Source organism: Mytilus edulis, chromosome 3, assembly GCF_963676685.1.
Source record: "Mytilus edulis chromosome 3, xbMytEdul2.2, whole genome shotgun sequence".
Lineage (NCBI taxonomy): Eukaryota > Metazoa > Mollusca > Bivalvia > Mytilida > Mytilidae > Mytilus > Mytilus edulis.
Genome location: NC_092346.1, coordinates 34935508 through 34996455, shown reverse-complemented (window position 1 = coordinate 34996455; position 60948 = coordinate 34935508). Strand labels below are relative to the sequence as shown.

At 30.9% G+C, this 60948-nt stretch overlaps 3 protein-coding genes across 3 annotated transcripts; 2 read left to right on the top strand and 1 right to left on the bottom strand.

The window, feature by feature from the left end:
• Positions 1-4349: 4349 nt before the first annotated feature.
• On the top strand, positions 4350-13428 carry LOC139516344 (CAAX prenyl protease 2-like). The gene is made up of 9 exons (XM_071306397.1): positions 4350-4488; positions 6382-6487; positions 7209-7283; positions 7518-7578; positions 8067-8125; positions 8437-8545; positions 9283-9354; positions 10079-10141; positions 12004-13428. The coding sequence occupies exons 1-9, from the start codon at positions 4373-4375 to the stop codon at positions 12204-12206; spliced, it is 864 nt and encodes a 287-aa protein (XP_071162498.1). The 5' UTR covers positions 4350-4372; the 3' UTR covers positions 12207-13428.
• Positions 13429-19627: 6199 nt separating this feature from the next.
• On the bottom strand, positions 19628-33706 carry LOC139516349 (sarcoplasmic reticulum histidine-rich calcium-binding protein-like). Its single transcript, XM_071306402.1, has 5 exons — positions 33279-33706; positions 31819-31890; positions 26680-26734; positions 25164-25200; positions 19628-23233 (listed from the first exon to the last, which is right to left on the bottom strand). The coding sequence occupies exons 1-5, from the start codon at positions 33426-33428 to the stop codon at positions 23149-23151; spliced, it is 399 nt and encodes a 132-aa protein (XP_071162503.1). The 5' UTR covers positions 33429-33706; the 3' UTR covers positions 19628-23148.
• On the top strand, positions 33456-57086 carry LOC139516319 (uncharacterized). The gene is made up of 17 exons (XM_071306363.1): positions 33456-33511; positions 34504-34554; positions 35174-35378; positions 41508-41831; positions 42134-42218; positions 42670-42749; positions 44494-44577; positions 44935-45018; positions 47339-47365; positions 48312-48584; positions 49015-49353; positions 50447-50494; positions 50967-50995; positions 52017-52421; positions 53893-54379; positions 54906-54951; positions 56438-57086. Exons 2-16 carry the CDS (start codon positions 34519-34521, stop codon positions 54908-54910), a joined length of 2511 nt encoding a protein of 836 aa, XP_071162464.1. The 5' UTR covers positions 33456-33511; positions 34504-34518; the 3' UTR covers positions 54911-54951; positions 56438-57086.
• The last annotated feature ends 3862 nt before the right edge of the window (positions 57087-60948 follow it).

Genomic DNA, 60948 nt, shown 5'->3' with positions numbered 1-60948 from the left:
ACAGACATTTTCAAATGTAGAAAATGGTGGATTGAACCTAGTTTTATAGCGCTAAACCTCTCACTTGTATCTATATAAAGAGAGACAACTCTTACATTATCTATAATACTAAAATTACGAGGTCCAATTTGTCAGCCGTCATCACGTAAAAACGACGAATCAAAGAATTCAACTTTATATACAACTAATATAGTACAAAGGTGTAGATTAAAAATTACACCACTCCAGGCCCTTTTGTTTTCCACGTAATTAATATCGCCAATAATTAGGAAGTTCCGGGTCGAGTCCGATACCGATACCAATAGTATAATCACCTGTTACCTATTACCTTATCTGTACGTTCCGCATCTGACAGGCGCACCACCAAACGGTGTATTCAGGATTAATATGCTATATAAACGGGTCATAATCACAGGGTTGACACTACTAAATTGTCAAATTGTTACCTATTGTAGTATTTTAATCCGTAAGACTTTCTAAGATAACAATACGAATACTAAAAATCTGGACTAAAAATGAGTTTCAATTTGTTAGTGGGCATGACGTAAAACAGCGAATCAAAGAATTCAACTTTATTTATAACTAATATAGGACAATGCTGTTGATTAAAAAAATACTCCATTCCAGGACCTTTTGTTTTCCAAATATTTAATATTACCAATAATTGATAAGTTCCAGTTCGACGGGTTCAAACAGAAAGATTTGAAAGCAGAGAAAATTGTGTATCTTATAATCGGCATGACTTTATCAGATGACAGTACTAATACTAAGATAAGGCTTGCGCATAGCCTTTATATACTTTAATTCAGTCACGGACCCGCGATATCACGGGTGTGTTCTAATATAGTTTATAATTATATGTTATGTTTTGGAAGGTTCTTCTGTAAGCTCTTGTCCTTAAGTCTTTGATGGGTAGTTCTCTCAGTTGGCAATCATGTCACATCTAAAGAAAAATAAATAAATAAGATAATATATATATATATATTATTTGCAATCGCCAATGGCAGTCAGCAGGGTTAAAGAAAATCAGTTGTTCGACCTGTTAGTCAAATGCGTTTTGTTAAAATAAACCTTTTCACTTTTTTGATCTTTTGGAAAATGTTGTTTGTGCTGTATTTAGACCCTTCTACAACGAAATTTGTTTTACATCCACACATATAAAAATTGCGGGTTTTATCCAACGCAATGATAGGGTTGAACGTAGTTTTCTATTTAGACTTGTTTATATTTTTTTGCTTGGGCTTGTATCATATTTTCCCTCCAGTTTATATGATCCGTTCATCCAACTTTGACTCTTTAAATTCAAGAGTCTATCCTACATTGAGATGAATTATATGGCTTTCCAAATACCGTTTCGATCCCTAACATCACTGAAGAGACATTTATTGTCGAAATTCGGATCTGGTGTACATGCAAAAAAAAATTGCATCTCATGTTTGAAGTATAACATCTTTGCTGCAAGTTTATTGTTTTTCTGTTTAGAATAAAATTCGTTTAAGATCCATTTTGTTACATCTTGTGATCATTTAATTTGGCAATTGCCAATGGCAGTCAGCAGGGTTAAAGAACATTAGTTGTTCGGCCTGTTAGTCAAATGCGTTTTTGTTAAAATAAACTTTTTCACTTTTTTTTTTGTCTTTTGGTCACAATAATAAAGCTTTCGGTGGCCGTGTGTTATCTTTCATCGTCAGTTTTAATCTAGCGTCGTACTACAGTACATGATATATAAGGCATGGAGATGTTATTGTTACAGATCAGCTCAATTATCTATAGTGAAGGATCCTACAAATCAATGCAAGATACAGTCACAGAAAATAATCATATTTATAAGTACGTCTGAGTCAACTCTACAACAGATTTATCCATCGGATCACCAGCAATGATGGTGATACATGGATGTGTACATTATGTAAATACAACTCGTCTAAACATCAACCCAACAATGTTAAATCTGTAAATTTTCTTTCGCAATTTTTTTGTTCTTTCCTCGCCGGGATTCGAACCCATGCTACTGAGATATCGTGACACCGAATCGCCTGCACTGTAGCCGTCCCGCTAGACCACACGACCACCTGGGCTTCATAAAAATGAAGCTTTCGGTGGCCGAGTGTTACTCCACGTCAGCCTGTTTTATCTAGCGTCGTACTACAGTACATGATATATAAGGCATGGAGATGTTATTGTTACAGATCAGCTCAATTATCTATAGTAAAGGATACTACAAATTAATGCAAGATACAGTCACAGAAAATAATCATATTTATAAGTATGTCTGAGATCGCATAGTCAGCTATGAAACTTAAAGGCTTCGAAATGACAAATGTTAAACAATCCAAACGAGAAAACTGCCTTATTTATGTACAAAAAATGAACGCCACATCAACAAACGACAAACGCTGAATTACAGGCTACTGACTTGGAACAGTGCATACATACAGAACATATAGTATAATAAGTATAATACTTATGACATAAATCCTTGTTGACTGAAAAAAAAATGAAATGCAGTTATAATAACTTAGGTTAATGTTTATTTAAAGAAATATTTCACATAACCTAACTTTGACAGGGAATTGCTCTTGGCTTTTGTTAGTGCTTAACAATTAACAAATGTTATCCCTGATCACAGACATTCGTTTTTTACATATATATGTTACAGGGAATTTGTAAAATCAGGGATTTTGTAAAATCACTGGACTAATCAGTGATTTTGTAAAATCACTAACAGTTTCAATGGTTTTGTAAAATCCCTGAAATTGTTAGGGATTTTACAAAATCACTGAAAATAGAGCTAGGGATTTTGTAAAATCCCTGATTACAATTAAGTTCAACTAGCTATTAGAAATGTGTTTTTCTTAATATTAAAATAGACTAATGATCACTAATGATTTTGAAATATATTTGTTTAATCAACACAATAAGCTAGAACGAGTGTTTTAATGATTAAAAGGCAATAAAAAGCCACATATATTTTTTTTTTAATTTTTGCTTGGTTATAACCTATTTATAAATATGCAAGTACAAAACAAAGTATTCTTACTTATATTTTATGTTGTCTTTCTTTATTATTAGATTGTAGGCAACAAATTAGTAATACGACACTAATTTGCTTTTAATATATCAATGTATATAGCAACAAGATGATCCTGCTCTGATATGCATGAACTATTTGCCACTGGATCACAGTCTCTAATCCATTCAATTTATTATACCTAACATATGTGTTTTTCTTCTCTTATGACAGCAATCAACCTACTGTTCCGTTTTTATATTTAATTTTTAAAAATTGATTAAATTGGTTTTATGTTTTACAGTATTTACTGTAATTACAGAAAAACTATAATAAACAGATTTTCTTTCAAACAAGGTAGTGATAAGCGCTTGTTTTGTCTTCTTTCTGTTCATTGACAACATGTTCCAAAATTTCATCAAATTTCTCCCGTTTTCATATGTTTTACTTTAATTTTACCTCAATTATAAGAAGTAACTTTTTGTGTGTATGTTTGCTCTTGGTTTAAAGACATCTATGCCCGAGCCATTGTTCTACAGTATGTCAGTTGTATATAGTGCATGAAAACTGCTCACTTAATATTAAAATAAAGGCTAGATTAACCTCAAACTTATTGAGTGTTACTGTTGTAGGCTTTTTTCACAGAAATTCTAAATAAAAATGATTGAATTCATTTTACAAATTCCCTAAATTTAATCAGTGAATCTGTAAAAAAGATCTTAATTATTCAGGGATTTTATATAATCACTAAGCAGATCAGTGATTTTACAAATTCCCTGAAATTTCAGTGACTTTTTACAAAATGCCTGATTTCACAAATTCCCTGTAACATATACATGGATGTATTGTTTTGATATAGTTCCTCTTTTCTGCATGAGTTTTATTAAAACGTTATTCAACACCAATCTTTTTCAGTTATTGCTATTTCGAAAATAAAATACGTCAACGGGTTTCAATTATTTCGCCGAACCGGTGGGATCTTATTTATTAGGACAGGGACAGTCTATACTATAATTAAAAAGGAAAAGTCACTGGTTGGAATTGGCATTAATTCGGCTAATAAAAAAAAATAAAACAAATTGATAACAAAAGAATTCATTTTTTTCTGAAATTTGAATTTCCATTTCTGAACGAATTTACATTTTATAAATTAAACTTGTGTCACTTAAAAATGTATAGGGTTGATCTGTTATACTATAATTGTGGAGAACAACTCTAAACATTTACGAGATGATCGTTTGGAAGGTAGATAATGTTTTCAATTATCCGATTATCGTGTAGTAGATGTCTAAAGATAGTAAATCGAACGCACCTAAGTTATTCCCCTTTATTTCACTCACGTCGTTGAAGGAAGAATGATTCATGGCGCTGGTTGTATTTTCGCTTGCCTCTTGGCAGGCAGTTCTTTTGTGTCTATTGTTTGCCCTGATATATGTAGGGAGCTTATATGTTTGGGCAAGTGTTGGAAATAAAACAAGGTAATACATTAATGAAACTTATAAAAGCTTGGGATCCTTAAGCTTCAACATGCAGTTTCAAACACAAAGTCAAATTCACTCCAAAAAAAAATAAAAAAAAATACAGAGACGTCATAACATTTTTGTTTATTTTTACTACCTAGATTTCTGTTCGAAATTTCATTGCTATTATTTTGGTTCGAAGTGTCAACCCATGCAAATTGATTGATGCATACACAAGGTTATCTATTTAATGCAAAAACACAATCTAAATCTAGGAAGTTTAATAGGGCTCTTCACGGTTAGTTCGGCCATATTGGATAGGGGGCAGATTTTTTGGAAGGAGGTGGAAATGGTATGAAAGTGTGGGAAATCCTATGTGTGTTTCCAAGCAACAGCTCTGTTTTAATGATGTTTTCCCGTATTTTTCACACCATTTTTACCTCTATTATGAAAATCTGCCCCCTATCCAATATGGCCGAACTAACCGTGAAGAGCCCTATTAAACATGTAACATGTGTAAAGAGATCATGTTTCATGTTTTACTTCCAACATAATTTATTTGTTGATTGAGTGACAGGATTGCTTCCCTTAGAAAATGAAGTAGATACTAAGTCCGCCATACATGGTTGAGCTAAGGAAAAAGTTCTATAGCTCAGTCTATATATGCACTCCTTTGTCATGTTTGTAACTCAGAGGTCCTGTGCTCAAGTCCCGGTGGAGAAAAAGATGATTACAAGATGATATGCATGTTTGCAACCCCTAGTAACCATTTAATTTGGCACTGTATGTTAAAACAGCCATCCGTCATCATCTTTATTGTGAATCATATGATTGTTATTCTTGTTTATTTCATCTGTTTCAAATGCAACAGAATATATCATATTTATGAGGAGTTGTCTCAGCCAGGGACTTTCTATACAAACTGGACTTGTCTCTATTGATTTAACTTAATATTACCAAGCCGCTCGTGTTAAGCTACACCCAAACAATAAACTTGGATATATATATATATATACATGATATACGAAGCTAGAAGTTATTTGCGTATTTCAAAGTATATGTTAATTTAATACAGTGTCATATATGAAACTATTGCATAGCAATATAATATTTCCCACAGAAAGTAACTAAAAGTTAGCATGCAATAAATTCCAATATTGCACTAGTGCAATAAATCTTCAAAATTCATGACGTCATCAACAATTTTTTTTAGTTTAAACAAATTTTTACTTTCAAATATTCTGTTGCTATACAATAAAAGGGTTATTGCATGAATATTGGGGAATATTGTCCCTCGTAGAACATATATTGCACTCCCAAGCTCGTGCAATATAAAATTCTACTCGGGACAATATTCCCCAATATTCATGCAATAACCCTATAATATAAAATCTTATTTATATCCATCTACCATGGCAAAAAATATAAGATTTTAAAAGAATGTTAAATTATTAAACTGAGACATATTGTTTTAAAGAACACTCCAGTCATGCAAAAGGGGTTACATATCAAACAAGATGGCAGCCACTCGAAATTCACTAACACATTGCCTCAAAGTTCAAAGATCTATATTTAAAAAAACTGAGGAATGTTTTCAAAAACAGCATTTTGCAATGACAAAATGTATTAAATTTCATAAAAATGTTACTTCATTAAACTTGAACATAGAGTTATGAAGAACACAAATGATTTGTTATAAAGTCATGTGACACCAGCGACCGCACAGTTTGGTCTGACAATTTGTATAGACATAGTTATAAGTGACCAGTCCTTTTAGAATAGAAAGTCCCTGTCTCAATTATATTGTCTGTTCCAGTATCCACATGGCCACCTAATGCACTCCTGAAAGATCATGTACAAAAGTTGTTCCTATTTTAGTTACTGATTTATTGTTTGTATCTTTTTTTTCAGAGACCATCCTGATGTTATTAAAAGAAGGTTTATGAGTGTTGCTGTCATATCTGTCATAGTTCCACTACTATTATGTTGTTTTGGTACAGAATCCAGTAAAGGGGAGGTAACTTATCAAACACCATACAATACTGCAAAACTTGTATGATGTATATCTAGTCAGTCAACCATTTCTGATGCTAGAAAGATATACATTTTAAGAAAAAGAAGATAACAAATATTTAAGCTACATCTTGACCTACAACACAATTAACAAGATATGGGAAGATTGCCAATGAGACAACTGTCCACCAGAGTCCAAATAATGTAGATCCCATACAGCCTTCAATAATAAGCAAAAACCTATGCTTAACAGTAAGGTATAAAAGCTATGAAAAACTTAGTCAACACACACAAGCTTAAGGCACTGATAAATTTGCCTTTTCTTCTAGCTCTTCATTATCAATGACAATTTATGTCCCTCCTAAGGGAGACAACTCGCAAATGAATCCCTAGTTACAGAGTTAATTACATAATAAACATATGGTGGAGGCCTCCTATTATGACTAAAACTTCCATCTCTTTCCAAACCACTACAATATGTGTCACAGTGTATTAATCATTATAATATATCATGTACAAAATGTATATTGAAATTCTTATCATGAAATAATTGCCCAGGCATGTTATAATCAATAAGTCTTAATGAATGCTAGTTGTACCATTTCATATTTAGGTATGTTATATATCATGTATATATACTTGCAATGATGTTTCAGGGAAATTATTTTGATTTTTGAAAATTTGTTCCTATGATATATGTTCCATATTTTACTGATTTTTTGCAGACCTTGTTAGAATGGATGGGTATAAGATTCAGAGGATTTTTTCCAGCATTGTTGATTCCACTTGGTCTTACTATGGTAATGAATACAGTGTTATTTCAATTGTGAATATTTTTCAAGAAAAATACTAGTATACTTGCTATTTCTAAATGACGTGTGATATGGATTTTTACGTGAATAGTATATTGAATAGACAATACATATACCACTTTGTATATTTTATCTTTTGAAAATGGAGTGTGTTTGAGGGTATGTGATAAAAATAATAACAGTAATAAAATTTTAGTTTTCTATATTTTTTTCTCTTTTTAGGTTTTATTCACAGGACCATTAACCTTACATTACATGGATGGTGTATTCGGTTTGTACTTAGGTAAGAATAAATATATATTTACCATAATTTGGATAGATAATACTGGATTACAAAATTTCCTGACAAGTACGTATACCCCCACCCCTTAAAAAAAACACCCCAAAAAATCCTCTAAGCTGAAAGGAATCAGCTTTTAAACTTTTAATTAATGAAAATGATTAAATGACTGTAACACAATGATGCTATTTATGACATTTGAAATTATTATTTTTATTTTAATCTTAATTAATGGAAATGTGTATCAGCTTTTAAACTTTCAATTAATGAAAATGATTAAATGACTGAACACAATTATGCTATTTATGGCATTTGAAATTATTATTTTTATTTTAATCTTAATTAATGGAAATGTGTATTTCTTTTAACACATTTATTTGTTAAAAATCTTTTACCTTGAAATTCACAAAAAATAATAAAATAGAACCAAACGATGAATAATAAATACTGAAAAATAATTGTGACAAATATATTTCTTTTTTTTTCAACAGAGCCAAAGTATTGGACACAGAGTGCCACAAATCTAGTCTGGTTACGAAACCATATAGTTGTAAGTACAATTTAAAAAAAAAGAGAACCAGGGTATGTTTCAACAAGATAGCACCCAAACAACACAACATAGAAAAACTTGACAAAGTTTGGTTTAATAAAATGAAATTATAAGAGAGTTGACCTTTGATATTAGGTACAAAATACATTTGATTTTTTTTGCATAAGAAAGACGACCTTTAAAGCTTGTTTCACTGTGTTTTTTTGATCAAGTATATAAATGTATAGATTGCAAAGACACAGTATTTATTTGGTGCCATAAACTGCTCAAAATGTTTTTGCTTTCAAAACATCAATATGTTTAAATTACAGGCTCCATTTTCAGAAGAATTTATATTTAGAGCCTGTATGCTGCCATTACTGGTTCCCTGTTTTGGTCAAGGATTATCTGTGTTTCTCTGTCCACTGTTCTTTGGAGTTGGTATGTATACTTAAGATTTATTCCAAACAAACAAAAATTAAGTTAATTTATTTTCCTTAGTAATGACAGACACTGACTTGTAATAAAAATAACAGAACCAATTTAGTAACAAAACTAAGGTCAGAGTATAGGGGGTCTCATTGGGGGGTTCTGATCCCGGATTCCGCTTACTGTTTTGTCAGATTCCCGTATCCCGCTTACACTATGTACGTAAGCAATTCTCATTTTTTTGTTATTTCCCGGGTCCCGCTAGACCTCTTTTCCCGTTTTCCCGACACAATAATTTGACTTTCACGTGTCACGCTTACAAAAAATCGGCAATCCCGCGTCACGCTTAGACCCCAATGAGACCCACAGTATAAGTATTCAGATTATAATTTGGTATCAACATGATAGAATAAAAGAAGGTTTAGAATTCAGTCACCAGATATAAGAAAGACACCAAATGTTGACCTAAAAATAAAGTCAACAGTTAAAAAAACACAACACAAAGTACAGATTTGAACTCGGTGTACTCTGAAGGGTAACAATTCCTGCTCTGCTAGTGGCACATATTATGCTTCTTATTTCTGGAAACATTTAATTGGTCCACTGCAATTGAATTCCAAGTTTATTATGAAACTTAATGCTAAAAATAAACAAATCTGTTACACAAGACTTGAAATAGAATTAAAATGCAGTTGAAATACTATGACCAAGTTCTTTGTACTCATTGTTAAGGATTATTATAATTTCAGCACATGTTCATCACATGATAGAGAAAGTGACAACAGGTGGACTAGATGTTAAAACAGCTTGTAAACAGTCATGTAAGTATACATATGTCTTATTTCAATTAACCTTTTATGTAATTGTAGCATTGAACCAATTTTTAAGATGTTTCTTATTATACATCTTAAAATATGGTTTAATACTACAATAATGTAAAGTATGTTCCCTATTGGAATTTTTAAAACAAGGATAACCTTTTATGGACAACGTATAAGAGTAAAATGTGAATAATATAGGGTTATTGCATGAATATTGGGGAATATTGTCCCGAGTAGAATGTTATATTGCACGACTTTTTTTTTTGCACGAGCTTGCGAGTGCAATTATGTTCTACGAGGGACAATATTTCCCAACATTCATGCAATAACCCTTTTATTGTATAGCAATATAATATTTGAAAGTAAAAATTGGTTTAAACTAAGATTTTGTCGTTGATGACGTCATGAATTTTGAAGATATATTGCACTAGTGCAATATTGGAATTTATTGCACGCTAACATTTAGTTACTTTTTGTGGGAAATATTATATTGCTATACAATAATATGTAATACATATATTTATGAGTAAATATTATTATATTAATACCTTCTTTTTAACCATTTTGTATTAAAATCATGTTTGTTTCAAATAATAAGTACTGTTAAAGTGTTAAATAAGCCATTTCTATCAAAATAACAGCATTCAAAGTTTAAACAAATTTGCACTAGGTGTTTTATTGAAAATGGTTATCCACTGCAATAATTTAAAATTATATTTTTCAGTATTCCAGTTAACATATACAACATTATTTGGTATTTATTCAGCATTCTTATTCCTACGAACAGGTAAGATAAAATAGTGTTGTATCACCGATATTAAATATCAATAAATACAAGAGTTCTGAATGTTCTTAAATTTATAATTGAAAAAGCCTCAATAACTTTTGTGTAATTATGAAAACAAATATGTAGAATAAAACTTCTGACAGAAAATAATAGATGGGAAAACATAATCTTTTTCTGGTCTCTGAGGTGGTGAGTTTGAACAAGACTTGTGTTACCATGATTTCTGTTAGGTGCACTTGAATCCCTTCAAATTCACTCAGATTGCTTGTTTCCCTCTCACAATGAACTCCTTTACCAATACAAATAGGCCTCTATGTAAGACCCAGGAGTGCTGAAAGTGACATTTAAGGGGGTTCGCGGGTCTAAATCATTTATATAGGATTTCTCTATATTTTTCTGTAAATGAACTTTATCTTATAGTTAATAGAAAAATAAAATAAAAAAATGGGGTCAGCGTTCATTTGCGCTCACAATCTGCCTTCGAAAGAAGCATACATCTTTGTAAAAGTGTTTTTTTTCTGTTGAACTAATAGGAGAAATAAAGGGAATATCGACATAAAAAAAGAAATTTATTACAGAAATCGCTCAAATTTTACAATAATTTAGTTTAAGTACAGCATGTATCGAAATTATATTAAAAAATATAGGTCACTGATGAGTTAAAAGAGATATTTCAATTTTAAAGCCAAAAAATGGCATTTTTCCACCAAAGGGAGATAATTTGGAACTTTTTCAATGATGTTTACATTTTAAAAGTCATCTGGGGCCAACACGAATTAATTCTTTTGAATGTTTTTGTACCATATGATAAAGTAACAACTACAAAAGGTAATAAATAAAATTTGTAATGAAAAACAAATGTTTAATTTTTTTCTGAAATTTTTATACCCTCGAGCCTCCTTAACACTAACAATTAAGCATGAAGAAACAATCTACAATATGCATATTTAAAGAGTAGAGAACCATATTAATTCATTTGATCTGTAAAAAAGAGAAGTGACACAGATCAAAACAGGTATCCTCATTTAGTATTAGAGAAGTTGTACAAACTTGGATGCAGCAGGGACTTCGAGAGTCATACATATTAAAACTTCCATGCTTTTTATTTTCTAAGTACAGACCACTTGATATTACTTTACTTCTATCTAATACATGTATTTATTTTAGGACAAACTTAATTGCTTTTATGTTTAATATCTATGGTAATTATTTCAGATCACTTGATAGCACCTGTGGTGATAGGCCATGCTAATTGCTTTTATGTTTAATATCCATGGTTTTTATTTCAGGTCACTTGATAGCACCTTTGATAGCCCACGTTAATTGCTTTTATGTTTAATATCAATGGTATTTTTTTCAGGTCACTTGATAGCACCTGTGATAGCCCACACAAATTGCTTTTATGTTTAATATCAATGGTATTTATTTCAGGTCACTTGATAGCACCTGTGATAGCCCATGCTAATTGGTTTCATGTTTAATATCAATGGTATTTATTTCAGGTCACTTGATAGCACCTGTGATAGCCCATGCTAATTGGTTTCATGTTTAATATCAATGGTATTTATTTCAGGTCACTTGATAGCACCTGTGATAGCCCATGCTAATTGGTTTCATGTTTAATATCAATGGTATTTATTTCAGGTCACTTGATAGCACCTGTGATAGCCCATGCTAATTGGTTTCATGTTTAATATCTAATTATTTTTTCAGGTCACTTGATAGCACCTGTAATAGCCCACACAAATTGCTTTAATGTTAAATATCTATAGTATTTTTTATTTCAGGTCACTTGATAGCACCTGTGATAGCCCACGCTTTCTGTAATCACATGTGTTTAATATCTATGGTATTTTTTTCAGGTCACTTGATAGCACCTGTGATAGCCCACGCTTTCTGTAATCACATGGGATTTCCATCGTTTGGTGAAGTGATGGGACATCCACAGCCTGTTAAACACAAACTTATTGCTAGTTTTATTCTTGGACTGTTCATGTGGATTGTATTGTTCTATCCAGTTACTACTCCTTTTCTCTATTCTAATTATATTTATGATTCATCGTAGTGAACTGTGTTCTGTGAAAATCCATTAGCAGGCATGATTGATGTCAGATATCAAGTGTTTTAGTTAGAATTTAAGGGTACCAGTTTAAAATGAAGGGCATGTCAGTGTGGTTGTTTGTCCAAGATGGGAAACAAGACTTTGTGTACAGTTGGAAAAAAAGGAAATGAACTGAATGATGAAATGTTTTTTACTGGGTTGATGTTATTTTGAGTAGTTAAAAAAAAATCTTTTTGGGGTACTGAACAGAAAAGTATTTATTTTCATCTAGAAAAATGAATGTAACAAATTTGAGAGACAAATGAGAAGAACATTCCCTGTTAGGAAAAGGATAATCAGAAATACAAAACTGTGAACCAAATATATTAATAAATCATTGTTAAATATGTTTTCTTAATATATTTTACCAAAAATTTCTAGAAAATTACTTATTTGAATGATGATACAAAATTCAACAATAATACCTGTCATTTCTTTTTAACAATACCTAGAAGCCAGAGTATTTCGTAATTGATAAAAAATGTTGCGCACTGAAAGGATAGTTCCATAGTTTCATTTTAATTCAATATATGGTAGGGTTTTAAGAGGATCATTGCAACTTATAATACGAACGATAAGAAAAGGGTTGCAAAATAAGAGAAACAAAAAGCATTTTGGAGATCTGCTTCGATGTGTGTGACCATGTTTGAAAATCACACTGCAATGGATTATGTACCTAATGAAATATTGATAGTTTCTTTTATTAAAAATTTCAAATGATACAAATCATAAAAAAAAACATTAAAAGGAAAATGGGAATTACCAATTATATTGGATCAAAATGTGTTTCTTAATGTCTTTTAGATACTTGAAAAATTTGGTACTTAATTTTAAAAGGGATAGTGCAAAATATTAAAGAAGCAAATTTATGCAATATGATATATTCCTTGGCACATTTATTTTGTTATATTTGCAGTAACCCTGTATTTTGTGTTAAAGTATTATGCTTAAAAGTTGAGTTAATATGCAATTTACTGTAAATTTATGTTGTAGTAACATTTTGTTTGAATGGGTTTTGTTTCTCGTAAAAAAATGTGTATGATTATGGGTAGATTTTGTTTCTATATTTATAGATTTTTAAGATATGTTGCATTGTGTGTCAGTATAATAATTATGAAACCAATTATTTAATGTATGGTATTGTTACTTATGTTAATGTGAAATTATAACTCTGTTTTCAAACATTACAATGCTGTTGTCAAAAGTTATACATACTTTTAAAAAACATGTGTACACTTGTAAAAAAAGGTGTGGTTCATCATCTGGATTTGGTGGTTTTAGAAAGTTGTTTTAAATGGAATTACAAGGATTGAGGGTAGAAAAGAGAGGATATGAATTAAAATGATTTCACCATCATAAAAAATTAATTCTCGGCTATTTAAAAGAAACACCAAATATCTGGTAAACATGCTACCTTAAATAAGGGTTGTTTCCAAATTTATCGGAAGGGGGAATGGGAGGACTCAAATTTATCTAAAATGGATGGTTGCATTTTCTTAAGAATTCTGTAAGAATTGTACGTAAAATGAACTTTATTGTATGTGTGGTCATGGTCTTAAAAAAGTGCCTGCTCTCCCCCAATGTAATTTTGAAACAGCTCTAAGCATGAACCAGCCTCCTTATTGGTGCAATTGTCATTTTTTTTTATTTAGACATAAGAATATGATTGAAATGCAACTTTCACATGTGGAAATGGTAAAACTTACTCTTGACCACTCTATATATATATTTCTGCATTGTACCATGATGTTTTCTGATGAATCAATATTTGGTTTATATATTAATAATTTAATTTTGGATGTAACGCGTCTTCTGATTGGCTGACTTTATTTTGTTATCAGGCCATAGACATGTGACCGTGACGTCATCAATGTTTTTTCATGGTTTTCTACGGTTTAAATGGAATTTAGAATTAAATTATAAGAAATGACTGTAATATTTTTTCTGTCTATTCGAAATAACATAAAAAATGTGGTGCACACTGTTAAATAACCCACTACGCGCATTATTCAGTGTGCACTAAATTTTTTATGTTATTTCTTCATAGACAGAAAAAATATTGCTGTCATTCCTTAAATGTTATGAAAGAAGTGTGAAATCATAATAAAAAAATTCTGGTTCTTTGTGTGTGAGAAATCAGTGTATGTCATTTAAGAATTGAATGCTGCTTTTTGTAAATTTATTGGGGTGTAAAAGCGTTGACCGAAGTACATTTTGTATGAAGCGCGGAAGCGCTTCATACTAAAAATGTGTGCACGGTCAACGCTTTTACAACCCTATAAAGTTACAAAAAGAAGCATTCAATACTTATAATTACATTTTTTTAGCTAGAATCATGAAAACACGATTTTTATCAAGTTTTCATTTAATTTACCTGTGCACTTTATTGTTGGACCTCGTGTCATCATGAATGATAAATGTTATTGTCTAATACAATTGTTTCAGTAATAGCATGTGATGTGCAGTTAGCCAATCAGAATAACGTATTATAATGAAACATACATCTAATGTAATTATTATTTAATGAATACAAATAAATTTTGAAAGTTCTTTACATTGTTAGGCAGCTTCTCAGGTTTAGCCAATTAGTCATCTTACATATTAGATACTACTAAGAGTAATATATGCAGATCTTAATATTGAAAAATCAAATGGTATTCCATGACTAACAGTTATAGGATATCAAACTAAAAAAGTTCAAAATGCATGTTCGGGTGTTCCATTTGAACATACAAGTGACAAAGGAAAGCACTTTAAAAAACAAAGATTGGGAGAGGTGGGGGGTAAGGTTAAGTGAAAATGTAAGTGAAAGTCTAAATGGCTGGTTATCACATATTGAAAGTGCTTTCCCTGGGTACTATGTATGTTTGAATGGAACAGTCCTAATCATATTTAAAAGAATTATAGATGTATATTGATTGTTTGTAACTTAGATATTGAGCATATTGATGAATGTATCTGATGTGAAATTCATATAATTTAAATTAAGAAATAATTCCTTCATGTCATGCTCTATGCTTATTTTAACATGGGTAGGCATTATATTTGTCAATATTTTACACTGAGCATTAGAGAGGTGTAAAATGTAGTCAAATATAATGCCTACCCATGTTAAAATGAGCATAGAGCATGACATGAAGGAATTATTTCGATTCTAATAGGACAAATACAGTATTTTTATAGGTCGAAGCGTGCGAAATTACCGTAAAAATGTTTGGCTGTTCCCGTTTCCTCCTCAATGAGTCTGTGCATTGCAGTTCATATTTGATAAGTTAAAAAACTACGAGCAGGGTAAATATATGTTGTTTCATAAAAATATATAATAAGAGTTTTTGATAGCTGCTTAAATGTATATATTTTAAAGGATAACAATGGAAATAAAGTAAATACAAACAGAAAGTTTGTGCGCATGTGTCAAACATATTTTGTGCTCATTAGAACACGGCTTTGTTTACAAAGCGTAATAAGGATGTCATATTAGAATGTGATATTAATTTTAATGTCTGAAATGTAGTTTATAGATTGTTAAATGACAGAATACTTTAAAAGAACATAAATTGCATAAACCACAGCTTGACTTGAATCTTCAAAATGTATTAAATTTAAAAAAAACAAAACACATTTTTAAAACCCCAAAATGTGCCATATTAGCCAATATCCATTGAATTAGTTCTCAAGAATGACAAGAATGACAAACTAGATCACAATGGGAAATATCACTGTTTTAATAGGGTACAATACTATTCAGTATTGTCATATATTTACTGTGGATTGCAAAAACTTGGTTAATTAACAGAAAATAAAAAAATATATGCATTTGTAGAAAAAAGGATTAAAACCAATATCAGCATTAATAAAATTTCACAGTTTTTGAAATTATCATTAAAAATTCATTGTTTATTTTAAGGTCAACATAACCGTGTTGTTTTGTTGTCTATTCATTTTAAAAGTAAATTTATTGTTAGTAAAAAAATAAATGGTGTACCAAATATATATATAGATATGTTGTAAGCAAAAAATAATTTTATACTTTATATGGTCTTTGTTTTCTTTTCTTTTATTGAATTTAAATTTAAAGCTAGTTTTAATTATGGGAATTGGTTGGGAATGGTGGTTATTAAAAAGTTTGAACTCTTATCCCTACATTTTCCTAATTATTTTCGTTAATTAAATTAAATCGTTAAGTATTTCTTCCAACCATACTGACATTCCTTTGTGCTATTATTGTTATGAAATTATTCCTCCCATTTCAGAGTGTAACCCCTTCTATTATCTTATTGACTTTATTCATTTTTCAATGGAATTTTCTCCATTAATGAAAAAAATGGACAAAATATTATTGGCGTTATTAAGCCAACTATATGATGTTAAATATGCAAGATTAATTTAATTTTACAATTACATTTGAAAAACCCTTCTTTTGTGATGAATTCTGGGTAATATTTTGAAAATTTACACTAAGTTTGTGATACAAATATTTACAAATGTTGTCTGATTTAATCTAATAGTAAGTATGGAAGTTGCCTCTCTGAACAAGCAACTCTATATAAAAAGTTTTACGATAAAATGTTTGGAAAAAAACAGAAGGTAAAAAAAGTCTTTAAAACCCTTCTTTGTCATATTTTCTGCCAGTAGTAAACAAGATGTCTTCGTAATGCTTTTCATTTTTCTTGTGTTTTTTCGTCCAAATGAAAATTGTTTTGAAGTCACTTGATTATATAGAACCACTTTTGTTTCTGTTTAATATAATAAATTATTTAATGAATGTGAGAGGTCAATTGTCAGCACTTTTTATACATCAATCTGCCTCTTCTCACAGATGGGTTAGAGTCAAGATAAAAGGGGATACCTGATATATCAATAGAATGTCATTAGATAATTGGAAATTTAATGATACTTCATTGTTTGCACTGTATCTATAATGTTCAAAGTCAATCACATCTTTTTGGGTGTAGGCTTCAAAATTTTACCCAGGATGCACTTGTTCATTGGTTTTGAAGATATTTTAGTGTTCTTCATTTACGAAAGTATTTAAAATTGTCAAGAAACTGTAATTGATCTTAGAAAATAGTGTACAATATTAACAACCAATAAATGTACCTTATTTAGTAACATCAATGTTGTGAAATTAGAAATACCTCCTAGCAACCATCTTTAGTGCTTGAAATTTGTTGTTCATCACATGCTATTTTGTACATCATTTGATTGGTTGTCTCCGTCCTTTTGCCATATTATGTCAGTGAGCTTTCACGTGAAAATGTTAGTTAAAATGTGTTCCTTAGAGTAATTGTTAGACATAACATATAATTCCAACTATGTATTCATTTTTTTGGATGGCTTTTTTATATGTATTTCATATCACATGATAATAAATTGGCATGATAAATAACAGTGTTTACTGTGGATTCATTATTATCCGTAAGATACCAATTTCCGTGGATTTCGTGGGAACAGGTGAACATGAATTCAAATGTTCAACGAACTGCAAATTTACTAAAGAGATGTATGCATACTTTGGCAAAACCACGAAATCAAATATCCACGAAAAATGCAGGTTTTCATCAATCCTCGAAAATTGGTATTAACGAAATTAAATTAATCCACAGTATTTAAAGATGTAAAATGAATAAAATTGTGAACATGATCTTGAAAGGGAATTAATTTATGGTGACGAATTTGGTTAAGAATCTTGACAATATATTTTGTGTTTATCCATGAATGTATGATGCCAATAGTAAATCTATATTCCATTTTTGAAGAAGGTGTGTCTTCTTAGGGCTTTAAGGTTTAGCTGGGTTGCTGTCTGATTGATTTATAATCAAAAAATTTTTTTCCTAACAATTATTTATCAATTGATATTGTAATGAACCAAGTGCTTTTCATGTTTCTTTAATCATATCATATATATATCTCTCTATGCATAATGTACTTTTTACTGTAACCATGCTGTGTTTGTTGTTGAATGATATAGACTTAATATATTTACAAATATATGTTCTTATACAGTCACCAACTGTTTAAAAGCTATTATTTTTTGCCAACAAAATCTTCAGTCAAATTTTTCTGTCATGAATGAGTCAAAATTTACTGGTACAAACTTATGTCTTCTTTGAATCACAATTTCCGCCATAAATATCATATTTTCTTGTATTTTGTTGACTTAATAATTTGATGGTTATCTATTTTTCACGAAGAAAGGAAGAAATTGTATTTTGATGAATACTTGATTTCATAGTTTTAAGGGACGACATCAAAAGTTGTAGGATAAAAAACTTAACTCATATAGTTTTTTCACTGACCCTCCTACCCCCTTCTTAACTTAATTTGGGAAAAATTGATTGACCAATAAGGATATATATAAAATCGATGTCAATTAAACAAAACTTGCTGCAATTTTGACACCCAACCCCCCCGAACTTTTTTAATTAAGTTTTTTATCCTTCATTGATTTTTTTATGTTGTCCCTAACAAATTCTGCATACCAGTACTATTGAAACTAATTTTTTTAAAACGTTAAATCTATGTCCATGAAATCCACAAAAATTAAGACCCCAATAATAATAAACTACAAAAATGTTGACCAATAATTTTGCATAATAAAGGAAATTACAAAACATGGTCTTGTATGTAAATTTTGTTTCTACTTTGTATGACACAAGACAGACATACTAAAGGAGCTTCCATTTCTTCCTGTTTCTAAGCGTTGAAGAAAAAAAAAATTGGCAATTCTACATATATATATTCATGACTCCTGATAATGTCTTCTAGATACTTTGTAAGTTGTTTTTAGTCTTTGTTTGTACGACTATTTTATTTTTAACCTATTATGAAATGTTAAATTAAAATTGATGTGAAAAACTGTTGTTTAAATTCTTTTTCGCAATGTTCTGAGGAGTTGCAATGACTAAAATAAGACTGACAGGCAGGCTGATGAAAAGACTGACAGATAATTTTTTGGGTAAATAACACTTTTTTCTTTAATTCATTAATGTACTCCATTAAGGACATATTTCACAGAGAAGACAAACGTAGCAAATCTATGACAATATTAGTTATAGGTATTACTTGATTTATTTCACTTGACTGGGCGGAGTTTAACCGGTTCGCTTATCAAAGACCAGTCCATCAGACTCCATCTATAGATAGTTTTGGGATAAACTCATCAATGAAGTGTCCAGTTATTTGTCCCATATTATACACTCAGTTATTTTGTATATCTGTTTGGTGACACTGATAGGTGATTAGAAATCAATAATAATTATAACGGCAATCAACCTTATCGCACACATCTTCAAATAGACTGTCCTTATGCAAATTAAAACATAAGCTCCGCCCGATCAGTTAAAATACATTGGTAATATTTTTGATGAACATAACACACAGACTAGTTAGAAAACTTTTTATTCCATGTTACAGCACATTTACACACGTTAGTTGTTCTTTAGAATTTCACATACAAACAGTGACAAACATACACTATAAAAATAGAAAATAATGAACAAATGAAAATAAAGTATATGAATATAAATCCAGCTATTGGTCACTTAGATAAATAATTTGTTATATATTCATTAAGACCTAAATAATTCTGTTACCATTTGTGACAAAAGTCTTTTTATTGGGACCCCCTAATATTTTAATATACACAATGACAGGCTTTTTTTTCTGGCAAGTAATTTTTGCAAAATGAAAATAATGAATTTTATTTAGAAAAAAATTAAGCCAAAAGTAATGGTTGTTTTGAGTAAGAAAAATGCTTACACATCTTGATATTTATTCGATTCATAACTGTAAATAAAAATAAGAATTGCCAAAACAATGAAGAATGCCGACTACTGTATTAAAAATGATACCTAACCAAAGAGATTCAGAAAAATATTTAACAATCACCAGTCTAAATTTATAAAAATAAAAAAAACATCAATGAAAAAAATCTAAAACTAAACAAAATGGCAAGCTGTAATAAAGCATAGTCATGTTGTAAATTCAACATACATGACATAAGCAACATATTGTCTTTGCTATATGAATCTGTGATTGAAGATAATAATAATTATAAGTAATTTATAAATAAATATTGTCTGTGGGTCTGGACTGGGTTTTCTAAATGTCAGTTAACATTAAAAATCATTTTAATTTTTAAGAATTAATTAAACTATCAACAAATACAACAGATTTAATAAACACCAACAATTTAAACCTCATTAAACAATAATGACATAGGACCAACCCAGTCCTAAGTTTATATGCATGAATTATAAAGTGTTGATTTGTAATTTGATCCTAACTGATCCATATTCTAGATTTGCAAGATTGATTGCAGTCATTTGTACAATATAGTAGATATAAGTAAAAATTAACCGAAACAAAAATCATGTGACTGTTTACTAATACAAAAATCATGTGACTTTTTATGAATACAAACCCTGAGAGTTAACATAATTTACAGATGACAAACATTCTATTCTTTATGGCTCGTTTAATTTTCATAAAATTTTGAGAAAGTATTTACTTTGACCCTTTGACAAAAATATAAAAATTTAAAAAAATTTGAACCAACCATTTTATCAGAAAAATTACACTGGTTATATAGCAGTTTGACAAACACTAATTTTGATCATTGAGAAGCTTAATATTCTCTTAACAACACAACGTAATTAAAACGTTCAGCTGATTTTACAGAGTTATCTCCCTGTAGTGTTAGGTACCTCCTTAAGCTGTCAAGTTTAGTATTAAATTTAAGATCATTATTCTATATAATTTTGAATATGATGAGCCTGAATGCCCCTATTAAAATTTAAAGGTTATTAAACTATTGTAGGAATGAAGTTGAAGGTGCAAATAAGATTTAAAAAAAAAAAATTGATTCCAATTTTATTCTCTTGTAAATACTTGTATGTTTGTACAATAGGTTACACTTGCCCTTAGACAGCAATACACATAGAAATATAACAGATCTATAACATAAAGTGAATAATGTTTGGATTATCACAGCAGATCTTAGGAATGTACTCAGATCACAACACAATACAAATCTACAAATACTGAATAAGGATGAAAACCTTACATTGATCACAGAAATTATTGTAAGGTTTTTACTGTACCAGTCAATTCAGAAATTACTGCAAGGTTCTTATTATTGCAAATAATGGTGACTGAGAGTATCAGAATAATAAGAGCTTGCATCCTGATTACTGATGCATATATCTGTATGTATATTATCAAGAAATATCAATAACTAATGTCCTATTTATGCCCACAAATTGCAATCATCAAATTAACATTTGTGTTTATTCTGCAGAAATGGCAATGATAGTTGTAGCAATAATTTCTGAATTTACAGTATTTAATCTTACACACATTGGATAAGGTTTTTTAAATAAAATCATTGAAATATGTTAACCAAGCAAAGCATACACTCAAACATCATGTTAGACAACTCTTGGGGGACTTAAGTTAACCATATACATGTGCACACATAAATGTAATGTCATATAACACTCATAGAATCACATCAAACAATATAAACATCCGAATAAATAAAGGAAATAAAATAGTCATATCTTTGAACACACTTAAAACAATTTCCTTTCGAACAATGCTGCTTGATTTTTAGAAGCACTTCATCTTGAAATATTTACAAATTGAAGTGTGGACTGTGAAGTAAATGTTTATTCAATAATTTGATTTAATTAAGTACTTCACAAACTTCTTATTATGGAGCTTCTTACCATGTGGCCATAGCTATCTCAAAATAGACTGAACAACATGAACATAATCATTTGTAATCTACAGGCATCAGAATTAACATAACAACATCCAAAATAATATTTTTCATCATTGAAACCAAAATAATTGTCTAGAATGCCCAGAAATTTTATTGAAAGTTTATGTTTAAGTTTCTGGAATAGGCAAAATAAATGTGTTTTTTCTTAGTAGCTTTTAATATAAGATTTATATTATTTGTTATATGAAAAGTAAGCATGGATTTAAAAATCATGACCTGCCAAATAATTTTTTTTTCGGTAAATAACCTATAGATTAAAAACTTTTATTTTTGAGGTTTTTTTAAAATTAATATGAAAATAATTTGTGAATTTCGTGTTATTTCAAGAAGAATTTAACATTTATTTCATTTGGCCTAACTGAACTGTCAAATAGGTAGAAGACAATTAATTTTGTATGTAGTATATCAAGGAAGCAAAAAAACAACAGAGAAATCATTATAATGTATTTGATAAAGATCTAGCAAACAGAAAGATAAAAAAACACCATCTCCTCAATTTTTTTATAATTTTTCATAAAAAAATCTACTTAAAAAATAGGCTTACTACAATAAGAACCAGTTCCTTTATAACTTTTAGTGTTTCATGCAAATAAATAATAAACAAAATAAATCCATGCACAATAAAGAATAAAGAAGAAGTTAACTGCTTAGGACCAATAAATCACAATATTTTCATGACTGCAGTTGAAATCACCAACCATTATGCATTAGATTTTAAAAATATGAATCACAAGAGTTATCTCCCATTGTGATAGATTTTTAAGGAAATTTCAGTCACATTTTGTAAATTATCTTTCTTAATCATTTTATCCTCTTGGTCCAGAACTCAATTGTGCTTTATGTTATTTTTTAATAATATTTTTTATCTGCATTTGCCTACAATATATTATTTTTCCAAAATCTAAAAAAACCATGTAATTGTATTTTTTTCAAAATCAACAACACTTCAACAATGGGAGACAACTCACAGTTAGAGAAAAGACAGTTTTAAACAAGAGTAAGGTAAAATGTAGAAAATGATGAGGAGACTGCTGCCAGGTCTTTGTTCTTGTATCTTGAATAATAACCAAAACATAGAAAATGATGAGGAGACTGCTGCAGGGGTCGTTGTTTCTTGATTTATAACTCATCTTTCCTATCAATATATTCCTTTACAGAATCAATATCTTTGTTGATTTCATCAGGATCATGACTAGGTAGAGCACTGAAAATAATATCAGAATTTTGTAATTTCTGAACATTGTTAAAATTGTTATCAATATAGATTTTAAATGGTACTTTTCTAACTTGACCCTGGTATCATCCGGAGTAGCCAGCTGCCAGCCAAGGGTTTTTTTATAATGTTAGTCACTTAGTGTTCTTTTTTGCGTAACAAGTTCTGCTGTGCCGTTTTAAAATTAAATTGTAAGAGCATCTTCCTTGTCTGCCATATTTGTTTGAAATGTGCTTGTGACCAAATCGAGAGCAGTTCAGATTAACCATTTACTTGGCCTGGGCATAGGACAGTGGAAATTCTACAGTAAGCAAATATGGTTAACCAAATTTTTTCGTTACAAATATATCTATATGAAAACTTACATCATTAGCACAAGTCATTGCTACTTTGAATATGACTTTCAATGTCTGAATATTAAACTAAATTATTCTATGACTGTTATTTTCAAAGATCATCTCAAATTTCCTTCTGGCTAAGGGATAAAAATAAGTTAATTTTTTTGGTATCATATTTTCCTTTGTGTCAACTTTTGAATGTTTTGTTATCAGAGGAATATGATATCATACTTACATTTTATTGTCAGTTTCAAAGAGGTTTTTTTTACAGCATTTTAATTATCACCAATCACCAGATAAACTACTGAGACCCAAATTACCAGTAAAATGAAAATTTTATTTAGAAAATTACTAACTTTGATTAGCAAATCCAGTCTTTTAAAAAAATTCTTAATTAATTTCATCGTTTTGGGAAAGATCTTACTGCCCTCCTTCGTGTAATTGTCTGTGCATTTATTCCTTTGAAATCCTTTTTTGTCGTTTGAATAGTTCTACATTTTGTCAAATTGGGGCCTTTTATTGAATAGTTCTACAAATTTGGGCCTTTTATTGAATAGTTCTACATTTTGTCAAATTTGGGCCTTTTAGGGACTACATCAAAAGTTCAATGTAGGATAAAAAACTTAATTCACATAGTTTTTTTAATGACCCCCCTACCCCCCTGTTAACTTAATTTGGGAAAAATTGATTGACCCATATGGATATATGTAAAATCGATGTAGAATAATCAAAACTTGCAGCAAGTTTAACCCCCCCACCCCCAAACTATTTGAATTAAGTTTTTTATCCTTCATTGATCTTTTGATGTCGTCCCTTATTGGTAACTATAAGACATTAACCTATAGTTGCCTAAATCAAACCAATTTGGTCTCTGGTGGATAGTTGTCTCATTTGCAATCATTTCACACCGTACCTCCTTACTTTCATATAAATAGCAACAATAATTCTTCCCTAACCATTACATGTATATAAAGAGAAACTAATGTACCGTACTCCCATTCTAAAAATAAACTTTATCTACAGTTTTTACCTGTACGGGTATACACTATTAAATCATATAAATTTGCAATAAAACATGTTTTACCTCTCTAATAAGGAAATATAACAAAAAATCATATCTTTTTGGGTATCTTTATCTGATAAATTTATAATATGGTGTATAGTTCTTCAATGACACCGTAGGTAAATGTAAGCTAAAATTTGTAATTATACAGAAAATTTTGAGAACTATTCAAATCAAGTTCAAATTTCTGTGATTGTTATATGACTTCTGTTTAGGCAAACTACACATTAGTGCTTTAGTTGGTTTTTACGAGAAATAGTGATCTATTGAAAATCAGTTATCAGACTTAGAATATTTTTTGTCAAAATAATTGGATATATTCATCAGATATTAAGTTGAATTTTTTTATGAAGAGTTTTTTTGAAAACATTATAATTCAAGTGCATGCATCCATATTGTACAGGCACCTTATTCAGTGTGTAAGCGTAAGATGTGTGTGCTAATTGAGCTTACATGTACATGTGTATTTTAACATAGTTAATCAAAAGTGTTTCTTGTCTTACAAATAATTTAAACTTACCCTACAATTGCAGCTGATACTTTATCTAAAATTCCTCCTGAAATAAAGACACAATCATGCATTCAGAAATCATTCAGTGCCATAGCTATGATCCAGGCCAAGAAAATATAAACAAGAGGCTGTCACAACGACAGCAAACCGGATTTATTAATATTTATTTGTGTCCTGGCAATATCACAAGAACCATTACTGATGAATGGTGAAAGTGAAAATCGTCAATATCAAATTTGACCTCCATTTTGTCATCAGTATCAACATCTTAAAATTTGAATAGCTTAGGTTGAATGGTTCATGAGTAAATGCAACAACGTGAATGGAACGCCATTTCACAATCTTTCAAGAACCATAACTCCTGAACGGTAGAAGTCAAAATCGTCATTATTGAACTTGACCTCTAATTTGCCATCAGTAACAACATATAAAAATTTCAAAAGCTTTGGTTGAATGGTTCATGAGAAAATGCACGGACACGACTGGAAACACCATTTTTCAATCTTTCAAGAACCATAACTCCTGAATGGTAAAAGTCAAAATCGTCATTATTGACCTTGACCTCCATTTTGTCATCAGTAACAACATATTAAAATTTGGGAAGCTTAGGTAGAACAGTTCATGCGTAAATGCACGGACACAACTGGAAACTCCATTTTTCAATCTTTCAAGAACCATAACTCCTGAACGGTAAAAGTCAAAATCGCCATTATTGAACTTGACCTTCATTTAGTTGTCAGTAACAACATATTAAAATTTTAAAAGCTTTGGTTGAACGGTTCATGAGTTAATGCACGGACAACATCTGATTCCAGCCGCCCGCCCGACCGACCGACCGCCCTCCCGACCGACCGCCCGCCGTACATCCCCAAATCAATAACCGACATTTTTGTCACAAAAATCCGGTTAATAAATAAAATCAGACCACAAGTTGGAAAACTGTTTTATGTGCTTGGAAGAAAATATTTTCGTAATGTGAGCAGTCATAAAATAATATAATTATCTATGATTATTTTGATAGTACAAATTTATTCTAAATCTATTTTCATTTGATAAAAGATTTTCTTTTCATACAGTATACCAATGGTGAAATGCACACTTGATGCATCAAAATGGTTAGCATATTTAATAACAAAAAGGGGTTTTCAGCTCAAATTTCATAACAATGGTGAGATTTTAGGGTTGTAAATCAGAGTTCAATCACAATCAGTCTGAAGAAATTGGACTGATTTGCAGTGAATAATTACCAGCTAAAGTGACCTGTTTCTGATCATGAATGACCTAATACTTGACATAAATGAAGGTGAACCAATACATTTGTACCTTGCAAATAATAGAATTCCTGAGATTAAATACTCAAATGTAGAGACTATAATTTGCATCAAGGACTACATATACAAATAGGTAATGTCTAACTACATGTGGTTTGTGTTAAATTTATTCTAAACCTCATGTATACTGTATTTATCTGAAATATTTTTGAGTGTCCTGTACTGTAAATTGTTATTGATCCAGACTGACTTACCTGGTTGACATATAGTATCACAGACTGCAGAACACAGGTTACAGTATTTACAGTACTGAAAAATAAAAAGGATGTTTACATGGAAATAAAAAAGGATATTGTGTGAGAGTAAATAAGACAAAAGTCAAATAATATTCTTAGAAACAGCTAATTAATTCCTCATGTGAACAGAGTTTTCATTGCTGATTTCTCCTATATAGATTTTTTTGCCTCATGACATATCACAAAAAGCTTCTGATTAAGAAAAAAACATGAAGAACATAAAGTTTTCCCTCATACCCCCTAAAAAATCAGTAGATTTGGTTTTGTGATTTGAATATCTGAGCATATATTCCATTGACAAATTTCTGGAAATGTTCATGTTTAGGATGTATAGAATTTTATGATAAATGCACTAAACTTTGTGTATCACAAAGGTAGTGATCAGCCTTGGAAGATTTAGATATCAAGTCAGTAACATAGGGTTTTGATTGCATTTCATACAAATACTTGTGAAACCTATTGCAACTATTGGCTGTGATATAGACATTACAACAGTTTCTCAAGTTAGTAGGGTGCCCAATCAACAAATATTATCGATTTGCCTTAACGGAATAACATACGGCTATATGTTATATCATTGGAAAGAGGAGAACAATCCTCATCGAAATAGCATTGTCGTCGCTGTCTACCGTGGTCACGATTTTTTTAAATCAGGGTCAAAGGTCAAAGCAAAAATTCAAAAATTCAAGGAAAATGCACAGTCACATTTAGATAGCTTGATTCTCCTAGATCTATGAGTTTGGAGCAAAATAAAAACAATTAATTTATAGAAAAATATCTTTTGTGTCTACATTTAGAACTTATTTTTATATTTTTATCCCCAAAATGACTTTAGATTGACTTTTTTGCATGTAGGGTGCAAATTTGAAATTTTCGAACAGCTGTTAAATAACAGTGACCTTGACCTATTTCAATTTCTAAATTTGTTATTTTTGTATTCAATTCGTTACAAGTAATATCTAAAGACGTTTTTTAGATCTTAACTTTAATCTTTTGTTGAAAACAAAATGTGTTTTTCACGTCTTTTGATAGTAAGGTGGTCGTCAATTTCAAGGTAAATATCAAATTTTTGTTATTGGGTGCGAAATAGAATATATAAATGATTTGTTTTGAAATTAACGTCGAACTTGATTGAATTTAAAGTTCTGTGTATAACTTTGCTTTGAAGAAGTAAAAATTACTGCAAACAGAGAAAAAGAGGGGGGGGGGGGGGGCAAAAGTTATGAAAGCAAAACGTCTATTAGAACAGGTAAAACACCCCTTCTTACATATACTAAATGAGCAACAATTGGCTATAATGTTTATAAGTATTCCAAAAATGTAATAAGGGAGAGGGTTATGTACAGCACCGATGTTTTTACAAACAAATGCAAACAAAAAAGGCGTAAGAAACCAAAGGAACATTAAAATCTTATAAAATGAAAACAAGCAGACAACAGTATTGCTAAAACACACACACAAAAAAGATCAAATGCAAATAGAAAATTATGATCGAGGCTAGTATTACCTACTACGTTCTATGGTCTCCTGTAGTTTTAGCCCATCAACCATGCCAAGGTCAGAGAACATATGGCAGGGTTTTTTTTTAGTTTTTTTTTTAATTTACATATCTTTCGGAATCCCCATTAGAAAGATTATTACTATATTTCCAACGATATCAAAATTGATTATATGTTTTATTTATTGTTTAGAAAATATTATGGACTTCTTAATTTTCATTCGATAACTAACAATGATTTATAAGGTACATACAAAAAAATGAAATCTTATGCATCGTCATCTTCGTCGTCATCAATGTTTCTTACTGCAAACAGAAGAGTATTTACATTTTGACATATGTCATTTGCCTGACATGGGCATACATCTGTACAGGATAGATTTTGTCGAAGCAAATGCAACCCTTTGAAAACACAGATTCCCCCTCACAAGTACAAACTAATCTTGCAGAAATTTGGATGACATCTGACCTTCGAGATAGACAAGTCATTTTTCTTTTCCCATTCGAACTGAAGAGGAGAATGCTAGGTTAGTTTTGCTATTTTGGAAGATATCTTTATGTCTGGAGTGAAGCGCTTATTTCATATTGTTTAAAAGTAGATTCACAAGTAGGAAATTTGACAAGGGAGAAATTTTAAATTGTAGCCAATTTTTACGCTCAATTTGTTTAAGCACAATGATCTATTTTTAGTTTTGACTTGAGATGATCCAACCTAACAACAAGATCTCGAGCTGCATTAATCGATTCATCGATGTCACAATAAGAAAGGTTTGACAAATCGGTGAAATCATCTGGGTTGTCCTTTAAGACTTATAAACAGTGCGCCTATCGATCCTAAACAGGACCGATTACATTGTTTCGCATCATGTAACATCATGTGCGGCTGGTACCATATTACAGGTGGCAAACCCAATACTTTTACATGTGTCATGGACAGGTAAATAGTGGAGCAAATCTTGTGTGCAAGCTATATTGCCAGTTTGAAACCATAGCTCATGCAAATCACAAAATACGAATGGACAACAACTGTCATATTCCTGACATGGTACAGACATTTTCAAATGTAGAAAATGGTGGATTGAACCTGGTTTCATAGCGCTAAACCTCTCACTTGTACTTATGAACCCATAAGATAAGAACATCTGTATCTTGTGACTTTTTTACTAATAGCCTACTCTTGATTCCTTTCACACCAAACTCTTTGTCTACATGTATAGCATGTACAATCATGCGAGTATCTACTTCATCGGGCGTACAAAATAATTCTTCAAACCTGAATACTCCTTCTGAGCTGATTTAGGGTCCTTGGAAGTGTTAAATAGAATATGACTTCTTCATGTATTATAGTAACTGTTTATATACCATGATGCCGAACAATCAATTCACCAAGAAATCTGATTAAGGCCTGCTGGTTCTCACTGCCCCAAAGAAATTTTATACAGTCAGGAATTTGACGACCTTCTATATATGCCCTGAAACACTTTACAGACGAACAAGAACTTGATTAAGCTTTAAAATAATTGCAGTTGTGTCTGCTAGTGTAAGATTTATAGCAAGAATGATGGTACAACATTTTGTAATCATCAGTACGAAGATAGTCTAGGTCTGAAGCATTGTGCAATATGCTAAAATATACATGATCTTTCCGTCCTCCCATAGCCTCGATAAAGCTTTAGTGTTAATTCCTCGCATATTAATAGGCAATTCAGTAGAAGAACCATGACATAAGTTATAACACACTTATCCCATTGTATTTCAGTCCTACTTTGCTTAGGGGTTGATTAGCATAGTTTAACAGGACTGTGAATGTGTGCCATATTCCGGGTCTGAAATGTGACCGAAGGATTTGTTTTGTATATTACAATTATAACAAAACTATCAATTAAAAGAAAACAATTAAAGTTATAAAAACCAACAAAATGATATTTCAAGTTACAAAACAACGATCTTCAAACAAACTGGACTATCAAAAACAAACAAATTGGTCATACAACAAGCAAAAAAAAGAAATGAAGTTAGTGACAATTGTCCTAGTTAATGACCTAATAGTGTAAGCTACAAAACGATTAACGGCATGAGAAAAGGTGTGTTTGAATCAAGACAAAATTATCACTAAATTTGTGTTTTTAATTGCTATTTTCTTTTCACCGATTAACATTACACGAAATATATTTGGCACACATATGAACCATGTCTTATGATGTAATCAGAGTAAAAATCCCAGGAAAGTAACACGTAATAAAATTGCTTTCGTTGAAAATGTTGTTAATTTCAGCTATAAAAATAGACCTACTAAAATCATGAAATACTTATACTTAAATTATATAAATATTTTTTAGCTTTCTTTATATGAATAATTTGATACTTAAGCTAAATGATAAGTACAATTTGAACAAATAAAACAAAGAGGAATAATTTTATTTTTTGTGTTGAAGATGACCTGTACTGTACAGTATCTTTGGGTACCATAAGAAACAACGAAATTTTGAAAAATGTGACCACGGCAGCATACGACGACATTCATGATTGGAAAATATAATGATTTTTCAACAGTTTGCATCTAAATCTAGCCGTATGTTCTCCGTTAACTTAAACTCATTAACTAGACGTCTTCTTCGATACTGGGCACCCTACTAAGTAGCAGTGTACTACCCTTACTATATTGGCCACTTATAAATAGTATGCACTGTGACAAATTTCACTTTAACAGGATACAAGTTTCCTAACTATGTTAGCTGTCATTTACAAAATATTGGATCTCACAGAACAGAAGTGATTTCATTGGTCCCATCCTCATTGGTTCTATTAATATCAAATACTATTTCTTGTTACCTTGTTCATGTAGGTAATGTGAAAAAAATTGTATAAATAATAAATTGTTTGTTTATGTGTTACATATTTGTTTTTCGTTCATTTTTTTATATAAATAAGGCCGTTAGTTTTCTCGTTTGAATTGTTTTACATTGTCATATATATCAGGGTCTTTTATAGCTGACTATGCGGTATGGGTTTTGCTCATTGTTGAAGGCCGTACGGTAACCTATAGTTGTTAATGTCTGTGTCATTTTGGTCTCTTGTAGACAGTTGTCTCATTGGCAATCATACCACATCTTCCTTTTTATATGTTAAATATATTTAATACTTTTAATTCTGTTTCATTTGTGTTTGGTACCTGTAAATTCAGAAATTATTGCGATGTTTTTATTATTGCGAAAAATGCGACAGGGTTAAAATCGCAATAATTTAAACGCACATTTTGAAATTCTTGATTTTTCTCAATATCGCAAAAATTATAACCACATTTTAGTCTAAAATTACAAAATCGCAATAATAAATGCACGCATTAATTTCTGAATTTACAGTAACACTATTTTCTACTTTTTAATCTTTAATATGAGCTTTTAAAAGATTATTGTCAATGCTTTACCCAAGTTACTACAAAATCATGAAACTACATGAATATGATGAAATGTGTATGCCAGCCTCCCGTTGCTGGATTTTATCACCTTGCTGGCCTTCAGCTGTTTTCTGCCCTTTGGTCAGGTTCTTTTCTCTTTCACACATTCCCTATTGCAATTCTCAATTTTAAAATTACTTACTTTACACATTTTGCAGTTGGGTTTGGATGCACTTGTTTCACATGGACAGTCTTTTTCACATAATTTGCAGAACTGAAATAAATATATATATTATGAAATCTTTTCTAGTTTGGACCACACAGTTAAAATGCAGCACAATTTATTTATGAAGATCTATCTAAAGTCTTCTATAGTTATGACATTGTTGTTTGATCATTTATGTGATTTATTAAATGTGCATGGTCCCTTTCGGTCATTTTTCTACTCATATGAAACTTAAAAACGAAAGTAAAGTTTTAGACAATGTCATTTTGCACAAATAAAGAGTCTAAGGCAGATATAAGCACGCTGATGTGCACACTTTGAATGATGCACTGCCAATTTTAACAATTTATGTCAGAACATCAAATTCATATCAAAGTAAAGTTTAATACCGTTTTTTTTAATTCAATGTCAATCATCATGATCATTGGCAGTGGCGGATCCAGGGGGGGGGGGTTCTGGGGGTTCTTTTTTTTTGGCCAATCAATGCATTTGAATGGGAACATATAGTTGGAACCCCTTCTTTGTCCCCCCCCCCCCCTTTTTAAAATGGCTGGAGATCCGCCACTGATTTGGATGGCCATTTGATTACCATAATTGTCTTTTGTGACTAAGGGATTAAAATCGGGATCAGATGTAAAATGTCTGGCTGGCTCAAAAAAAATTTGGAAGCCCTAGAAAGTGAGTTTTTTTCCAGATCGATCACATTTTTTCATCTGAACATTGCTATGCATGTTTAAATTATTTTTTCCATTGGACACAATTGGTTCTTGCAATTTATGTTAGAGAATATTCATTTTTTATATTGTTTAGTTAAAAGTTATTTATTTTTTCCCCTCAGTTTTAACCATGTGTTAACCAAGCCAAAGTATCCATTTTCAGAATCCCCCTAACATAAATTTTTAAATGGTTGTCTCCCATCTTGTAATCTCTTTTGAGCCCCCGCTATTTTCTGATTTGGCAACTTTCATCAGTAACGAATACATCTTATCACTATTTGACTGCCCTTACTGACAATCACAGGCAATCCCTAAATATTTTGGCATTCAAAGAGAGATAATGTCTGATGCAACAAATCTGAATGTTGTATATTATGTATGGCATGAATAGTTCAAGTATTAAACAGTATTAGGGTTAAGAATCAGATCTATACTATTAAACCTAGCTATAAAACAACTTAAAAATATAGTCCAATCTAGGTCTGAAATCATCCCATTTTGGAATTTTGAGACAAAAAAAAAGGGGGGTTTCTGATCAATACATGATGACATAATATTTTACATGAGAGGCTGCCAAATCAGAAAACAGAAAATTGCCCAGGTCTCAGAATCCCGTAAAGGATTAGGTCTAACCTACAACAGTTTTGCAAAAAGTTTAAAAAACAGTAAAAAATGCAGTTGTCTCCTCCTTGTACTGCTTCTATTCAAAATTTCAATTACTTTGCAGTAACTACAGTATCCACAAACAGATCCCTTCGCATATTCTACTTTTTCATCATCCACCTTGACATCTTCTTTTGGAATGTCTGCTATACAAAAAGCAATAAGAACTAAACAAAAAAGTAGGGAAATGAAAAAATTCTGAGCCATCTTCCTTTATCTGACGGAGTTGTCTAACGTGGCTGCTTCCGGTTTATATCAAAGCAAAAGTAGCCGAGGGAAAATAATATGAAGTGAGTGTCGATTATATCTAATGAAATAAACCAGTTGAAGAATTTTATGAATTTTGTAATATCATCCTACATACAGACAAGAATAGCATATACTTATGACATAATCGATTCAAGCAAAAAAAAGGTCGAAATTCTGACTTGTTGCTGCTTTGACGATAGGTTAGGGTAAAGAAGAAAGAAGAAAAAACCCCAACTAAAAATAGTACACAGAAACGTCAATGACTCATAACAACAGTGATATACACCATTATATATGCTTCTTAATTTCCAATAATAAGCATAAAGAGCATAAAATATTTGAAGAAAAGTAGAGTTTATATGTATGTGGAATAAGGAACAACTCTTGACATGCTTATTTTTTTAAGAAGTCAAAACTTTTAATTTGTTATGTATTGCTTTCATTTTAGTGACATCAGTTACATTTATGTTGGCAATATGATAATGTAGACTAGTATCAAATTCTAAGAACAAATATATATATTACAAGTAAGGTAATTTCTATGTCCGATGTACATGTGTATAAGGGTAAAGCGATTGTGTAGGCTCTTCCATGAACCCCCCTTTTTTGTTTGTAAAGAAGCAAACAGCTGGCACTGTGATTTTTCAGAGGGAGGAGTTTTTGAACAGCCAGCATGAACGGTTGTTGTATTTAGGTCAAATATGTCAATTTCGGAATGCAACACATTACAGTCGTAATAAATGAATTAGTAACAACATGTGCATCATTTAGGAGTTTGGAAGTATTTTAAGTTAATGAAATAAATTAAATACATGCCAATTTTATAAAATACATTATTCTGCAGTAGTCAATAAACTCATGTGCAAAAAAAATTATTGGATTTAGAGCATGGGTTTATTCATATAGCGAAAGAAGCACGTCATATTAAAATAAGCATTTAATCTTCTTGTACATAAAATATCTTTGAATCATTTGTTACAATTTGTGTTATTTGATTTATCCATAGTTATGATAGAATCAAATTTGATTTTAGGTATGAAATACACAGATGATGATCTTCAAAGAAAGAAAGAATATCTTGCTGGTAAGAAAAAAATGTTCTACATGGTTTAAACTTTTACTTTAGAAGAATAATTTCAGTAAAGGCAAGATATGGCTCAGATAATTAAGTTCAATGTTTTAAAATAAAAAAGTGTTTTAAGCTGATAAAAAGATATTTAAGAAAGATGCATTTAAAGCATGTATTTTTACATCTGATTATATTTTCAAGTTAGATATTCAAAATGTTAAAACTAAAACTATGATGAAAGATCTTTTTTGTCCATGCATGAGCATCTTGTTTCATGTCTAAAAAATCTATGGAAATTAACCTGCTTTATTGAATGTTTGTGAAAAATCAAAATGAGTGAGTGCTATTTGTGGGATTTTTGCTGTTATGAATAGAATGCAAGTAATTAAATTTTCAGCAAAAAGACATATTTATTTATCTAGTCAGTGTATTAAAAAAATAACTATAAATGATTGTGATATTGGGCAATTAATCCTAATTTGAAATTGTTGCTAGTAATAAGGACAGTTTTAGAGCCTTATGGAACCTACTCATTTGAAAAATTGAGAAATTAAATTACATGCATTTTTTGAGCTGCACATGTATTAGGAGTTGAAAGTTACCAAAATTATAACTTGTTTTATATATTTTTCAGATTCTTGTATTTTTTATAAGTGTTATTGATGGATCTAGAAACTGTACAGCACCATTCTTAGTAGCTTCATGCCCTAAAAATACACATGAATGGAGGCAAAGAGCAAAAAATTATTGCAAGAAAGAAGCTTATTTATATCACTGTCTTGTTACACAAACAGACCAGCTTGTAGAATGTTGCATGACTCCAGAGACAATAGATGCAGGTAACACAAATCAATCTTTAAATATTGAAATAAGGAGAATGATGTGGTATGATTGCCAATGAGAAAACAATCCATCAGAGATCAAACGACTGTGTCTGATTCTAATATGACGTGCTTCTTTCGCTTTATGAATAAACCCATGCTCTAAATCCAATATTTTTTTTGGGCACATTTTATCAAATTGGCATGCATTTAATATATTTCATTAACTTAAAACACTTTCACACTCTTAAATGATGCACATGTTGTTACTAATTCATTTATTATGACTGTAATGTGTTGCATTCTGAAATTGACATATTTGATCTAGATACAACAACCTTTCATACTGGCTGTTCAAATACTCCTCCCTTTGAAAAATCACAGTGCCAGCTGTTTGCTTCTTTACAAACTAAAAAGGAAGTTTCATGGGAGAACACAATCGCTTTCCCCTTAAACACATTGGACATAGAAATTACCGTAATTGTCCTAATCAGAATCGAAATAATCGATGCAAGCTATACTAAATATTGTAGTTTTAACATGGGTAGGTATTATATTCGTGTTATTTTAGCCCTCACTATCGCTCGGGCAAAAATAATCATGAATATAATGCCTACCCATGTTAAAACTACAATAAAGTATAGCTTGCATCAATTATATCTTAATTTTACCTTTAAACAGTTATCAGCCAGTGCATTTTTTGATTAGATGAACTGATTCTACAATGAATAACCCTGATACTATCAGAAATATTCTCTTAAGTAATAATTATAATAAATGTGTTAAACCTGATGCTATAAATTTGAGAAACATAATGATATTTAAAAAAATTAAACTCCTATTGAGAACACTGCTTAAATGTGTTTGGTTTCAGTGCAAGAAAGTCATAAGTTTTAAGAATTAATGTTTTGATTGAAGTTAGGAAAACAGATTTTTATTAAATTGAGAATGGAAATGGGAATGTGTCGAAGAGACAACAACCCAAACATATAACAGACAACAGCAGAAGGTCACCAATAGGTCTTCAATGCAGCAAGAAATTCCTGCACCCGGAGGTGTCCTTCAGCTGGCCCCTAAATATATATACTAGTTCAGTGATAATGAAAGCCATACTATACTCCAAATTAAACACAAGAAACTAAAGTTAAAAATATTATAAGACTAACATAGGCCAGAGGCTCCTGACTTGGGACAGGCGCAAAAATGTGGCAGGGTTAAACATGTTTATGAGATCTCAACCCTCCCCCTATGCCTCTAGCCAATGTAGAAAAGTATACGCATAACAATACGCACATTAAAATTCAGTTCAAGAGAAGTCCGAGTCTGATGTCAGAAGATGTAACAAAAGAAACTAAACAAAATGACAATAATACATAAATTATGCATAACGTGACGGTAACCAAATTGCACCTTTTTTGACAGTTTTTTCAACTGCATTTTTTTAGGATCAAGACAAAAATTTCCATTTTGTGTTTATTTTGTAGCCATATTCTTCTTTATTGTATAGGTACACCAATTTGATTTTCAATTCATATGGAATCATAGAAAAATTGGTCTGAACTAACCTCCAAACCATCAATGATTCTGTAATGAGGAGTATCCAAATTGCATCCATGCTTAAATTTGCATCGTCAAATGTCGAATAACAGAGCTTTTGTTTATTTTTTTTCAAATATTTTGAACAATTGGATATTTGTCAATGCTTAGTCTTCTTTTTTTAAGAAATGAATACTTGAAACATATTGTATTTGCTAATTTTAAAAAGATGACGATTTGATGACGTCGCATGGTGACGTTTCGGTACATTTTGCTTTTTCAGTAAACACTTCATCTGTTGATAAATACTGTGAACGTTTTGTGTATATCTAAATGTATTTACCTATTTTGAAAGACATGCATAGTATCAAATCATAAAAATACAAATTGTTTAGTCTGTATGAGATCTTGTAAGATTTCCGCTGCTATTTTTGTCGAGCCTGCAACTTTTGTTGCAGAAAGCTCGACATAGGGATAGTGATCCGGCGGCGGCTGCGGCGGCGGCTGCGGCGGCGGCTACGGCGGCGGCGGCGGCGTTAGCTAACTTCTTAAAAGCTTTATATTTTAGAAGTTAGAAGACCTGTATGCTTCATACTTTGTATATAGATGCCTCATGTTACGAACTTTCCGTCAGTCACATGTCCAATGTCCTTGACCTCATTTTCATGGTTCAGTGACTACTTGAAAAAAAAGTTCAGATTTTTTGTAATGTTAATTTCTCTCTTATTATAAGTAATTGGTTAACTATATTTGGTATGTGCGTACGTTGCAAGGTCCTCATGCCCGTCAGACAGTTTTCACTTGACCTCGACCTCATTTCATGGATCAGTGAACAAGGTTAAGTTTTGGTGGTCAAGTCCATATCTCAGATACTATAAGCAATAGGGCTAGTATATTCGGTATATGGAAGGACTGTAAGGTGTACATGTCCAAATGGCAGGTGTCATTTGACCTTGACCTCATTTTCATGGTTCAGTGGTTATAGTTAAGTTTTTGTGTTTTGGTCTGTTTTTCTTATACTTTATGCAATAGGTCTTCTATATTTGGTGTATGGAATGATTGTAAGGTGTACATGTCTAACTGACAGGTGTCATCTGACCTTGACCTCATTTTCATGGTTCAGTGGTCAAAGTTAAGTTTTTATACGACCGCAAATTTTGAAAAAATTTTCGTCGTATATTGCTATCACGTTGGCGTCTGCGTCGTCGTCGTCGTCGTCGTCGTCGTCGTCGTCATCGTCGTCCGGCGTCCGAATACTTTTAGTTTTCGCACTCTAACTTTAGTAAAAGTGAATAGAAATCTATGAAATTTTAACACAAGGTTTATGACCATAAAAGGAAGGTTGGTATTGATTTTGGGAGTTTTGGTCCCAACATTTTAGGAATAAGGGGCCAAAAAGGGCCCAAATAAGCATTTTCTTGGTTTTCGCACCATTACTTTAGTTTAAGTTAATAGAAATCTATGAAATTTTGACACAAGGTTTATGACCACAAAAGAAAGATTGGGATTGATTTTGGGAGTTTTGGTTTCAATAGTTTAGGAATAAGGGGCCAATAAAGGGCCCAAATAAGCATTTTTCTTGGTTTTTGCACAATAACCTTAGGTTAAGTAAATGGAAATCTATGAAATTTAAACACTATGTTTATGACCACAAAAGGAAGGTTGGTATTTATTTTGGGAGTTTAGGACCCAACAGATTAGGAATTAGGGGCCAAAAAGGGACCCAAATAAGCATTTTTCTTGGTTTTCGCACTATAATGTTAGTATAAGTAAATACAAATCTATGAAATTTAAACACAAGGCTTATGACCATAAAAGGAAGGTTGGTATTGATTTTGGGAGTTTTGGTCCCAACAGTTTAGGAAAAAGGGGCCCAAAGGGTCCAAAATTAAACTTTGTTTGATTTCATCAAAATTGAATAATTGGGGTTCTTTGATATGCCGAATCTAACTGTATATGTAGATTCTCAACTTTTGGTCCCGTTTTCAAATTGGTCTACATTAAGGTCCAAAGGGTCCAAAATTAAACTTAGTTTGATTTTGACAAAAAATGAATCGGTTGGGTTCTTTGATATGTTGAATCTAAAAATGTACTTAGATTCTTGATTATTGAAGTTTTTTTGGTCCAGTTTTCAAATTGGTCTACATTAAGGTCCAAAGGGTCCAAAATTAAACTTTGTTTGATTTCATCAAAAATTGAATCCTTGGGGTTCTTTGATATGCCAAATCTAACTGTGTATGTAGATTCTTCATTTTTGGTCCTGTTTTCAAATTTCAAATTCTACATTAAAGTCCAAAGGGTCCAAAATTAAACTAAGTTTGATTTTAACAAAAATTGAATTCTTGGGCCTCTTTGATATGCTGAATCTAAACATGTACTTAGATTTTTGATTATGGGCCCAGTTTTCAAGTTGGTCCAAATCAGGATCTAAAATTATTATATTAAGTATTGTGCAATAGCAAGTCTTTTCGATTGCACAGTATTGTGCAATGGCAAGAAATATCTAATTGCACAATATTGTGAAATAGCAAATTTTTTTTTAATTAGAGTTATCTTTCTTTGTCCAGAATAGTAAGCAAGAAATATCCTATTTGTGCAATAGCAAGAATTTTTTTTAATTGGAGTTATCTTTCTTTGTCCAGAATCAACTTAAATCTTTGTTATATACAATATACAATGTATATACACTTTTTACTACCAACTGATAAATTTAAATAATCTTTACCATTCAGTGATAACAAGCAGTTTTTTTACATCTTAATATTTTATGATGTATTTAAATGAGTAGTTATTGTTGCAAACTCCATTAGAAATTTGAATTGATATCAGTTTTGAAAAAGGGAAACGGGGATGTGGAAAAAAAAGGGGGGGGGGGGGTTAAATTTTTCTCATTTCAGATTTCATAAATAAAAAGAAAATTTCTTCAAACATTTTTTTGAGAGGATTAATATTCAACAGCATAGTGATTTGCTCAAAGGCAAAAAAAACCTTTTAAGTTCATTAGACCACATTCATTCTGTGTCAGAAACCTATGCTGTGTCAACTATTTAATTTTAGATTTAAAAAGTTTGAAGAAGAAATCTTTAATTGATTTGTAAAATCTTGGCATTTGTTTTGTGTAAAAAAAAACCATGTAATGTCAAAAATTTGATCACAATCCAAATTCAGAGCTGTATCATGCTTGAATGTTTTGTCCATACTTGCCCCAACTGTTCAGGGTTCGACCTCTGCGGTCGTATAAAGCTGCGCCCTGCGGAGCACCTGGTTGAGTTTTGGTCTATTTTTCAAATACTTTATGCATTAGGTCAACTATATTTGGTGTATGGAAATATTTTATGATCTATATGTCTGTTACGCAGGTTTTATTTGACCTTGACCTCATTTTCACGGTTCATTGCTAAGTGTTAAGTGTTTGTGTTTTGGTCTGTTTTTCTTAATTTATAAGCAATAAGTCAACTATATTTGTTGTATTGAAGAATTGTTAGCTGTACATGTCTGCCTGGCATGGTTCATCTGACCTTGACCTCATTTTCATGGTTCATTGATCAATGTTTTGTTTTCTTGGTTAATGTTGAGTTTATGTGACAGTTGTAATAAAGCTTTATATTTAGGTCTATCAACATAATATCAATGATTAGTAAAGAAGGCGAGACATTTCAGCGTGTGCACTCTTGTTGCTAAATAGGTGCAATTTGGGTACTCGTTGCAATTTGGGTACCGTTACGTTAGTTGTATCTTTGGTAATCTGGTAATAAGTAATCTCCTCAAATCACATTTCTGTCAACTTGACCTTGGATATGAACTTGATGAGTTCTATAAAATGGAATAAAAATATAGAAACATTAGGTGCAATATATTGCTTCTTAGTGATTACTTGAGACTCACTCGTTAGAATTACTTAACCTTGTACTAGTGGTGTAAAGTTAAATCTCTGTCTTTTAATTTGTATGCCCAACTTAGGGGCATTATTTATTTTTGGTCTGTGCATCAGGTCATTTGTTCCTCCGTCTGTCCCGCTTCAGGTTTAATTTTTTGGTCATTGTAGTTTTTGATGAAGCTGAAGTCCAATCAACTTGACACTTAGTACATATGTTCTCTATGATATGATCTTTCCAATTTTAATGTCAAATTAGAGTTTTGACCCAAATTTCACTGTCCACCCACTGAACATAGAAAATGATCATGGAGTAGGGCATCCTTGTATCATGGACACATTCTTGTTGAGAGCTTTTTTTATTGGGCATGTCCCTTAAAATTTGGTTGGTTATAACCCTATCTCAAAAACCAAGGGCTCAAAAAGGGTTTATACCAGCATTTTGAAAAAATAACAGCTTAGCTATTTAAAAGATTGAAAGTCATCTTAGTTTGAGATAAATTTCTTGAACCATATTATTATGTATAAATAGAATTCAAAGAAAGGGTCTAAGGAATCCCTGCACTAATATTTTTAGGGATACCTGAAAGAAGTTTTCTATGTTTGGGGCTAATGAGAATTTAATGTTAACAATTTTATTTTTCGGTTGATAACTGACTGATTCTGCTTCTTGAACCGAGTGGATTTCAGGGGAAAGAACTAGGCCACCATATAGTTAATATGAACTTCTATTTTAGGTCAGTTTCAACAGTTCAACATTTTGAGCAGAACAATACAGAAAATAGACTGTGATATTGATTATTATATGCCATCCAAATCTCTCTCCAACGAGATACTTAACCATGGACCTAGACATTGCAAGTATGAAAAAAGTAAATGTAATCTGATGGGCATGAAAGTTTGTTCACATGGAAACACAACAACAGATCGAACATGTAAATGTGATTATATGAACAAGTATGTACCAGAAATGAATATCAGTACACCATGTTTTGACCAACTTAAAAGCGGATGTATACCAACAAAGGATTGTCCTGGTAAAAACAAAGAAATAAACATGGGTTAGTAATCATGAATTATATCTGTTATGAATTGATGGAGTAATGGAACCTTAAGTTTTTAATATATAAAGTTTGTTTGGAGACAATTAAAAACCATAAGTGGAAGATAAAAAACACACAATATGAACCATGGACATGGTTAAAATAGAAAGAAAATGGAGAATAGACAAAACAACATTACACAACACAGCAAACAATTGTTAGTAAAAATTGGTATGAAAAGAATACAGTTAAATAGAATACAGATATTTTATTTTTCTTATAATTATCATTATTAATTGAATCTACTTTTGAATTTTAAGAATACAAGTGTATTCAAGTTTGTGAACCAGGCTTCTATAGACCAGAAGGAACAATGGATTGTGTAGTAGTGCCTGAAAGTACAACGTAAGTGTAGAAAGCTACAAATTTATGTTTGAAAAAAAGGTCTTGACACATTCCCTTTTTCCATTCTATATTTTATTTGAAAAAAAGCTCTTGACATTCCCTTTTCCATTCTCAATTTTATTTGTAAATAAGCTCTTGACACATTCCCTTTTCCATTCTCAATTTTATTTGTAAATAACCTCTCGACACATTCCCTTTTCCATTCTCAATTTTATTTGTAAATAAGCTCTTAACACATTCCCTTTTCCATTCTCAATTTTATTTTGTGAATATCAATCTTAATGTAATGCAGGAAATTTTAATAAAACAGATTAATGTGGTTAATTTTAATAATTTTAATTTTTCTTACAGATGCAAGCACATCCTGTTATATTTTATAAGCTTGTTTTGAGTATTCAAAAATATGAATAATTAAAAAACAATAATGTTATTGGTTCATTTTTACCTTCAGACAAAATACAGCCACTAACAAAGATGACACAACCAAAGATTCAAAGGATGATATGAGCAGTAATATGACTTATCCAACAGGTATATACTCTGTTAAAATATATTATTATTAGCTGCAGAACTGTAGCTCTTAGGCCTTATGTTATTTTTCATACGACCGCAAAATTGTATATTGGTATCACGTTGTCGTTGTGGTCAGTGTCTTCTGAAGACATTTGGTTCCAGACAATAACTTAAGTATAAGTAAATAGAAATCTGTGAAATTTAAACACAAGGTTTATAACCACTTAAGGAAGGTTGGGGGTTATGGTCCTAACAGTTCAGGAATTAGGGCACCCACATAAGCATTTTTTAGTTTCCAAACAAGAACTTGTGGAATGGTGTATGGATCTCTCCATACCACAAATGGATGGTTAGGATTGGCTTTGAGGGGGGGGGAGGGGGGGGGGGGTGATTCACCGTACCTTTCACTGTAAATTAGAAGAATCATGAGTTACATCCCCTTATAAATCAAATTTTGAAGAAATATTTTAGATTTAATCGAAAGGGTTGTCTCTAATTTTTTTTTAAATATTTTACCATAAGATATGACAGTAAAGTGTGTATGCCACTGTATATGTTTTTTTCGAGCCTTCGACTTTAGTCGAAAAAGCGAGACTAAGCGATCCTACATTCCGTCGTCGTCAGCGTCGTTGGCGGCGGCGGCGTCCACAAATATTCACTCTGTGGTTTAAAGTTTTTGAAATTTTAATAACTTTCTTAAACTATACTGAATTTCTACCAAACTTGGACAGAAGCTTGTTTATGATCATAAGAAAGTATCCAGAAGTAAATTTTGTAAAAATAAAATTCCATTTTTTCCGTATTTTACTTATAAATGGACTTAGTTTTTCTGCGAGGAAACATTACATTCACTCTGTGGTTAAAGTTTTTAAAATTTTAATAACTTTCATAAACTATCCTTGATTTGTACCAAACTTGGACAGAAGCTTGTTTATGATCATAAATTAGTATCAAGAAGAAAATTTTGTTAAAAATAAATTTCCACTTTTCCGTATTTTACTTATAAATGGACTTAGTTTTTTTGCCAGAAACAAAACATTCACTCTGTGGTTTAAGTTTTTAAATTTTTATAATTTTCTTAAACTATCCTGGATTTCTATCAAACTGAGACAAAAGCTTGTTTCTGATCATAAGATATTATTCAGAAGTAAATTTTGTAAAAAAAAATTCACTTTTTCCGTATTTTACTTATAAATGGACTTAGTTTTTCTTCCAGTTAACATTACATACAGTCTGCAGTTAAAGTTTATAAAACATTTATTAGATTCATAAACTATCCTGGATTTTTTACCAAACTTGGAAGCTTCTTTCAATCAAAAGACAGTATCGAGAGGGAAATTTTTATTCATGTTTTTCCTCATTTTTGTTGAATCTGAGATTAACAGCAAAAGTAGGCGAGACACTGGGTTCCGCGGAACCCTTACAAATTTTTTTTAATGAAAATATCATGCAAATTAATTGCATTTCTATGTTATAGACACTAAGTGTAATAATTTCAGTGAATATTCATACCACTCATTTAAGATTCAAAACAACCACAATGATTGTCAGTCCCCAGAATCTACATCATGACGTGAAGCAACTATCATGACTTTCACTGAATTAAAAGATCTTTGGGAATAAGTTATGGGGTAAAATAAGAGATAGGTTTTTTCAACTTTTTAATTTTTTTTATTTAAGGAATAATAATTTTAAGTATTTATTTGTAATTAAGTGTTACATTATTGAAATAATGAATTCAGTGATGTATCTTCTATTTCAGATTTTAAGACAACAGTTGCTATACTAGTTGTAGTAGTATTTGCTTGTATTTTGGCTTTATTTATCTATTTTGCCAAAAAGGGCAGTAAGTATTCTTAAAACACATTTAGCTCTGAATTCTCCAAAAAAAAAAAAAATAACCAATAGAATATATTAATTAAGGGACAAAAGACTTATGAACCAACAGAATAAACATCTTTTGACCTGGTTTTTTTTTTTTTTTTTGTGAACCAATAAGACAATCTCTATTATGAAACCATGTCAAAATGCGGAATTTGATTGGTCAATACAAGGAAGACAATTTACTCTATCTCATGGCAAATACTCTAAATCCTTCACTGAGACCTTTGGCCTTTTCAACTGTCACACCATAAATTGCATAAATGAATAGTATGCATAAATGCTAAGTAAGTTATGACAGTTTAATCATTTGTTATTTCAGAAATACAGGATATTGCATGCTGTAGCTGGATAAAAAATAATATCACTGCAAAGAACTACCAGCGAGGTATTGGAAATAGAATGAGTAAGTATTGTACTGAGATAAGTTAAGTGTTCTGATAAACCTTGTTAGCCAATTGGTAAATAGTGTACATGGAAACTCGTCAGCTCATTTAGGGAGAGATCCGTTTGCGCCAAAAATGCGTCCTTTTGTGCCACAACTTTTTTTCTCAAATGCTACGTTTGCGCCACATGTTTTAAAATTAGATGGTTTCATTTGCGCCAAAAATAAAACATACGATTGCGCCAGTTAAAAGAAAATTACTTCCTTACTCCTTTATTCGGACTTGGAACCGGCAGTGTAACACGGCACATGTTTCCTTTTCTGAAACATATGTTTTTATTATACCCCCGCTTTAAAAAAGGGGGGGTATACTGTTTTACCTCTGTCCGTCCGTCAGTCCGTCCATCAGTCCGTCCATCAGTCCGTCAGTCCGTCCATCAGTCCGTCCGTCAGTCAGTCCGTCCCATGAAACTTTCGTCACATTTTTCTCAGGAACTACACATCCACCCTTTCTGTAATTTGGTATCAACATTTATATATGTTAGCCATACCGTGTGATGCGTTTTCAGATTCATCACTTGACAACTTCCTGTTTACCGAACACTTGTATGATTTTACACATGATAGCCAAGTTGAAAATTTTCGTCACATTTTTCTCAGGAACTACACATCCACCCTTTCTGTAATTTGGTATCAACATTTATATATGTTAGCCATACCGTGTGATGCGTTTTCAGATTCATCACTTGACAACTTCCTGTTTACCGAACACTTGTATGATTTTACACATGATAGCCAAGTTGAAAATTTTCGTCACATTTTTCTCAGCAACTACAATACAAGGATTTCTGAAATTTGGTTTCAGGATTTATATAAGTCAGCTATACTGTGTGATGCGTTTTCAGATTCATCACTCGACAACTTCCTGTTTACCGAACACTTGTATGATTTTACACATGATAGCCAAGTTGAAAATTTTCGTCACATTTTTCTCAGGAACTACAATACAAGGATTTCTGAAATTTGGTTTCAGGATTTATATAAGTCAGCTATACCGTGTGATGCGTTTTCAGATTCATCACTTGACAACTTCCTGTTTACTGAACACTTGCATATTTTTACACTATTAATATTATCCACTTGCGGCGGGGGTATCATCAGTGAGCAGTAGCTCGCAGTTTCACTTGTTATTACTGCTGCTGCATGGGTACTTCCCAATTTAATGTACTATGTAGTAGCTTTTAACTTCTTTTTATTGTCCAAAAACACAATTATTGAAGGATGAAATCCATAAAATAGTTAATAATAGTTCATGATAATAATAAAGCCCATACGCATGGTGGGAACAAAGCTCTGTGTCATCAACATTTGTGGCTAAAACATAAAGAGCAAAAACTTCTATTTTCTATATTGGCATATCTTTGTTAAGCAAAGCAATAAGTTTTATTCTCTCTCTGTACATTGACTGTCTAATGCTGCTTAAGTCATTTAATTCTCTTCAGAAACTCGTCTTTATGGTGAAATATCTCCTAACATGTGATACCTTTTGGGGCAAAAATAAGAATACATATATAGTAATCATTAATATTTATGATAGATATATGTACAGGTAAATTGGCGCAAATGAGTTCCGAATATTGGCGCAATTGATACATTTTGAAAATAAAATTTGGCGCAAATGATACCCCTGAAAAACAGTGATTGGCGCAAAAGGACTGCTGCCCTCATTTATAATGTGTAATTAGCACAAATCTATATACAGGATGTGTTGGGATCAATCAGTTGACATTCAAATTCTTAATATTTTCCATGGGATATTTGTTTTATAGAATTTGCAGTTTTATAAAAGTGGAGTGATTACTTCAGACAAAATGTACATTGTCTTAGCCTTTGGAAATCATCATTAACCTAATAAATAACCTATGCTAATTTTGTTATACCCAGTATCTATTCATAATGCTGAATAAGCCAGTCAAATGAATGCATATTTCGTATCTTTTTTACGTATCACACTCCATGCTGTTGATACAATAAATATCTCTGCATGCAAAAAAAAGATAACAGGTCACAATCAAAAGAGAACAATAATATAGCAATTGTGGCCTTCGTATGAGGTTGTTGAAAGGATATTTCAACACAAAACCAAATATTCCTGACTGGATATTTTTTTTTAATTAATTATAAATCGTTATATATAACTCCTGCAGGGAAATTTCCTACCTTACAACATTCTACAGAGAAAATAACTACATGCTATGTCTTATAACATGCTTATTTTTACTAACTTTCTACAGAGAATTTTATTTTCATATAGTACAAAGAATTTTAACTATATTTACAGGTGTAGACCAGCCTCTACTATTGATACGTAAGTATAATAGAGTATCCTCCCCTCAACCCCCCCCCCCAAAAAAAAAACCAACAAAGGTTTAAAAATTTAGCTCTGATACATTTTGTAAAACCACTATAGGTTTTTTCAAAAAATATTTTCTTCAAACTTTTTTCAGAAACTACTAATAAGAATGACTTTATGTTTTGTCAGCAGCTTGACCATGATTAGTTGTAATGTGTGTTCTCTTTTCATATCTGTTAAATACCTACTTTTCTGTTTGCAGATGCTTTGAAGTTTTGTATATGTTAAATGAAGTGACAATATTTTGGTCACACATTTTTCCAATACTACTGAACTGAATAACTTCTTATTTGGTCAACAGCCTAACAGTGATAAGTTTTTTTAGATGTCACTTTTATGATTCTAGAGAGTTATGCACCTTTGCAAATAGAAAGATTGATGACTTTTCATTTCCATATCCTTACTGAAGTTTGCATCAATCAAACTTTTATTGTCATTTATATTGAAGACTTTTTTGGTGTTAATTGACCTCTTTTTACCTTAATATTGTCAAGTGACATTTTACAGGTCACATTTGAGATTTTTTAATTGTGTCTTTGGGTTTCTAAACCCATTTAATTTTAAAAAACGGCTTTGATTTAAATTTGCAAATGATATACAATTTATGCAAAATGAACCTTTTCATTATGTGTTTACACACTGAACAAGCAGACTAGACCGGGTATGAGAAAGCCTTGCTAAAACTTTTTTGAATTGAATTGAATTTATTTTTCTTCATTTTTTAAAAAGCTTCAAATGCTGAAGCCTATGCACTTTTACATAAAAATATTCAGAAACATTTATTGATATTATTTATAGTTGCAAGATGGGCTTTACCTGCTCCTTTATTGTCCATTTTCAGTATCTAACACTTTTGAAATACTGTAAGACTTAATAGTTATATATTCGTTATTGTCTTCAGAAGCAGAAAAGGATAAGCATAAACCTAAAGTTGGAAGTTCAGTGGATCTGAAATATATGTTGGTGAGTGGAAATAGTTCATTTTCTGGAGTAGAATGGTTGAAAGATGGGATACCTATTGATATCTGGTCGAAGACGTCTACAAAATATATAGAGACGACAAACACCTCTGAGTCATCTTTGAAAATTATTGACATCACTATACACGATACTGCAGATTACAGTTGTAGAGTTAATGGGACTAAAAGTGTTATAATAGCAGTGTCAGTACAAGGTAAGAATCTTTGAACATCTGCTTTTTGTCTTTTATTACATTTTGTAATTTGTTAACTGAAAAAGATTTGCCTTTTTGTTTGGAACAAAAGTATTTTACTTTTCAATAAAGAGCTAAAAGTTTACATGATCAACAAGCAAATCTAACAAACATATTTAGAATTTACCAAATGAGAGTTCTATGCATATGACTTCTTGCTGTACTGAAGACCAATTGATGGCCTTTGGCAGTTTTAATGCCCTTTGGTCAGTTTGTTGTATTTTTGACAATTTCCATTTTCAATTTTATTAGCTTACAGTGACGTTCTCTCAGGGCATGTAAAAACAAGAATTTTCATCCTACTAATTAAATATATTTGAATTTGCTGCTTAAAACATGAAAACTATTTTCATGGTTTATTTATCTGTATTCAAATTTATTTCTATTGTAGAACCAGACATAAAGTTAGAAAATGCGGCCTACAATGTTTGTTGTGGTGACAATTTAACCATTGGTTGTGAAATGATAAACTTTCCACCCAAATTGTCTTTTGAAGTGTGTTGGAAAAAGAGGAAAGAATTTAATGATCAGGACCAAATTTTAGAACCTAGTGATAAATATGGTGAAACACATTCAGGATATCCTCATCTGACTATTAATAGCATATGTAAAGAGGATGAAGGGTTCTACACATGTTGGATTTCTTATGTAGTGGATGGAATAACATTTGAGGTTCCTGATGCCAGAACTGCTATTAAGAAAAATTTGACAAAAGTGAATGTTAACGAAGGTAATTATTTTTTTTATGATTACTCATTACTGAGTTATTTACTAGCTACTAAATAAACGATATGTGAAGAAAATATTTTTTATGGCCCATTTATGGGCATTATGTTTTCTGGTCTGTGTGTCCATCTGTTCCTTTGTTCGTCTGTCTGTCCGTGCATCCGTCTGTCCCACTTCAGGTTAAAGTTTTTGGTCGAGGTAGTTTTTGATGAAGTTGAACTCCAATCAACTTGAAACTTAGTTAACATGTTTCCTATGATATGATCCTTCTAATTTTAATGCAAAATTAGAGATTTTATCCCATTTTCACAGTCCACTGAACATAGAAAATAAGGCATCCATGTACTTGGGACACATTCTTGTTTCTGGTCTAAAAGCATGAAAAGAGACAATAGGAATGAGAAGTCAGGTCTTTTATTAATATATGCCTTATGAATTATCACAATTACTGATGCATATGGTATATAGATATAGGAAGATGTGGTGTGAGTGCCAATGAGACAACTCCAGTTTTTGTTGATGAGAATTTGCAGCTGAATGTTAAGATATTCCATCCAAATTTGGTGGATGAAAATTCAGTTCACTCTACTCTTTTCATGAAAATAAAACACATGTTGAAAAGATGTACTTGTGATTTTATCCTATACACATACCTGTACCTGTAGAGTACCGGTAATAACAAAAAACCTAAAGGTCTTCTATGATAATTTAATGAATGGTTCAAACTTATACATGACATGCATTAGGAAAAATCCAGCTGAACCCCAAAAAGTCAACTGCAAATATCGTAAAAACATGGGTGAAATTTAGTTTTTGTACCAACATAATAACCATGATGTCAGATGATGCAAAATAAGTGATCACACACAACCTGAAATGTCCATGAAAACTGTGTGAATCTGTCCACAATAAATATTTAAGGAAAAATAAAATTGTTAGTCATCGACTCATGAACACCTAGGTATAACAAATAACAGTTACTGTTGTAGTAGCAAAATGTGTTGTCACTAGAAAAGTGCTACAAATTTCTGTCACAGATAAGCGTAATTAAATGCAGCATTTAAATCAATTAAAACTGTCTTTTTTTTTAATTTCAGGAAAAGGACCTGTAATACAGAATGTAGACAAGATAATAAATGCTACATGTAAGAAATTAATATATCTATATTTTTTCCAAAGATTTTTAAGTTAATATAGATAAATTTCTGTGCTCATGCAAATACATTTGTTTTTATTAGAAAAAAAGTAAAAGGGACATGTATTCTGTGTACTAATGCTTCAACATTGAAGAACTTTTTAATAGTGTAAAGAATATGCAATTGTTTGGTTGTATAAATAAATCGCATGCATTACAATGGTAAATTGGCACAGATTCAATGGTAGAAAAATATACTGCTGCTGTATTGATCTCATGAAAAAGACAAGAAAACTTAAGAAAATGAAGATAATTATAAACAAGGGATTTGCATTTAAAATCTCCTATAATCAAGCAAGTCAAATATTTGTTCTGTTCTGGTTTTTTTAATTTGGATTTCCTAAAACAGTGTTAATAGATTCATACATGTAATTACTATATAAACAGGCACTAAACAGCAGTTTCTTTCTTTTTCATTGCAGTTAATCAGGCAGTTTCAACAGTAAATATGGTAAGTTTAAATATTAATAGTAAACATAATTTCTCTTACAAAAACAGGCAATTAATGAAATATACTTATTACAAAAATGGAACAGGGATAAAAATGCTTAATTTTTACATTGTTTGAATACTGTAAATTCAGAAATTATTGCGTGCATTTATTTTTGCGATTTTTGCAGATTTGACAAAAATGCGAGATTAATTTTTGCGAGTTTTATAAAAGCTGCACACATTTATATCTGTCGGATATCAGAATGTTAGATCTTATTATTGCGATTCACACACAGTCGGCTCGCATTATTCCCAATAATCAAAACCTTGCAATAATTTCTGAATTTACAGTAGATATTTGATCTTGATCTACATGCATGTTGTTAACCCTTTCCCCATGCACTCTCATTTTTGGTTTGATATTAAAATTCATATATGAAAGAGAGACTTTCTGTTTGTTTTCAATACATCAGATCTGAGATTATCTTTTTTCTTAGGTCCAAGAACACAGTTATTTAATGGTGCATTTCTTTTAGACAGTAAATTCAAATTAACAAAAATCGCACCTGCTATATATCAAAAACATCTTCACAGTGTAGTGACTAGTGTACTTCTATTTGTACAAATGATATCAAATTATAGGAATTTTTACCAGACAATTCTATTTCAAAGGGGTCTTAAATTCAGTTTGACAGTTCAATCATGAAATATCAAGAAATTAAAGTGTATGAATTTCTTTCCCCAAGTTATACTCTGTTTACACAAGGGACTATATTCATAGACAAGGGAAACCAAAGGATGATAACTGTGTACTTGGAACAAATCATGACTGTTTCATTTTTCACATAAAATCATCAACTTGTGACTGATTTCACCGTACTATAGGTTTTTAGAAAGGTGAGGGTGGTCAAAATAGAAAAGTAAGGTTGAATTTTTTCAGTGGAAATCTAAAAAGAAAAACAAGCTTGATTTATACAACACTTTCAGCTAAATCTAGAATACTGTTCATTTCAATAGCTGTTTAAATTTTGCATTTTTAGGGTGATGTTGCGAATGCCAACTACATAAACAGAAATGGTGATTGTAGTGATAATAAAACCAGCGGTGGAACCAGCAACCCAGGTGGCGTTAGTGAAAAAGGCGGTTCCTCAGGAAGTGAATGTTCTGAAAGTGATAGCAATGAATCAGATTCAAGCAAAAAAGGATTGATCAGAAGTAATTCCCATGAAAAAAGTGCAGCTGATACAAATAACTCAGGTTCTACAGTAGGCAGCAATCAGATGGTTAATACTAATAATTCAGGTTCTACAGTAGGCAGCAATCAGATGATTAATACTACTAACTCAGGTTTAACAGCAGGCGGCAATCTGTTAGCTACAAACAATGAATATATGTTAGATGTAAATAAACCAAGATCTACATTATTATCTCAAATACCAGTCACAGTAAGTATTTGATGTGTAATAACACATTTTTATGCCCCCTCCACTGCTGAATTGGCATTAAGTGCCGTCTGTACCAACATTTCAAAATTAATTTCCATTTTCTTACTTTTGTTTGCCTGTACCAAATGTTATAAAATTCATACACAATGCTTATCACAACAAAACACAGGTTAATTTGAATTTGGGTATTATCACTTATACCGTTCTAGAGTTATGCCCCTTTACAAATAAAAATGGCTAAATTTTTCATTTCCCTTCCCTTACTTTAGTTGGCCTCATTTAAATGTTATAAAACTTATACACAATGCTTATTACCACAATATTCAGACCTTGATGGATTCAGTTTTATTGTTTTTGAGTTATGTCCCTACAAGTGGGGGGCATCATCTATTTAGTGGATACTATAAGCAATTTCAACACAAATGAAAAGCTATCACTGCTAAAACATAGATATAAGAAGATGTGTCAATGAGACAACTCTCCATCTAAGTCAAATTTGTAAAAGTAAGCCAAAGCTCCGTGTTGAGGGCCGTACCTGGACCTATAATGGTTTACTTTTATAAATTATTACTTGGATGGAGAATTGTCTCATTGGAATTCATACCACATATTCCTATATCCCATTATAGATCATAATAGGTAAAAGTATAGCCTTTAATACAGAGCCTTGGCTCACATTGAACAGCAAGCTAAAAGGGGCCCCAAAATGACCAGTGTAAAACCTTTCAAACTGGAAAACCAACTGTCTAATCTATATAAAATCAAGGGTAAAACTATATGGCACCCATAAATTTGTTGCAGGGCCATAAAAAGAAAATACTTATGAATCACATCAACATGTTTACTTGTGGCACACATTTATTGAGAGAAAACAAAAAATGCCAAATGACTCATTGTGTTGATAATTCTTAACATTTTTATCTTATCCAAATATATAGATGATGTAATGAAAAAAGTGGTTTTATATTAGACAAATTCATTTGTGAAATTCAAACATTTGAAAGAAATAGAAAGTTTGGCATTTGTACATTTCAAAAGTTACCATTTCATCACACAATAGCTCATTAAGGAGATATGCAAAGAATGTCAATGAGACAACTATCTACCAAAGAACATAGGGCAAGAACTTGAACAACTGCAGCTCACCTAAAGACCTTTAACAATGAGTAAAACCCATACAGTATAGTTAGTTAGAAAAGACCCTTGAATGACAAAATCTTATCTTTTCTGAATGTTAGTATTTAAGGTTGTACCAAACACCTTGACTAAAATTAATTTGGCTCGTTTAATTTTCATAAAATTTTTACAAAATATTTAATAGAAATTTTGATCATTGAGAAGCTTAATATTTCCATTAACAATAGAATGTGATTAAGGCATTCAACTGAAATTTACAGAGTTATCTCCGTGTAGTGTTAAATACCACCCAAAAATAAAAAAATAAAATGTAATTGAAGTTTTTCCCTTGTAGAATAATATAGACATAACAAGCATTAAACAGATAGCAGAAAGAAAGAAATTTACTGTGAAAAATGTACAAGCTGACGGAAACTGTTTATTTCATGCAGTAGCATATCAAATATGCTTTTTGTTGATCAGCAAACACATTTTGGAAAAATCTAAGGAGTTGAGACAAAAAATAGTAGAATTTTTGAAAAACAATGATAAGACTCCCAATGGAGAAAAATATTCTTCATTTTTGTCATGCAACGAAAGCGAAAGACATAAAGAATGGACAAAGTATTTAGACGGCATGTGTAAGCAAGGAGAATACGGGGATGAAATTGTTGTGAGAGCAATCAGCCATTGTTTTAATGTTAATATATGGGTTCTTTCAACTCGCACACCCAATAACTTTATCATATACCCTGCTGCAAACTCAACTGAGACTTCTAAAACAGTATATCTTGGATTTATTCATGAAAGTTTACACTATGTTAGATTATTATCTCAAGAAGGTACAGTTTTATAGCTTTATATACAGTTTAAACAAGCTACCTATACAGTTTTTAAAATCACAACTATACAGATTTTTTTTAATAACTACCTATACCATTTTTATAAGTTACTATACATTTTGGAATATGCTCATTACGGAAGGTAGTCACGGTTGTGACCTGCAGTTTACATTCTTTTCCTTTGGTCTTTTGGTAAATAGCTATCTCATATGAAATCATTTCATATCTCATTATTTATTCCTTAGTATAGATTTATTGTGTGGTACACACATTAGCACAACATACATGCTTATTAAGTTAACTTCTCTCTGGCATAAATATTAAATTTTATATTAAATTTTATTCATGTTACCTATGATGAGTTTATTCGCACTCTTTATTATCTCTGAAATTCAAGAAGAAAAGGAAATTTAACTTAAATTTACACAAATAAATAGTTGCAAATTTTTGTTATTGCCAATGCCAAATTGTATATCCATATGCATGGTAAATACTGCTTATTTATTTATCATTTTCTCTGTTTCAGAATGATGACCTAACAGAATCATATGTTTGATAACTTTAATATATAGGTAATAATTTGTTATACTTCAAAAATTAATATTTTATGTTTTTAAGTTTTCTATGCATGCAGTAAATACAATTAATGAAACTTTTATTTGATTGAGTATGTGAATAGTAAAATAATAAAATTACCAAATTCTGAGGAAAGTCCCTAAGCAAATGGGAATATCAAAAGCTCAAAGGCATCAAACGAATGGATAACATCTGTCATATTCCTGACTTGGTACAGGCATTTTCTTTATTAATATAATGTAGAAAATGGTGGATTACATCTAGTTTTGAGGTAGCTAAACCAATCTCTTGTATGAGGGTCACATAAAATTCCATTACATACTATTTATGGTAATCACGTGATATGTGATATGCTGTTGTATTAGCATTTGCACCTTTAATAAACATGGTCAGTATATAGCCCTGACCCCTCAGTCAAGACTTTGAAAGTTCTGTTTATTTTACCTGTTATAGTTTATGATTTGGTCGTCAAATGGAAACAGCTAATGATACTGACTGATATTTGGTATGCAATTTTATTACAGTTGGCATATCATAGTCCCTCCACCCTAAGTTCTAGTTTATTGAGTTCTGCATAGTTAACATGTTAAAGTGATGCAATTTTATTTCAATATTTGCTTTATACTATCAAAATTACATACAGGCAAGTCATCTTTCTGTGTCAACAGTTAAATATGTACCTGGTGAAAACATTTTACTTATTACTAGGCAACAAAAATGTAAAATAACAAAAATACTGAACTCTATTGAAAATTCAAAACCGAGAGACCCTATAGGTTGCACTTTGTAAATACAGCTGTTTCTCAAAACATGCCTCTTTTGGGGAGTAATTGAATATTCATAGAAAATTCATTTTGTTTACATACTGGTTCCCAGTTATGCTCTCTGTGTTCCATATCGCAGAGACAGAACTTGGGAATGTTACCAGTAAATAAACACGTGCATATTGTTTACATTGAAATCTGTGGTAACCTTTCATTCGAGGTAGGGGTAGTTAAGAAAATTAGTGTAAGTTTAAACTCTGAGAAGTTCAGGGCATATAAACCTTGAAAATATGCCGCACAGCCCTATATTTTGACCTTTGAAAAAAATTGTGGTGCATATGAACTTTCAATTCTAGGATAAGATTTTTTTCAAAACTTCATAGTAAAAGTGGTACAGTTTAAGCCGTAAAAGGAGTTCCTATGGGAAATTGCATTGTCAATATTTACAGAAATGCAACCTATAGGCCTTATCAAATGGAAAAATCAAAAGCTCAAACTCATCAAATGAAAAATTCCTGACTTGGTACAAAATGCGTGCTCAAAACACTAAATCCAGTATTTTGATTGGTTTATTTCTGTGTCTGCACGAGCATGATAATCATTCTTTAAAGCTTTTTGTGATGTTCAGTTACATTTAATTAATTAGTAGGGAAAAAAGTTAGTACTACAATACAATATGAAATATTGAACTATATCTATCACTCGTTATGTTTTTCAGGTTACTTCAAGATTTCATTCAACAGTTGTGATATGAATATGTGTATGGTGTATCTAGTGTCAAACACACTGCCAACTGCTGATCTCATGAATATGCATGACTTTGTGTAACATAATTTAAATGCTCATGGTCACTTCATTTTAGATCTAATAGAAAATATGCAATAAGTAGATTTGCAGTGCTGCACAATTTTGTATTCTTATTCATCTTATATAATCTTAACAGATTTTTAGATTAATTTAATCATAAAGTTTTTATTTTGAATTTTTACATTGGACAACCATACAGTAGCTTATAAAGCTTTAAATTCGTTTGTTTTAAAACGAACATGCATGTTCTCTTATAAATGACTTTTTTAACGTTCAAAGGATGTGAGTTTATATTAAAATGCAATATATACATGTACATATGCATAAAATCTATGCCAAAAATTACCATTTACTCACAAGTGAATAGAACTTTCACTCTAACTTGTATAAGACCAGTTTATAGGATGTTGTAGATAATAAGATGGTATTTGATACCATTGCTCAATTACCAGTGCCAAACCTGTATTTTGCCCAAAGATTTTTATTAGAGCTCAACTCTGTATGGAAGTTTTGAATGTTCAATCATTAAATATCATTTCTTTAAAAAAAAAAAGAAGAAAGAACTATATTTGTATACAATTTTAGTTAACAAAGAAGAAACTATGCAAAACATGAGACTTTATTAATTACATTCAATGTGATGTTGACAGATTTATTTGCGCCTATCGATCTTTTTAACAAGTGAATATTCATATCATTAAATTGTTCAGAAATTGATTAAACTGAATTTGGTTCAGTTATGTTTCCACAAATTATTTATCAATAGGAGAAAGAAATATTTTTATACTCAATTTTGTGCCATAGAAGAGAATACACAGTAGCTTGAAGATTTTGAAATTAATAGGTTGTATGTTATGTTGACTGTTTTATGACTACCAGTACAGTGTAACCTGTGTAATCCGACACACTAGGGGACCAGAAAAAAATATAGGATTAAGCAGGGTGTCTGAAGACTCGAAGTTTTTCTGCAAGTATAGGCATATTTTGGGTTAAAGCAGGATGTTGGAATACTCAGGTGTCAGATCAATCAGGTTACACTGTATATATTAAAAAAGAGATAGAAATTAAAAAATGGTTGTGAGGTTAGTGAATTTTTGTACTGATTTGCTTTACAAATACAGATTCCAAAGAATTTTCTACAACTTTTATACTTTTTCAAGGTCATTTGTAATACTTCATAGTTGTGACAATGTGTACCTCATCATAACAAAATGGATTGATTATTTATGAATATTGTAACTTATTTTTTATTATATATGGTTGTTTTGAATGAAGACAGTTAAGTTTATTGTGTTTATTGTTTTGGTTGCTGTTTTTAAAACATGCAATATTTTCTGATACATTTTGATGATTTATATAATAGAACTTCAATTATGATGTGGTATAAGATCTTCTTATAGGCATCATTTGCATAATATTTTTCAAAACACTGTTTTCAACTTGTAGCAAGTCTGTAACCAAACAAATGCTCCAACGTGGTGAGTTCTATTAAAGTTATACATTTTTAACATGTAAGCAGTATTTGCAAGCAGTTGTTTGGAAAAAAATAAGGTTAATTGTAATAAATGAATAGATTTTTCCAGAGCTTATTAATATGCAAACTGGACTTAAAGTTGTATGAAACGAGTGACTGGTGAAAAATAATGTTTATCCAATTCTTGAACCAATAGAAATAGGAAGATGTGGTGTGAGTGCCAATGAGACAACTCTCCATCCAAATGTATGTATCATAAACCCAGTCTTCAAGATTTTATCATTTTTTAGGCAAATATTTGGTGTAATTGTCATTTTTTAATCTCTCTGTCTGTCATTGTGTGTAAATATGGCAGCTACCTTATTGTCGTGTTTTAAAGCCGAAGTTGACTGATTTTGACCATTATCAAGTGTATTGTTCTAGTTTGAACATAGTTAAAACTAAAAATGAGTTTAAAACTAAAATGTATGTAAGATATTTTATGTTAAATATAAAAACATTTTTGCCAGTATAATTTTTTGGTGCCAGTAGACTTTATTTGTATTTTGTGTCATGGATAGATACCCCATGTCTTCTCTTTTTCATTTTCCCACATCATTACATTCAATTGCAGATTTAGATTACAATTACCTATGCCGTATCATATCCAATGTAAAACTATATTATAAAGATGTTCATCATGTTAATCTAATCTACTCTAAGTCACAGTGATTTTTTTCTTTTTCAATGACATAAAACTTCATTTATTATCTCTGTTAAAATATTTTTTTCTGAACATTTATTCATCAGTTTGAAGGAAATATTATTACACAAGTGTATTATTTCAAAGCAATCATTTATCTAATAACCTATTGTGTGTTCTGTTTTTTTTTAAGTGTTCAAGTAGTGTTATAAATAAAAACAAAGAATGCACAGGTTAACATAATTTATGTATTAGTTGAAGTTTATGAACTAACTTTATCTGTCAGTCACTGTGAGAACACCACTTTATATCAATTGCTTTATATCCATAAGGCAAGCCATTTTCCACTGATTTTAAATGATAGTTTGTTCTTATGTTGTACTGCAACACCATTTTCTCAGGTTATGGGAGAATTTAGCTCTCACAATCATGTTCAAATCTGCCTGTCCCAAGTTAGTAGTTTGTCATTAAGAGGTTGTAAATGGTTGCTGTCTGAAATTTGATATTAGTTTGTTGTTTTGTACATAAATCAAGATGTTGGTTTTTTCATTTGAATCATTCAACATCTTTCATGTCCGTCCTGTCATTGCTTACTAGTACAATACATTATAATTTTGCTCATTGTTGAGTTCAGTACAGTTTTCTGTAGTTGCCTAAGGTGGTACTTAACACCACAGCAAGATAACTCTGTAAAATCAGCTAAACGTTTTAATTACGTTGTGTTGTTAGGAAATATTAGGCGTCTCAATTTGATCAAAATTAGTATTTGTCAAAATGCTTTATTACCAATGTAACTTTTCTGATAAAATGGTTTGCTAAACTTTTGAAATTTTCATATTTTTGTTAAAGGGTCAAAGTCAGTACTTTTCAAATTTTATGAAATTAAACAAGCCAAATTAATTTTAGTGAAGTTGTTAGGTACCACCTTAAATGTACTTCATTTGTTTTTTTTTACCAGGTTGTTGTCTCATTTGCATCATACCACATCTTTTTTCTTAAATTATTACTGATTTTCATATATATCTTAAATTTAATTAAATATGAACGAATGTTTTGTTGGAATGTTTTTTTAATGTATTCAAATAATGAAATTAAGCATATATTACACTTTTGTGTTTAGTATAAATAAAAATTTCATTATTTATTATCTGTAACTTATTCGTATTGTGTTTTGAACATTCTTCAAAAAATGTATTCTTTCCATTATTACTTGTGTTCACTGTAGACAAGAGTGAAGGTTGTAAGTTCATGGTATACTTTTTTTCATTCATTTATGTTGAAGAATAGAGTGTCATTTATAAATACACAATTATATTCATGTTTGCAAAATCATTTCAAGAGTAAAACAGCTGTTTTGTGATTGTTGCAATAAGTGTTATAATGTTCAACATAATATGATCAACATAATATGACTATTTTCGCAATAAATGTCAGAATATAGTTTATTACTTTTGAAATCATTAGAGAGATTATTGAGAAGTGTGAATGCAAATATTATGGAAGTAGAATTTTTTATTCTGCACCAAATGCACATTTTGACAATCAATGTCTTTTCAGCGATGCTTGAGGCCAAAATATTTGAAAATCAAAAGCCTTTAAGAAAGAAAAAGAAAAGAGCTTTAAACAAAACGGACAAAAACTATAGCCAAAACCAGTTAAGGAATCAGAGCTTTGCACGAGGGAGATACATTCCTTTTAAATTATAACTAATTTGTTATTAAGATAATAGGTTTTGTTTAATTGCTGTTGGTAATTTGAACAAAAAAGTTGTATTTTTACCCCTTGAAAGAGGGTAACTAGAGGCTCTAAAGAGTCTGTGTCGCTCACCTTGGTCTATGTACATATTAAACAAAGAACACAGATTAATTCAGGGAAAAATTGTGATTTGGTGATGGTAAGGGAGCTACCATTTGATTTTTATGGGGGGGCTAGGATGAAAAATTTTGTCCTGCATTTTTTTTTAGTTGTAATCTCTGTCCTGCCTTTTTATTTTTCACTCTATTCGGTCCTGCCTTTTGTTTTATTAGTTTATCCTGACTTTTTTTACCTAAATTGTCATCCTGCCTTTTTTTTTGCAAAGTGTCTCATCCTGCCTTTTTTTTTTACTCAAAACTCCTGTCCTGCCTATTTTTTTCAAATTTCATCCTAGCCCCCCCCATAAAAATCAAATGGTAGCTCCCTAATGTGTTTTTAGATCTTACTTTACTGAATATTCTTGCTACTAACAATCATCTATATCTATAAAGAACTTGGCCCAGTAGTTACA

What these genes read in the sequence shown, in the direction of transcription:
- LOC139516344 (XM_071306397.1), top strand. Translation starts at nt 4,373, where the DNA reads ATGGCGCTGGTTGTATTTTCGCTTGCCTCTTGGCAGGCAGTTCTTTTG. An exon ending in TGTATTCGGTTTGTACTTAG is followed by an intron (nt 7,579 to 8,066) that starts GTAAGAATAAAT and finishes TTTTTTCAACAG; the next exon opens with AGCCAAAGTATTGGACACAG. An exon ending in TCCACTGTTCTTTGGAGTTG is followed by an intron (nt 8,546 to 9,282) that starts GTATGTATACTT and finishes TTATAATTTCAG; the next exon opens with CACATGTTCATCACATGATA.
- LOC139516349 (XM_071306402.1), bottom strand. Translation starts at nt 33,428, where the DNA reads ATGGCTCAGAATTTTTTCATTTCCCTACTTTTTTGTTTAGTTCTTATT. An exon ending in GATACTGTAGTTACTGCAAA is followed by an intron (nt 31,891 to 33,278) that starts GTAATTGAAATT and finishes TATTTATTTCAG; the next exon opens with TTCTGCAAATTATGTGAAAA. An exon ending in GTATCAGCTGCAATTGTAGG is followed by an intron (nt 23,234 to 25,163) that starts GTAAGTTTAAAT and finishes TATTATTTTCAG; the next exon opens with TGCTCTACCTAGTCATGATC.
- LOC139516319 (XM_071306363.1), top strand. Translation starts at nt 34,519, where the DNA reads ATGATGATCTTCAAAGAAAGAAAGAATATCTTGCTG. An exon ending in AAAGAAAGAATATCTTGCTG is followed by an intron (nt 34,555 to 35,173) that starts GTAAGAAAAAAA and finishes TATATTTTTCAG; the next exon opens with ATTCTTGTATTTTTTATAAG. An exon ending in GTAGTGCCTGAAAGTACAAC is followed by an intron (nt 42,219 to 42,669) that starts GTAAGTGTAGAA and finishes TTTTACCTTCAG; the next exon opens with ACAAAATACAGCCACTAACA.